Source organism: Sturnus vulgaris, chromosome 4, assembly GCF_052056855.1.
Source record: "Sturnus vulgaris isolate bStuVul1 chromosome 4, bStuVul1.hap1, whole genome shotgun sequence".
Taxonomy (NCBI): Eukaryota; Metazoa; Chordata; class Aves; order Passeriformes; family Sturnidae; genus Sturnus; species Sturnus vulgaris.
In genome coordinates, this window is record NC_142246.1 from 73,847,731 (window position 1) to 73,909,644 (window position 61,914).

A 61,914-nucleotide genomic window follows, 5' to 3' on the forward strand; every position below is an offset into this window, starting at 1 on the left:
GGGCACGGTCCCGCTCCGGCTGCGGGGATTCGGGGCCCCGCCGGAGCTGAAGAACGGGAGAACGGCGGCAGCGGCGTTTTCCCGGTGCCACCGATGTTCTGGGACCCAGAGCGGCTGCCTGTCTGTCCCTCCATGTGAGCCGAAATAAACTGCAGCTCATCTGACAGCTGCCAGCGGGGACCTGATGCTCTCCTTGTTCTCCCTCAATTTCTCTGCAACTCACACTCTCCAATGGCAAAACTTATGGTTTTAAAAATCCCGTTAAAATATTTCATCTTTGTTTTCATTCGGGGAAGGTCCTGCCTGGGATGGAAATGGCTAAAAAAGAGCGAACTTAAAAATGCCAAAGCCAGGGGCTGCCACTGAGTCAAAGCTGGGAAAGCCTGGGGATGTCCAAGGTTTGCTTTATTGCCACACGCTCCTGCACAGGGTGCCCGTCCTGTGGGGAGACCCCAGGGCTTGAAACCTTCGCTGATGGCCAGGGCCACCCTCATCTCCTCCCAGGGACCCCACAGGGCTGCTGGGATGTTGCCAGGATTGGATCTTTGGGCCCCAATCCCCTCACAGCACTGAGTGGCTTGATCCTGGGGACTTTTTACAGGAGAGGAGCAATTGCACGTGAAACTTTGATGACCACTGAGAATGAGAAATGAGAGAGCACCTGTGATAAAAGACCTTTTTTAAAGAACAAGATCAACAATTTCTCTACAGCAGTTGAGCAGCTTCAATTTGATTCCATGCCTATGACCCAGCATCTAATTCCGTCTCCTGATGTGATCTTGGCAAAAGGAAGAGTCACGTGCCCTCAGTGTAAATATTTGGTACATAAAATAATGTCACGAACCCCACTTTTAATAAATATCTGTCGTTCTCACTCCTATACACAAGTACTTTACAGTGACGTGCCGGCTGGGCTGGGACAAGGTGGGGATGGACATAAATTAATTATTGCAGTCGGGTGTGCCGTGGGCGGGGAGGTTTGGAGTTGATCCACGCTGGAAATATAAATATCTCTCACACCTTGAAATCCACGCTTCCCGTTGGGAAAAAATCCTCTATTTGGAGTGTTGTTGGAGCCTGTTGTGTCGCTGGGACAGAGAGCAGCCGGGAACCAGAACCTGCTTGGACTGGGACAGCACTTGCAGTACCGACAGGGTCTGCACAAAGCATCCCATTGGTGACACCCAAAACACCCCCAACCCTTTCCCTAGTGCCAGCAATGAAATTCCTATGCAAACGGAAGCCCACTTCTTATGGTAGTGCTGCTTTAAACACCAGCCCCTCGAATGTTCATAGGGCAGAAGTTGATGGAACAATGCAGGTGAAGAGCTGTAGGACAGCACAAAACCCTTACAATAATGCTGATTTCCTGCATTTACCCAACAGCTGCAATGGTGCACGTGCCATGTCTGTTTGCAGGGAGTCCTGAGGGTTCCTTCGGTCTGTGGCAAGTGTTTCATTGAGTGTCCATGGCTGGTCCTGCCTGCAGTGAGGTGTTTCCTACAATGGGGGTGTTTAGAGCCCAAAACCACAGCGGGGTGCTGAGGTCAGGAGTAACTTTTGGGCCCAGAGCGGGACAGAACCCTCGGTGACTCCCACTCGCTGCCAGGAAGGTTCCTTTAGTGTTTGCTCTGCGTGTCCCAGCCGGCCAGGCAATGAGGGGTGGGAGGAGGCCGGGAGCACCAGAAAGTGAACCAGCACTTCTTGTCCTTGGTATTTACAGGGGATGACCTGTGCCCTGCAGGGCCCTGCCCGGGGCATGCAGTGCACTCCGCAGCGTCCAGAGGCCCGGGAGCCACACACAGCGTGCCAAACAGCCCCTTTCCATGGCTGTCCTGCATAAGCCTTCCTGCTCATCGTTCCACAGGGGCAGCCATCGGAGGCCACTGCTTCCCAGCACGCTCCTCGCCCTTCCCGGAGGTCCTGGCTGGCGCAGGAGCCCCCGCTGCCATGTTCTCTGCTGGCACCAGAGGCAGAGCTGGGGCACTAGCAGAGCTGAGGCTGCTGCTGTTGGCAGGGGACTGGCGCAGGAAAGCCAGCAGCCGTGAAGTCTTTCCAGCCAGAGGAGCTCTCCAGTGCGGGATGCTGGCACCTTTGTGCTCGGGGCCGGACAGTGGGATGTGCTGCTCAGCCTGCTGTGCTTCCAGAGGCAGCCGGCTTGGAGAGCTGCTCTTGGGCAGGAGCTGAGCCTGGGCAGGCAGTGCGGGCGTGGGCACCATGGGAGCCCTGGGCAGGCTGCCCGGATCCAGGGCTGCATCCCCCTCAGTGCCAGCCCCTCCGGGTGGAGGGAAGCTGCTGCTTCGCCGGCTGCAGGACTCGCAGCACAGCTTGTGGTAGCCAGGGATGGAGCAGTATCGGGCCAGCACTTCCATCTGGCAGAAGATGGATTTGTCTCCCAGGCAGGGCTCATCTGCAAAACAAATGGGGATGGGAACCCAGTGATGGGACACCTGGGAAACGTCGGCACATCGCGTTTTTAGAGCACAGACAGCAATTCCCAGTGCCAACCTCCCAGAGGCTCCCACACACACTGGCTATGTTCTACCCACCCCAAATCCCTTCTAGCCTGAGAGGACATCATCCAACAGCAGCATTAAAGCAAAGGCAATCTTCCCTCCCAGAAATTAAACCTCAAGCAATAGCCCTCGGAGAGGCCTTAAAATAAGAAGTTTGAGTCAGATGAAATTTTGTTCAGATTAAGTCTGATGTTTTTCAGGGACCAAATGAAACTGTAGAACTGATGGAAAGCTGTAACACTGAGTCACACCTGAGGTACCCTGAAAGGGAGCGATGTGCATCCGTTTCCTCAGGAAAAAGAATTTCCAGAGGCTCTTCTGGAAGCTTTGAATCAAAATCAGCTTTCTGCAGGGAAAGATGTCCTCACCTGGGCACAGGGGCTGCCTCACCATGGGCCAGAAACGCATCTGGCCACCACCTTCTCGTTTTAAAATATCAGCTGGAGCCTGACCTCAGAGTGGGTGAGAACCAGCTCAGTTCCAGGAACTCAGTAAAATCCCCCACAAGAACACCAGTGGGGCAGGGGGATGAGGGTTATAAATAAAATTCTGTGGCATATAGACATGTGCTTGTCCTGATCCCACTGAACTTCTCTGGATGGATGGTTGCTGGTTCCTGACAAACCTGGTGTAAAAGCAGCAGCTCTGCATGGGAATATCCGTGTTCCATGAGGCACTGCGAGGCTACTCCAGCCTCAGCATGGAATTCTGGGCTACAGGTACAATTCCTTTTGCCTTACCATAGTGACAGTGACCCTTTTATTTGCTCCTGTTCTCTCATGATTCATTTTGGAGTATCCATTTGTGCTGGTTTAGATTCCACGACTCCATCCACAGTGTGGAGATTTGGGGTTATGCTTTTCTACTTCCAGCAGGTTCCAGAATAGCCAAAGCAGATCCCACCTGTCCAGCCTGGGGGAAAACACTCGCACCTGCCAGGAGCTCTGACTGCTTTTCCTACCAGCTCCTGAGCAGTGTCAGGGCCACCACAAGGGAGCCAAAACCCCAATAAACCCCAAATCCTACAGAGTGAATAATCCAAAGGGAGAAATGCACTGTTGTCATGAAAAGCTTCAAAACCCTGTTGAAAATTCTATGAAAACAATGTAATGGATTCCTCATTAATGCCCTCGGTTCCATGTTTATGTGTTTTCATTCCCTCATTTGGCAGCTTGTAGAACTTAGCCTGGGATTTGGAGGTCAGGCAGGGTTTGTTTTGCACTGACCTTCACCTCTGGCCCCAGTCTGTGCCAAGACAACTTGGGCCAGTGTGGTTAAACCCTGTTCGAGCACATTTACAGCCAGACCCTGGCGGGGAGAGCTGTGACATCCAGAGACTGCTGGACTGAACAGAGAGAAAAGCTGGACTCTGTGTGTGTGACCCCTCTGCCAGCACGGTGCTCTCCAGGGAGGAATTATCCCCCCTCTGCAGCCATCCCAGCCGTTCTCTTACCATCACAGGGAGCGAGTTTACAAGGCCTCACGGACTCGGGCCGTTCACCCTCGCACCGGTCCCCAGCGCGGCACAGCACCTGTCGGCTCTCCGTCCCCTCCCCGCACGTCACTGAGCACTGTGGGACACAGAGGGCACAGATCAGGGCATCCTGCGTCACAGCACTTGGCAGATATTCTCACGAGCCAGGCTTTTGGGCCAGGCTGGAGCTGTCCCCACCCGCGGCTGCCCACCTGGGACCAGGGCCCGGCTTTCCATGGCGCGGGGCACGGGGCGCGGTTGCAGGAGCGCCGGCTCTCGGGCCGGTCCCCGCTGCAGAACTTGGCCTGCACCGAGCGGTTGGTGCCGTCCGGAAGGGGCTGGAGGCAGCGCACCGTGCGGAGCTGGTAGCCAGAGTTCCCACACGTTTTGGTGCAGTGTTCCCACTCATCTGCTGCCCAGCTGGGAAGGGAAATGGGAGTCAGACACCATCAACTGTTAACTTTGCCATCCTGCTGTGGCTGCCTCATCCCTGGAGCAAGCTCATCTAGTGGAAGGACTCCCTTTCCCATGGCAGGGGCTGGAATGAGATGAGCTTTAAGGTGTCTCCCAACCCGATCTATTACATGATTTTATTATGTATATATATACACATATACTACAATCACCCAATCAGATTAGTATCCATGCTTACACAGGTAGAAACTCCCCTCCATATTCAGGAACTGCAGGGTGGAGTTGCTGTCAGCATCCCATCAAATTCATCCCACCCAATTTGGCTGGGGCTACCCTGTCCAAAGGACCAATCCTTGCTCTCCATGCCCAGGTGCACTCACAGGGGCTCTGTGCACTCCTGCAGGTTGCACATCCTGCGGATGGGCTTGGGCTTTTTGCTGCCTTCGCAGAAGCTTCGATGAACCATCTTGTTGTCACTCTTCCTGCGACACCCATACTTGGTGTACTGGAACCCTGGGAAACATGTCAGAGAAATCAGGAGAATCAGGTCCTTGTTAGAATGTTTGGTTTAAAAAGGGTTTTCTGGCCTATTAAATGGGTTTACAGGACAGGTATTTTGGTATTTGCGTTCCCCATTATTTGTTTAAGAGCCATGGACAGACCATGAGTACAGGGAATGCTCGGGAGCATCAATGCCTGAGTTTGGGCATCCAAAGTAGCTTTGGGATCTGAATTTAAACTCTGAAAGAAGCCTTTTTCTTCCTAGGCTGGAAGCGTGACACCTGGGAACAATCCTGCACTTCAGGTATTTTAAGCTTAAGCCCTAAAATAACAAACCAGTGTTAAAAAAGGGATTGTTGGCTACAACAATCTAAATCATTCCCCTCCCCCAATTCTTTGGTAACTTGTCCCTTGTTACAGGTGCCTCACCCCCTGCTCACCTCCCCCGCAGGGTTTGGAGCACTGGGACCAGCTCTTCAAGGCCCACTCGAAGGTGTCCGTGTCCTCCCGCAGCACGTTGTTGCTGTGGATGGTCGGCACGGAATCCTCGTGGATGATGTATCTGTAAGTCAGGCTGGACCTGGTGTCATTCTCCCGAGGAATGATCTGTGAAGAAGCAAACATAAACCCAGCATTGTTATTGATTGCTCTGCTAGGTACAGACACCAAAGTGTGGCTCTGGGATGGTCCTTAGGGCCCCTCCCATGACACAACACATCACCCACCAGCACCACCACGGCATCGTGCAGGGGCCCGTCTGTGTGCAGCGTTTCCGTGTTGTCCTCGATGCTGTACTCCCACTGCACGCCCAGATCGATGAAGGATCGGGATCTGGCCTCCTCCCCTTTCCCATTCAGGATATAGTGTCCCGTAGCCTGGTTCTTGATTGCTGGGAGGAGTGAGAGCAGAGCCTGTCGTGCCTCCCCCGCACTGGCAGCAATCGGGGTGCCACGGGGAGGAGTATTTCTATCAGATTATGAAAATAACAGATTTTCATCACATTTTACTTTGCTCTGTGCACACAGGTGCGTCCCAGATGCTAAAATCCATAAGTGATGCTAAAATCTTTAAGTGAAGAGCTGAGGAACTGGAGCCCTGTGAAACTGTCTGGGTTTAGGCTTCCACAGCACACCACAACAGCCAGGTACAGTGGGGATGATGATGATGATGCTTCACTTAGAAGCCAATTCATTAAAAGCTGGAATCACACAGAATGGTTTGCATTGGAAGGGACCATAAAGATCATTCATTTCCAGCACTTATTCTTCTTCCATACAGCTTTTTGCAATGCACCATAGGAATAATTAAAAGATACTGAATTTGATTCACCCTGGCAGTTCCCACTTTCATGTGAGTCATCGCAATCCTTGGTTAGTAAACATGAAAATTTGGGTCAGTTTAATATTTTGGAAAATTCAAATGAGCAGATGTTTGTTTGCTGAGCTGTAGGACTGCAGGATTAAGCCCTGACCAGGCAATTTGGAAAGCCCACATATCCCCAACTCATTCACTGGATTCTCTCATCCCTCAGGTTCTCTGGCATGAGTACCCTGTGCTTCTTCTCGAGCCTCACACCCAACTTGAGCAGAACAACACTTACCAAGAAAGTGAGGAGAGGCCTCGTCTTCTTGGATAAACACATGTCGAGCCCCGGGAGGGATATCAAACATCTTAAGGTACCCTTTGGCACGTGCAGGGTCAGGGGAGGCAGCAGAGAGGAAAAGAGAAAGGAACAGCCATGGTCAGGAGCGCAGGGCATGGCCCAGCCCTGCCTGCAGGAGAGGGCATCCAGCAGCAGCTGATGAGCAGTGCTGGGACACATGGAGCCCATCAGTTTGTAACGGGTGGGACAGGCCCTCCCTGGGCTCTTCTCTTCCAGGGACACCAGTTACAGATCCATTTGCAACTTCCCAGCTGAGATCAGTTTAATATTTACAGCCAGGCTGCTCCAAGCAGGATCTACCATCAATTCAGGCAAAAGGATGTTTCCAGTGTTCCTCAGCACACGAGGACACAAGCACAAGTCTTTCTCACTACTTCCCCAGATCACTCCTCAGCCTTGTTGGATTGGAACTTACTGACTGCCCTTTCAGATGGTCGAGTCTGCAGTGAAAGTAAAAAGCTTTTCCCAAAGCAAAGGATTCTTAGTTTCAATTTCAATTATTTACGAGTGCCAAGCACAGGTAATTAGCGTAAAATTAAGGAAGCACTGCAATTAGGAAGACTAGAATCCCTTCCAGGGGTTGGTCACTGGTACTTACAGATCAAGATTTAATCAAGAGCCCCGTAAGTCCTCTGAGTGCCTGGGATTTTCATATTCCTGTTTTTTTCTTTTTAATGACTTCAGATTTAATTATGCAAAATCACTGGATTCTGGGACTACTAGATGTACTGGCAGTTTGTCCTGCCCCTGATGTACACAGCTCCTGAGAAAATCCAATGAAGAAACAGAAGAGCCAGAAATAGGGAAAAATCACAGTCCTGGCTGAGCAGTGCCTGTGCCCAACAGCATATCCAATCTTTTCCTCCATTACCTTTAGACCACAGGGAACATCAAGGTTTTGCCTGGTTTGGCATTATCTGTCCATGTCTACAGCAAGACAGGAACTGCCATTCCCATGGATGCCTCTCTCCCTACCCAGAATGTTTTCAGCCTCCTTTGTCCCAGCAAGGGAAACACTGTGAGCTCCTCTGGGTAAGGGAAAACAGAACACCTGGAATTGGTGTCCTGAGAGCCAAGTCTGATCATTCCACTGATTGGGTGTCACCCAGATGCTCTTTACAGGCAAAAGATATAAATTACATCACAGACAAATGCATTTAGAGTGGATTTGGACACATGTGGGCAGGACGACCAGTCCATGGAAGTCGGACAATCTGGGCAGGATTTTAAGTTGGATACTTGCAGAAACTGTTTCCTAGAAACTCCAATTCCTTTTTAATGACCAGATCACCCAGCTAGGGAAGAACTACCAGCATTCCCTGAACCCCTCCATCACTTCCATATCCATCTAAAACCAGGGGCGATGGACAGCAGCCTATCCTGAACAGGCTCCAAGACGGGGCTCATGGGATGGTGTTACATCCTTTATTCCCAAGGTCTGAATGATGATTCTGTGTCTGTGAGCATCACACAAACCCCAGATCCACCAGGAGCTCCAGCCAGCTGTAGGCAGATGTTATTCCTACCAAGCTTTTTGGGAGTGCGGGTGTAGGTTCCCTTCACAGTCCGGCAGTGGGAGTCATCTCCGCCACAGACCCCACACTGGTCCTCAGCCTTGCTGGAGCCAATTTCCTTGTCACAGCCCACTTTCTGCAGAAAAAAGGAGAAGACTGGATATGAGGAGGGAATTCTTTGCTGTAACAGTGCTGATGCCCTGGTACAGGTAGCTCAGGGAAGCTGTGGCTGCCCCACCGCTGGAAGTGTCCAAGGCCAGGCTGGATGAGGCTTGGAGCAGCTTGGTCTGGTAGAAGGGCATGGCAAGGGGGTGGAACTGATGGTCTTTAAGGTCCCTTTCAGCCCCAACCAGTCTGGGATTCTATGATAAGAAACAACCAGTAGAAGAGAAGCGAAGCATTTCCGTGCAACAGGTGTGTGCTGCTCTCCAATTTAATTTACGTCTCAAGGAATTAGGAGAATCCAATGCTGCAAATATGGAATTAGAGACATCTGCAGCGTCTCTGCCTGCCAGCTGTTCCCATGAGTTGTCCCCAAACAAGCTGCCACTCACCACGCATTCCCCACGGACACAGATGCTGTAGGGATCCCTGTAGGAGCAGCGAGTCCCGTCGTGCACCGGCTGCTTCATGTGAGCCACATCCCCTGTTTCTCTGGACTGGCAGTACAGGTGACATCTCCTGGGAGCTGTGGAGCCAGGGAAAAGAAAGAACTGCATGGAGGACAGTGATCCAACAGTGTTCCCAACAACTATCCCACCGATGGAGCGAGGAGTGAGAACAGACAGGCAGGTTTGGGAGTGATGATGGGGGCAGAGCAGGGGAATGGGGTGGTTTGGGAAGGAACATGTAGATTGTGGGGAATTTTGGGGGGAAAATGGGCATGTTCACGCAGAAACCTGGGAATTAAGGGAAAAACGGGTGTTTTTGAGATAGAATGTGGCCATTTTGAGTAAAAAGTATCCACTTTCAGGGTAAACAAGCAATATGAAGTCATAAAAGCAAATTTTAGGGCTAAACTGGGGGCCTGGGGGAAAATGAGGGATTTTAGGTGAAAACGGAGAAATTAGGGCAAGACTTGTGATTTTGAGACATAATTCTGCAACTTTGGAGCAAAAACTGTCAATCTGAGGGACAAAAGGGAATGTTTGGGGGAAAAATTTGGACTTTGGCAGTAAAAAGGGCAAATTTGGGTCAGAGTAGGGAAAATGCAGGTTAAAATGAGGGATTTAAGGCAAGTCTGCTAATTTTTAGAAATAATGTGTTAATTTAGGGTCAAACCTGTCAATTTTAGGGATAAACAGGAGGAAAAATTGATTGTTTGGGGCTATAATGGAAAAAAACTGAGTCAGAACAGGGAATTTGGGTATTAAAATGCGGGATTTAAAGCAGAACTACTGATTTTCGGACAAAACAGACAGATGGGTGGGGAGGGAACCAACTCATTTGCTTGTCTGGGAGTTCTGGGCCTGTCCCTGATATATCCAGGCCAAGGGGAATGGCTTCAAACCCTTTCAAGTGTCACTAAAGGCCCAGAGCAGGACGCACGGTCGGGGTGCTCGTAGGGCAGCCAGTGGTGGCGGCTGCCCCGGAACTCGAAGTGGGAGTTGCGCTGCTGGCACTGCTGCGCCCTGAAGTCCTCAAAGTGCTTGGGACACTCCTCGGTGCTGCACAGCTGGAACTCAAAATTCACCCCGGCGCAATCGTCACCTCCGTTGATGGGCCTGCGAGAAGAAAACGTTCCAGAGATTTTCATCAGGGAGAAATTGTTCCCTGTGAGGGTGGGCAGGCCCTGGCACAGGGTGCACAGAGAAGCTGTGGCTGCCCTGTCCCTGCAAGTGTCCAAGGCCAGGTTGGACAGAGCTTGGAGCAACCTGGGATAGTGGAAGGTGTCCCTTCCCATGGCACGGGGTGGAATGGGATGGCCTTAAGGTCCCTTCCAACCTAGAGCAGTCTGGGATTCTGTAATTCTATGGAGTTCTTGGATTCTCCAAAAATGATCCCATTTCAAGGGACCCAAAACTCCAATGCCATTTCACGTGAGCCCACTGAGGACACCCAGGCAGGTGCAGCTCCCACACCTACATTGGGTTGTTACACTGGCGCGTGCGGAAGCGAACCCCAGTTCCACAGGTCCGTGAGCAGGAGCCAAACTTGGTCCAGGGTCCCCAGTGTCCATCCTGCTTCAACTGGTTGGTGTTCTTCCACATGCAGTGACCCTTGTAGCACCACTGAAGAGAATTAGGGCAGAAAACAGGTGAGAAGTGACACAATCCTCAAATCAAATGTCTAAGCAGAGTACAGGAACATTTTGCTGCTGCATGAGGCACATTCAGATTGCACAAGTGGCTCTCCTGTATTTCAAAATGAAGGGAATGTGCTAAAAAACTCCAGGTATCAGAGTATAATTTTAAAATTGAAAATAGATTGGCAGCAGGACTTCCACTAGTGGGGATATTGAAGGGAAAAATCAGGAGCTAATCCTCAGCCTACACGAACACTTGCCACAGGGTGTCTGGACAATGAGTTCTGAGCAGCCATCCCACAGTAACAGCATCATCTGCTTCCCTGGATTCCTAACAGCACTTGACAGAAACTTTGCAGGTAAGACAGAACCCAAAAAATGTAACAAAGAGGTCACAGAATAAGGCTGCATTTCAGCTGGAATCTCTATGCCCAAAATGTGCTAGAGCAAACCTTGTACAGGTCCCAGAACAGCCCAGTGGGAAAGCACAGCTCCTGCTCTCCCCATGTTCTCGCTTCACCCCAGGAATGCCAGGCAATTCAGGCAATTCCCCGCTTCCCTCTGTGCCCTTCAACCCAAATGGATGGAACTGTTGGGTTTTTTTCCCCCAGACAAACACAGTGCAAAGCCTGGACTCACTTTTCCTGAGGCACACTCTGTGCCATCCAGGGGAGGTCCTTTCTTGGTCTTGCAGAAGTAGGGGTTATCAGGATGGCTGCACCACAGCTGCTTGCAGGGATCAAAGGTTCGGAACTGAAAAACACAACAGTCGTGAGATGAAGTCGTGAGATTATCTGTACTTTTGGGATAAGGATCCAACCCACTCCGTACATTCCATCTCACACCCCTCAATGAGCCCAGCATCTTCAGGGCACTGCTTATTCCCTGCATCCCCCACCTTCTAGGCTAGTGAGAAGAGGAAAGAAGACACCCAGAAGTGGGACAAAAATGAGATTTTTTTTTTTTTCTTCCTTTTCTTTCTTGGCATTGCCCTCACCAGTCTGTGCCACGAGGACCATGATTCTACTCATTTTCCAATTATTCCACAGGACCCAGAGGACTGAGATTCCCCCATAAATATCCCTCTGCCCTTTACAGATCTCTTTAAATCCTCCATTAACTTCTCTCCAACGATTATGACACAGCTCTCCCATCAGGCCACAGCCCCTTGCTGTGTCTCTGCCTGGGTGCCTGGACGTACTGCTGTGCACATCCTGTAGCCCACGCCAAAGTCGAAACGGCACTGCTCATCCATGGAATAGTTGATGCCTGGCAGCTCAGGAAGCTTGGGCCAGTCATGCTCAAAAGGGTCGTCGAGAAGACAGTCATAAGAGCTATGGAAAGAGCCACAGAAAAAAATAACATGAGAAGATGTATACTCCTAATTCCTGCCCCATCCCTGGAAGGGTTCAAGGCCAGGTTGGGTGGGGCTTGCTTGGAGCAACCTGGTCTAGTGGGAGGTGTCCCTGTCCATGGCAGGGGATTTGGAATGAGATGAGCTTTAAGGTCCCCTCTGACCCAAACCATTCTGAGATTCTGTGACAATCTGAGGCCTATTCCAAATCCCGCTGGATTTAGAGGGATCTTTCCACAGACTTTTCATCCCGAGCGGATGGGCTACAGAACGGCCCCTTGTGAGGATACCGTGTTCATGGATCAGAGCTCTGCTAGCAGAGATTTGAGGGGAAAGAGAGTCAGAAAAAAGAGGGATGAGAGCCTGGCTGCACTGGGGAGGCCTTACTGGATGTATCTCCTGAGCTCCTGGCCGCTGCAGCGGGACCAGTGGTAGCGGTGGAAGGCGGCCTGCACCAAGGGGGCCATGACACTGCCCATCGCCGTCTCGTCCCCACATCTGTTCCCTTGCCCATCGTGCTCCATGCCCAGCCTGGAACAAAGAACCCCCCTCAGAGCTACTGCAAAAACAGCTGTAAGCAAACAGCTATGGAAGAGGCACCGAATCTGGCCCACCAGCACAGGTGGTTGAGGAGAAGGTGGTGAAGGCCACTCAAACCAGCTCCTGTCTCCACTGCCTGGACCTCCCAGGTCCCTTCCTGACCTTTCCCTCGCCCCAGAGATAACAAGTCACTACTGCATTCCGAGGGGGTGGGAAATAAAAACAAGACAGCTTCCACAGAGCCATCAAATCCAACACCCTTGGAGCAAGCAGGAGGCGCAGCACAGCATCTTGGTGTGATCTGATGGTAAAAGTTGTACTTACACGTGCCCAGTCTCATGAGCAACAACAAAGGCTGATGAAAACCCATCCTCATGGTTGAGGGTGCAGCTCCGGACCGGGTGGCACATGCCTGTCACAGGAGCATATCCTACAGAGAGACAGCAGGGCTCAGTTTTGTGCTCAGCACATGGATTTTAAATGAGACCCCCCCAGAAAATTACCTCAGGAAAAGCTAACATTGCTCTAAGGCCAGAGCAGCCTGCCTGGCTCCTCATCCTGACCAGCGCCTGCTCTGACATATCTCAAACTTTGGGAATTCCTGCCCATTACCATTAGTTCCCCGAGTCCAAAGGATGGATGCAGGTGTCAAAGTGGCTGGGATGTCTATAAACGGAAATCTACGGTGAAAGATGCAATAAAATAAAGGGGAGTGGAATGCCACATGCACTGATGCTCCCAGTGATTCCTGCACACGCAGGGGTTTGTAGAGAGCTAAGAAGTATTTATTTACAACTCTCAAGAAAGAAATTCAATCTATGGTTGGATATAAATGGCAAGGACTCATGGCAATGTCTCCCTGCTTTTGAAAAAGCCTGTGTGGAATGAACAAGACGAGAAGCTCACAACGCAATTCCCAATTTTTCCTCTTTTCTGGCAGATGCCAGCCAAGAAACACCGAGCCCAGAGCTCTGCTCCGGGTCAGCTGCATTACCTTGCATACCAGCGGGCCCAAAATCTTGCCTGGTTAAGAAGATGGCATGGTCGTGGTGCTCGGCGTGGCTGGGGTCCGACTTCTGCTGCTGATAGGCCCAGCGGCACACGTTCTCCAGGCTGCGCGAGGGGTTCCCCCTTTCGATCAGGCTGATGGACTGAGAGAGCAACACGTTAGACCCCGAGGATCCTGCAGGCAGCACAGGCAGCACAGGCAGCACAGGCAGCACAGTTTGGGTTTTCTGCCCAGCAGGTGAAGGTGGAGAAGTGGCTCGCTCACCTTCGCGTACCCCAACATGATCATTCGGACCAACACGACGTTGATGTGAACACCCAGGGACTCGTCGTGGTAAATTTCGTTCACCTGAGGGAAAACAAGAAGAAAAATTAAAAAGGAAAAAAACCCCACTGATGGTACCAAGGGAACTTCCAAGGGCACGGAGATGTTTTTTCAAGTGCTTGTACCACTACAGTCCTCAGAAGAGGATTCGAGTCTTGGATCATTTCCACCAGTGAAAAGTGTAGATTCACTTCCTCTCATCACACACCCCCTTCACATGGAACTTTGGGAAGCATGTGTCAAGCCTCCTCTCATGTTTCATGGATCAGGGCTCAAAGAAAAAGGGAATGGGAGAAAGACTTCAAGTACAAACCCTGCAAACACAGACTGGCTTGGGCTGGAAGGCACCTTAAAGCTCATCTCATTCCACCCCTCTGCCAGGGCAGGAACACCTTCCACTAGACCAGGCTGCTCCAAGCCTTGTCCAGCCTGGCCTGGAACACTTCCAGTGCTTCTTGTTTTGAAGAGTATTTTTTTTAGGAGCAACTTTTACTGCTGCCCTACTTCTCCAAGATCAGTTAGAATTCTGTGGTCACTTCTGTATTAAAAAGAAGCTTTGTGGAAGGGAAGTTAGAAAAACAGAATTATGCAAATGGGTCAAAAGTTGTCCTTCTTGAGGCCCTTCCCTGTGTCTGGGAAGGTGAGAAATGTCCTGGCACCAGAGTGTGAAACATCTGCAGGTCCTCAATGAAGCTCCTCATTCCCCTAAAAACAAAATAAATATTATATTTTGGGCTATTGGTGAGAAATAAACACTCCCGTTCAGAGGTTGGTGGGTTTGAGCAGGAGTTAGAGGGTTGTTTTATTTTTCAGTCAGGCTAAACAGAACTTTCCCTCAGGGAAAAAGGTCACTGGGAGTTATCCTAACTGTGGGCCCTGGCATGAGGATTTCAGCCCATGGTTTAAACCTGAAATCCCTGAAGCTGAGAGCAGTGTCAGCAGGGCAGTGGGGCAGAGAACGAGCACAGAGCTCAGGCTGCCCAAAGGTCAGTTATTACTCTCTTATTTTCCTCCATTAATGCAACAGCATTGCTCCCACAAAGGGCTGGGCCAGGATAAATGTTCACAACTTCCCTTGTGCCAACAGACAACAGGGGAGTTTTCCACACACAGGAGTGACTTGCCTGGAGACAAAAAGGACCCTGGAGTTGACCTTAAGCTCAAGATTTCCCCATAACCCGCGTTTACCCCGTTCTCTGGATGGCTCTGGGCAGAGGGTGTCAGCTCGCTCTGCCTTTGGCCCCACAGCTGCTCCCAGCAGATGGAGCTGCAGGAGCGTAAAAAACACGGAACTGCTCTGGGACATGGATAACCCTGCTGCTCACTGAGAAGTCTGTAACACCAAAAAGACAACATTCTGCAATAATGTGCAATGGGGATTTACTGTTCATGTTCCACGGGGCATGTGGGAAAGAGGAAATGATTCTCTGAGTGATGTGCTGGAAAACATCACATTGGTTGGGTTAAATTCATACAGGAATTTTTTTTTTCCTTTCAAATTCTAAGTTCTCAAATTTAGAAGATCTGGCAACACAAGGAATCGTTTTTAAATTATTCCAGGAATAAAAAGAGTGTAAAAAAATGTAAGAATCATTCCTCCATAAAATTATTATTAATGGGAATCATTATGGGAATAATTAGTCCCTCATCTTCATCCTTAAGAGATTGTTTTTCTTTCCTGGAAAACCTTATGATCTCACAGTTTCTAAGACAGATCTACTATTACCAGAAGGTCTGCTCTGTCAGAGAGCCATTGAGGATTTAGAACCCCTTTTCCTCTACATACTTACACTTTTATCAGTTTTTCTCCAGAATTATGTTGTGGGAGAAGCTTGGAATTACTAGAAATGGATCAAGTGTACTTTTTTCCCTTATTATTTTTCAACTATTTCCAAATTCTTGGAACTACCCTCGAATGTGCCCTAGGAAGCTACCGTGAAAAAGATGAATTAAAGGAACATCTTAAAACCAGAAAAACTTCTCCAGCAGCATTAAGATGATCCCATTGCTGTTTTCCCCAAACCTGGTGCTCCTGCAAGAGCTCCCACAGCCATTCCAGCTCCCAGACAAGCTGCCCAGCGCTGTGCAGGATACTCACGATGTTCATGAGGGTGAGGAGGTAGTTTTGGACGTGTTCTTTGCCGTGGAATCGGACAACAGAGTCGTCCACGCCCAGCAGCACCTCGATGTTGTGGTCGTTGTCTCCGGCGTGGCGGCGCCGCCGCAGGGTCTCGTTCAGCTGCTGCTCAACGCGGCCGTGCAGGGAACTGAGCGCTCCGAGGCCAGCCAGCAGGGACTCTGCAAGGACAGTGCCATCAGCGCAGCCCTCATCCCTGCCCCGTCCCTGCGAGGGCTCAAGGACAGGCTGGCCAGGGCTGGCAGTAACCTGCGCTAGGGGAAGGTGTCCCTGCCCACGGCACGGGGTTGGAAATGAGCTGTCTTTAAGGTCTCTTCCAACACAACCCGTTCTGTGATTCCGTTCTGTGTCCAATGGAATTCCAGTTCCATTTCTGAAACATCCTCACCTGCAGAGTCACCACTTCACTGGATAAAATACATCAGGAACTCTGAAGAAATTATTCTTGTGGTGGTGGGAGAAAGCACCAGAAAACTAATAAAAAAATTCATTCAACCACATGGGTCTGTAATTTATCATGGTTCTTATTGCACACACAGAATCCAAAGCTGTTATTTCCACTTATGGCAGTACAACAAAACATGTCCAGGGATTTTTGACAGGTAAAACCTCACAGCTGTAGGATACTTGGCTCTTCCCAAATCTACACCAGTACTCCTACAATCTCTGAGCAATGGACATCAGTGAGGAATATCTCAGGGAGCACACAGTGAGCTGTGAATTATGGTTCCTGTGCCCCTGCGACAGTCAGGAGCACCCCTGCTCCCCAGCTCTTCCCAAAAACATACAGGGATCTCCCTGCTCTACAAAGCCATCCAGAGCAATTAGAGAGGAGAGAACAGCTCTGCTTTCCACTCACACTGTATCAGGGCAATTTCCCCTACGATGGCAAACTTCCAGCCCTTCTCCTCTGTGCTGGAATTCATGAATGCCAAGGCTGCAAGTCCACAAACCAGCCCTTCCTGTGTCTTCAGGCACTCTCAAGTATGCCAACCCAGGACAGCACAGCAGTGGGAAAATCCTACACCCACTCCAATTCCAACAAGTGCTCCAGCTGGCAAAGCTGCCAAGCGCAGCATCCAAGGGAAACCCAGCTGGAACGCTGTCACACTGCAGTGCCCACGGTGCCAACTTCCCACACTTTGCTGGGAAGTCAGGCCCTGGGTCCTCTCCTCTCCCCAGCTGCTGTGGCCAGTCCAAACCACACGAGGGGTTTATCTTGTCTCTTGTCTGCTTTCCATAATGCAGCACTTCAGTGAGCCCAGAGTGAGGCAGTCAGGCTCAAGCCCAGGTTACAGGTATGCTGACTGGTGTCTCAGACGATGCAGTCCTCACCCATGGCCAAGCACTTAACACAACAAATGGGATCTAAGTCCATAGAGTCCAACTGTTCCCCCAGCACTGCCATGGCCACCACTAAACCATGTCCCCAAGTGCCACATCCACACAGCTTTTAAATCCCTCCAGGGAGAGGAGATCCATCACTGCCCCAGACAGCCTGTGTCAGGGCTGGACAACCCTTTCTGTAAGAAATTTTCACTAATGTCCAACCTAAACCTTTCCTGGCACGTCTTGAAGCCATTTCCTCTCCTCTGGTCACTTGTTACTTGGGAGAAAGATAACAAATGAAGCAACAGTGAAGAAATACAGAGAACCAGTCTGGCTGGTTGGGGATTTGAGCTAGACAGACTAATCTGTCCTAATCTAATTCTGGAATTAGCTGCTTTGTTACCTCTTCCTTTTTTAATTTGCTAGTGACCTGCATCACTTACATCCCGATCTTACCTGTAGGAACAGATCAGCCCATGCTCTTGTGCCAAGAGAAATGCTTATTCTAGGTACCAAGTGTTTGTGCTGGAGTGTAACTGTAAAATAATGCAACTACAGCTCTTTCCCTGCTATTAAATAAAGCTGTGATCTGCCCAAATCTAATTTCATCAATGCTGTTATCAACCAACCCTCTCTGTACCTAAACAGATCCCTCAGCATCAGTCACATGGGAGATTCTTACCATTTTATTTTATATTGTAAAATACATGGGCTGAATTCTGTGCTAGTGATAGAAGCATTCCTTAAATATGTATGCATACACACCTTACATCCATCCATCTATCCATCCATGTTCCTCCCATATGTTCACTTACTCAGTTGCCTAATTTAGCCTTTTTCTGAATATATAGCTAGGAAAAGTATCTAGGGAAGATCCACACCTTCACTAATTCAAAATTAAACTAATGAGAAATCAATATGGAGCCAATTGAGATCAATCAAAGTCCCTTTCCAAAGAGTGTAATAATGTACAAAATGTCCCCAGGGACAGACGTGCTCTGCAGCTACTAAAAAATTCCATTCTGCTATTCTCAAAGTAAGGAAACTAGGCCAGTCCATCCTGTCACCACCTCCCGAGCCTTATTTTGAAGTGTGCCTTTTGAAAAACCAGAGAAGAAAAAAAAAGAATCATTGAGTTCAAATGCACATTCCAAACACTTCCAACATAACTCTCACTGATTTCCACACCAATTGTGTACAGGCAACATTTCTGTGCTGCTGCTGGTACGGCCTAAGTGAGAGGGATCAGCTACAGAAACCTCCCAGGTCGTCAGGGCTAAGATATGATGACAGGATGTTCTCATTAGGTTCTGGGATGTGCTGGAACTCGTGTGCTTTGATTTATTAGGTCCTTAAAAAACAAAATCCTGGCACATTACACATCCTCCCTTATCTTTCCTTGAAGAATTGCCTGAAATTGCCTTTTACTCCAGAAGCACCAAATGACTTTCTACCACTACCACAACAGTTTTGTGGCATGAAAAGAATGTGTCCTGTCCTAAGGTCCCTGCTCCAAACCCCCTTCCCATGTGGAGCACTGACACTGGGACCTGCAGTCTTGACTCCACAATTTGGATCCTTACTATTGTCACTGTCTCTGTAGAAGAGTTTGTTGTTTGCTTAACTGCTGCCAAAACTTCTGCTTGTTTGTTTTTGGGGGCTGAGGGAAGAGTTTGTCTCTGCAGCAACCCAACTGAGCCAGCTGGCCATAAAAATAGAGAGTTTTACTTGATATTTCACTGTATGTTCAAGGTTATATCCATGAAGTGCTTCCAGAAGCCCCTGCAGAGCGTCTCTCTGGGATATTTCACAATAAATAAATATTATCTATGAACTTTTGATAACACAAAGCAAGCCAGCTCTGCTGCTACAGAAACACAGTGCAGTTACAGAAAAGAGAACATTGGATTTAACATTTCCCTCAGGGCAGATGGAAGGAATCACTTGAGCATTAACAAAAACCAAACCAGAAAAACTCAGAACAGCCCACAAGTCAGAGTCACTGCTGTTAGAAAAGACCCTTCTGACCACTGAGTCCAGCTGTCCATCCATCACCTGGATCCCATCCACCACGTGAGGATGGAAGTGCTGCTGCACCTGTGAGTCTTGGGATGTGGCAGATAAAGTTTGGTGCTGGTGTCAGCTCTTATAAAAGTGTCTCGGTGTCACAGGAGGTGTTAGCAGAGGACAAAGACACTAAAGCATCCCCTAATGGAAATAAAGTCAGCAACCAGGTTCAGACACAGCTCCACTTTCACAACACTTTCACCACACTAAGGAATGAAGAAAAGAGAGAGAAAAAGTTCTTGTGACTTCACACACAGACCTCCTGAGATGATTAAGCTCAGAGAATTATCTCTGTTTATGTTCTCTTCCAGTGGGACCTTTGGAGTGACAGTGACTGGCAGGATGACAAACAAACAGGGATTAAAGGAAGGTCTGAATCCCGAGGCTGCAGGATTAGTCACGAAATGCATGAACTCCATGGGCCACAAACACAGACCCCATCTTACTCTGTTCTTACACTTAAAAGAGCAAAGGAAACATTGTGGAGTACTGACTGCTTCCATGTGCTTCCCTGGTACCTGAGCAGTTCCAGCTGCACAGTGATTCTGGGAAGGATGGAAGATTTCCTGCACTGTATTCCTTGTGCTGACATCACGGGAAGGCTCTGCCCTTGCCTGCAGCATCAGTGAGAACAGCTCTCAGCTCCCAGCCCTCATTCACACCAGGGCTCGGTGCCAGTGGCACGCTCAGGGAGCCACGTAGAAATGCATAATCCTCCATGTATTTCAATTCTGTTTAGAGCCAACCCAGGATAAACTTTTCCAATAGAAAAGGCTGGAATTTTACCCTGTAATTTTCTTGTCATCACTTCCCTCCCTGGCATGAGGCTTTCTAGGACTGCAGGTTATCCTTACCTGGCAGCATACACACAGAGAACAAAGCCAGAACTTAAGGAAACTATAATTAACTAGGCCTGAATTTAGGTCAACTATTAACTGTTCTTTTTCCATCCCACGACCAGAAACAAACAGCAAAGAGGAATGCCAGCCTGTTCCAGGGTTCTCAGTGCTGGAGAACACGCCTGACACACTCCCTGCATAGTGTGAACAGCTCTGCACTCACCTGATTCATGGTGAAAGTGCTTTTAGACCTGCAGAAATTTGGCAGGGATGGTGCTGGTGGGGCTGTCACTGTGAGGCTCTAACACAGAATCAGAAGAAGAGGAATAAGGCTCAGGATCAAACCCAGCTTGTTTGGAATGAAGATATTGCTCTCTAATGATGAAAAGCAGAGCGAGGGAGGACACTACACAAGCAGAGGAGAAGCCACAGAGGCTGCTCTCTGCACAGCCCAGGGACACACACACACACACCCACACACAGACACACAGACACAGACACACAGCAGCTCCTTGCCTGGCCACCACCAATAGCACATCACAGCTCTGCTGGCTTAGCACGGCCTCAGGGCTTGCCCGCCCTTGCCCTGGCTCATCTGCTCTGCACCTTATTTTTAGCTGGGCTTTAGCCCTAACAGCCAACTTAGCCAAGAGGTAATTATTCTACAACTACAAACCATGTCTCCTGGAATTCCTGCTTTCCTAGTAGCAACAAACCCTCCCATTCCCATTGCTTTAATTCTTTGGCTCTCTCTACATATATAGCAAGAATTCCATCATAATTTTATGTTGGAGGTACAGGTGATTTGGTGGTTATTTTTGTTTGTGGATTTTTTTTTTAGAACAGGTTAAAAATATGTATTTACTACATGTCATTATTCAAAAAACCTAATTATGGGTAGGGCTGGAGTCCAGCTTTGACCCTGAATATTGAAGTATGAAAATGTGTTTAAAATAGTCTCTTGACAATTCCAGGTCTTTTACTAAGACATTATTACAAGCTGTTACTCTTTCTTCAGTTTAGCAACTTAGACATGTAGCTCAGAGACTTTAATAGTAATAAACTGAACTTTTCTGCTTTAACCCCAGGAGAACATTCTGTTGGGTAAAGGCCAGAATTTTTTCGGACACATGAAGAAGACTTGAGCATTTGGATCTGGCATTTTAGGAGACCTGAGCAACACCTTCTGCTGGTGCTTACATACAGACAGAGGACATGTAGAAGTCTGTGGGTCACATATTGGACACAATAAACCAAGCAAAGCCATCCCTTTGTCACTCTACACCACACCCAAATCCTCAATTCAGTATCAATGGCATCCTTTAAACACAGCTGAAATAAAAGGTGAAAAATAAAAAGGAAAAAAAGTCCCATTTTGCAAAATCATCATCTGTATCAATGTCCAAAAGTATGGAAAAAGCATCTATAGAGGCTCTGAAATTTGGTTTGCAGACGAGAAAAAATATGTCAGCAACAATGTGCAGCCTGGCCCACTGCTGAGGGGCACACCTGAGTACCTGGGATGCTGGAACCAAACCCAGCCTGGGTATGGGAGGGCTTGATTTTACAGCTCACAGTGGCAAGGCTTTGCTCCTAAAGTTTCCAGCACTTAAGAGCATCCAATCCATGACTTTCCAAGTCAGACACTCGCCCAGGAACACGAGAGAGTTCTGCATTAACAACCTTAAAAGCACTCATGCCTTCATGTATCATTACATCAACCCAAAAATCATTCTTACCTCACAAAGGAGTACTCTTAAAGCATCCTTGGATTCCTAACTGGAATAATGCACTGTAAAAGGACAGAGCAATCCAGACAGGGGAGTACCCACTACATTCTGAAAGCACAGGTTGCATTCACAATTTATCTGCTAATTCAGAACTTACTGGAAGAAGAAATGCTGGATGGACTGAGCTGTCTGCATTTTTGGGCAGCTTCCCTGAGATCCCAACAGGCTTCACAGGAATTCCAGGCTCTAAACTCTTTAAGCAGGTATTTTCAGCACCAGAACACTACTGGGAGCTTCCAACTCTCGAGGAAGTTGCTTTGGCAGGGATGCAGTCCCCCCAGTGCTCATTAACTAAGTCATTATTGCAAGGCCTTAAAATTCTCTCACTCCTCACTCCTTGGCATCTGACCCAGCTTCTGCCAGCTGGCTGAAAGCACAGCAAGAGCCAAGCTTCCTATTTCACAGACCCATGGAATGGTTTGGGTTGGAAGGGAGCTTGAAGCCTCCTGGCCATGTGCAGGGACACTTTCCCCCAGCCCAGGCTGCTCCAAGCCCCATCCGGTCTGGCCTTGGACACTTCCAGGGACGGGGCAGCCACAGCTTCCAGGGAAAAGACAGTAAATGAATTTTCAGTGGCAAAGGCTGGGGCAAAGGGGAGCAGTTTCCACAGTGAGGGCACTAACTACTCCTTGGGTTGCTCATTTTTTGGGATAAAGGGGGAGCTGTGTTTACACACAGCTGCTTATTTTTAAAAGCTGTGTAAGGAATGTGTTCCTAAACATGCAGGAGCTTTTACTGCCACAAGAACCGTGCAAGGGGACACAGCCTGGCTGGGGATCCTGTGCAGGCCCAGCCACAGCCCTTTTCATCAGCCAGCAGCCCACTGCCCACTGTCAACAGCAATTACCCTCTGATCACCACTTGATCTGCCCTAAGCCTCTGGAAGTCAGCAAAGCCTGCTACACTGTCCAGACACAGCAGCGGCACGTCGGGACAGCCCGGCTCCCGCGGAAGGGGATTACTCGGAGCAGGGAGCTGTGCCTTGCTCACACAGCACACTGACACTCCATCCTCCCCAGCCCCGGGGAACGAGGGACAGAGCTTGACAGCTGCTGAGGAAGGACTTGTGTGCAAGCCACCAGTGAACAATTTAACACTTCACCTAAATATCCTCAATGTGTGCTCTGGACCAGCCCCACAGAGGATGTAAAATCCCCAAGTCTGAGGCCTGCCACTCTGATCCATGCAAGGAGAAATCTCAGGAAAGAATCTTTGCCCTTTTCCGGGACAGATTTGCTTTCTCCTGCCTGTGGAGAAGCCAAAGAGCTTGTCTGAAGGGCTTTTCTGGACAGCCAGAACTCACGTCCAGCTGGAGAGCAGAGCCACGAGCAGCTGAGGCAGCTAAGCTTTTCCATTAGAGTAATGAGCAACACTGAAAACACTATAAAAATCCAAGGGAAGAATGCCAGTGGGGACAAGGTGGGGCACAGCAACCTGCTACTACAAAAATGCTCAAGGACACTGTGGTGGCAACAGTGGAAAAAGCAAAAAGGTACTTGAAATGTTTTTTCCTGTAAACGAAACAGACACAAACATACTTCTCACTGACTTGCTCCAAGTTCTCCTGAACCTCTGAGAGACAGTGCAGACCACTACCACAGCAATTTAAGGACCAGCTAACACTGGGATGTGGGTCCTGCCTGCTGCCCTGGCAGCCCTCCCCTGGCCTATCTGTGAGATGGAGCTCTGGAATCTGGATAATCCATCGAGAGGTCACCAGCTGGAGTGAGCATGTGACCTGTTACAATGAAACACAGAATCACAGAATTGTTAAGGGTGGAAAGGGCCTGAAAGAATCTCAAGTCCAACCACCTTACATCTGAAGTCTAAAAGGCCAAATGAGAAGTGAAGGAGGGAAGAGACAAAGCTCTGTCCAGGTGCCAAAGCTAGAAGTGTTGCACATAAAGAAATCAAAGGAGATTTCTGAATTTATTTGGCCTAAAGCCACTTCTTTCTATCTCTCACAGAAGGCTCAGGACAGGAAGAATAGCTGGGCCTGGTTCCATTTTAAACTGAATGAACTCCTTAATGGGTATAGAAGGCCAAAATATTCTTCAACACCCTCAGTATGATTCCCTCAGACGGCCACCCAATGGCACAGGTGGAAACCAAGGATGTGAACACCAGGGACAGACTCAGCTATCCCATGGCTTCTGCTGAGACCAAGGTTTAAAGGAGACAGAGGAATGGCATTCACTGTAATCACTCACATAAAAGGAATAACTGGAAAAAAATGTGGGAAAGTATTTATGCGGCCCACATTACCGAGACAAAGAGAACTTCAAACACCCTGCCAGTGACAGTGAGTCACAAAGTGTGCTGTGTGTGACAATGGGTCACTTCCTCCCAATGTCCTCCTCCCCTGTTACTCCTTAATGTAGCTGAAAGCAGAATTGTCCTTAATTGCTCAGTTGGCACTAAGTGGATTCCAACCTTCGGGAGAGGTCCAACAGCTGGGTTTTGGAGCCCAGCCTTCTGATGAGCCCGTGCACCTGCAGTGACAGTGGCCACGTCCAAGGCAGGACTGCTCCACTGCTGCAGCCACGTGCCAGGCAGCAGCAGAGCCATGTCCATGTACATGAGAGGTCCCTTCCCACCCAAAACACCCCAGGATTCCACAATCCTATGATAAACATTTGGGTACATACATTGGACGACAATACGTAGGTATTAAGGTAAATACACCTGAAGTTTTGCAGAGTTTCATTTGCCCATCAACCCTATCTCAAACTGAAATCCTTAATTTTTTAATTAACTTGTACACAAGAACTGGCTGAATTAATGATTGTGGAGTATTTTTTTTTTTTTTTTGAGGAATAAAAAAATACATGAAGTGAATGATTTTAAATATATTCCAGCTAGCTGTGCTGGGCCGACAAATTCTGATTCTTCCTTGAAAAATAGTATTCAGTATCACACAGGCAGATTTTGTGAAATCACAGACAGTCAGTCCAAGCCTCTGCCATCTCCCAGGATTTCAAAACTGGAAAGGCTGACAGGAGAGAACAGTCCTGAAGCAAAAGCTAACTCCCAATTCTCACAATTCCTTACAGAGCAGAACCTCAACTACCCACAGCTCTGTCTACAATGGCACGGAGTACGTGTGATACACTTACACAGCCTGACATTACACATACTGACATCACACTATTTTTAGAGGAAAAAAACAGCCAACAGGCAGCTTAGGAGGGTTGATTTTCACTGTCACACCACAGAATTGGTTTGCAAACATGAGAGTCCCATCGACGCTTTCCTGTGGCCATTCGGGGGGGAAGAGTTTTCTGCAAGGCCCAAACATTGGCCTTCAAAACAGACACAGAATATTTTCATTATGAATCCACCAACCCTTTATACTTTCCTTTTTTCATATAGACTCCTACACAACAATGCACTATTTTTCCTTTCCACCTCCCCACATTCCTACGAGTGTGCCAGCCTCGCCTGCACCTCGCACAGATGTGGAACGAATCTAAGTCGCCCTCTTTCCACACAGGATATTTTGATCATTCCCCTCTCCTTTTCCCCATCCCGATCCCGTCCAAAATAGCACAGAGTCATCATCATAAATTCTCCTGTTCTGACCTGAAAGACCATTCTTTCAAGGATTATTTCTCTTGAAAAAAGCTGTGACTAAGGAGAAGGAGTTTTTGGGCAAGGTTCATCCCTGCAGTCTGCCGTGGGAGGTGAGGTCTGCTGGAAGCACCTTCCATAGGGAATTAGTACTTCTTTCTATCCAGAAACCACCCTCTCCCTCCTGACACTCAAGAACACTCAGATAAAACTTACATTTCCAACTCCAACTCAAATAAATTGGAGCATTATTGTTAGAACCTCATCACAATCTGTGAGTATCCAAAATGCCATTTATTTGTGGAATGACACTTCACCAAGTGTTTCATGCCCCTTCAGCAGCACTCTCTCAAAGAAGCTGCTCCTCAAATCCAAGGAATTTTCCTGTGAGAGGAGAGCTGCCAACTTTCCCTCTTTGGCGAGCAGGGTCCCATTCTTGCACCTCTCTCCATTTCCTGCACAGTGTTGCTTTAATGAGCCCTCCAGTCTGGTGGAAAGCTAACAGAGACAGCGAGAAAAAGCACAATAATAAAAAGGAGAAAAACGGGAGAGGGGAGAAGATTTAGGAAGAATTTTCCACTGAATATACAATGGGTCTGACTAGAAATATGACAAAAAGAAGACAGTTCTGCTCTGCAGAAGGAAGGAAAACAGCCTAAGTGTTCAGTTTAGACACATAAAAGGACCTTTTAAGCTAAACAATAAATTTAACGCCTCAGAATTACAAAGAAGAAATGCTTAGTCAAATGTTGTGTTGCAGAAAACGCAGCAAGAAAGACACTCCTATGCACCAAAAGCTATCAGGAGTTCGATTTTCAATCCTGCCATCCAAAAATGCAGCGTCCACCTTGGATTCCACCCCTAACTAACACAAAGGTGAGCTTATCCCAGCTCTGGATCCCAGTTTGATAGTGTGGTTGTCGTGGCTGAACTCCCAAAGGAGGATGGTAGTGGGAATGATGTGGGAGTGACAGTCCAAGGTGAAAGAAAGGCTGCTCAGAATTAGGAAACAACAGAATCAACCAGTGTAGCAGAAGAGTAGAAGTGGCACAACAGCAAATAATACCAATTTTAAGAAGTGTATCCAAGCATTAGTCACGGATAATAAGCCTCTCTTTCTCGCCACATGGAATTTCAGCCATTTCTCAAAATTCCACTGGCATAAATATAAAGGAAAAGCTCCAACTATAAACTGTCACTGAATGCTGTTGAACTCGGGCTCCTGCTTTTTTTCCATGAATGCACTCTAAGTCAACATTCCAAGAGCAACAAATGTGTCCAAGCCCAAGCTATTTCCCAACAGCCCATGGACCACGAGAGTGTCCAAGATAACAGCAAAAATATGCACAAGGCCATTCTACCCAGATACCACATCCACAGAGGAAGGGGGTGTCCCACAACAAACAGCCTCAAAAACCCAGCTGAGCACAAAGATCACTACACTGCTGACCTTAAAATCCTGAAAAACAAATAACATCCAAGTCATTAGCAAGACTGAGTATCTGCTTGGGATTCAGGATTTCCCAGCTGTGGGCATCAACTCACCCACTTCTAGTTGGGGTAATAACCTGCAGTGTCTTTGAATATCCCACTCAAGCTGTAAATATGTTCATCAGCCCAAATAAGCCTTCACAGAAGATGCTGAAAGCAGCTCATTATGTCCCAAGTACCTAAAAGGTTTCACAGATGTTCTTGGTTGTCCAGTTCTGCTCTTGCACAGAAATGCACTTGAGGGAACTCATTGTCCAGCAGTGCAGCTTTCCACTTTCTCCCTGGTTTTCCAGCTTCTAACTCAGCTTCCCTGGCATTGCAGACACACACCATCTCACCTTTTACCTGTGCCAGTGCCTCACCACCCTCATTGGAAGCTTGTACAGGGACTGCAAAATATGGAGTTATGTGGAGTTGGCAGCCTGAACACCTGTACACTGTGCCATCACCTGTGAGGCTCAGAAAAGGGATGTTACATTCAACACCGGGAGTTCTCTCTCTTTAACCAAATGTAAAGTCTAATTTCTTCAGGCTTTAAGAAAGGAGATGGGGCAGCTGGAGGCAGAGGACTCTGGATTTCCATGGAGCCTTACATGTGATGAACAGCTGTGAGTCAACCTGCGTGGCAAAGGCTGAAGCAGACAAGTGCTCAGCTTGAAGTCCTACAGATACACACGTGGAATGACCTGCAGGAGACATTGCTGGCTTTCCTCCATCACTTCCTCCCTCCAATGCCACAGGTTTCCTCTTTACACGGGAACAAACATCCCAAATAAGTGCTATTACAGGGCCTGATCAAGAAACAGGCATTTGGGGTTTAGTGCCTATTGAATTCCTCTCACTATCAGAAATTCTAAGTGAGCCTGGAGATGCAAAGAGAACACATCTGCTCACTGCAGTGCTGGTGAGCCGTTCCTAATAACAATGCAGATGTTTCCAAATGGAAGTGGATGGGATGCCCAGATGGCTCTCATTGTCCCGTTTTTCCAAGCAGCCTGACAAACCTCAGATGTAAAAAAATAAATATGAATGATGATTCTGTCTCGCCAGCAAAAGGAAAAAAAAAAAAAAAGAATATGTTTGACAAAGAGCAAACGAAGCAGATCTGAGCAGGTCAGAACTTCATCAGCCTTCCTCCAATTACACCAAGTGTCTAATCAAGCCCCACAACATGGCACAGTGCTGCATGAGCCCTCAAAGAACAGACAGTTTTAATTGATTTATCTCCCCTTGTGTTCCCTATTAAAGAGCACTGTTAACTAAAGGAAGACTGATTTTTACTTCTAGTAGTAAATGTTTTCAACATCAGAAACTTGGAAGCTTTGAAGTGCTGGAAGTAATGAAACTATATTGTTTCTTATTCTTGGCAGAGAAAACTCTGATTAAGAAAAGGGGCTTGAAATAAATCAAGAATCAACCCCGTAAAAGCAAATTGAAAAATACCATTAAAATACCAAACAGAAGGCTCAAATGCATCTGTTTGCAAATTCACTTGTGACCAGGAATAAAAAGAACACGGAGCTGGCTATGGAAGAACCTGAGCAGAACCCAGGGATATGGTAGTACACTTTCAAGGACTGCTCAGGACAAACTAATTACAACAGTTCCCAAAATTAATTACATGGTTTCTGGATACTCACTGCCAGTTGGTTAAAACTGAGCATCCAAAAAGTAAATAAATCAGATAATAAATTATTTTGTGAACTGGATTTTTATTGCTAACATAGATCTATGGAATACAGGGCTTTTGCTGAAAATCAACAAAATCTATGATGCTACTAGTTACATCATCTGTAATGCTATCAATTAGAGTTTCTTCATAAGCCACAGAGTATATATAATGAGGTACCCTTTCATCCTGAGGTACTTCTCAGGAGCTTTCAAAACCGGTTTTGCCACAGATCAAATGAAAGCAAGAGATATACTTGGAATTGCTGTCAGTCTAGAAGCACCAGCTGAATTGTTCATGTTCAACAGCATGACTTTTAAATAAAGTTTGGGATACTTGCTCTATGTTGTGAGGAAACATGGAAGGTCAGAATGCAGTTTCACCATGGGTTGAGCTTCCTTTTGGCCCTATGCAAGTGAAAAAAAACCCCACGAAGAATCTTCATCATCAAATCACAGATACTCAAAGGCAAATGGAAATCTACATCCAGAAACAAAAGAAGGAGAAGACACTAATTGATAGCTGGTTCCTAATTAGCTCCCTAACTTAGTTAGCAAGTCCAAGAGCTGAGTGAAAAGTAAATCACTGTTTGGCAGAGCAGCCTGCAGGCATTCCCAGTGATTGTGCTCAAGCTCCTAAGAAATATCCTCAGCAGCTTCTTCTCTTGCCCCAGGGTCCTCTTCTCCTGGGTTACAGACACCCTCCACTAGCCCAGATTCCTCCAAGCCCCCTCCAGCCTGGCCTTGGACGCTTCAGGTGATCCAGGGGCAGCCACAGCTTCTCTGGGCACCCTGTGCCAGGGCCTCAGCAGTCCCAGAGTGGGGAATTCCCTCCCAGTGCCCCATCGAACCCTGCCCCAGGCAGTGTGAGGCTGGCCCATGCTGCAGACTGCAGAAATCCCCAGACACACAAACTTCCACTGCCTGCTTGCAGGAACCTTCTCAGATCTCACTATACCCCTGGAAACACGCTGCCCAGAGCCTGGACAGGAGGGAACAGGGGACATAATAAATTGGTCAACTATTTCAGCATTAACTTGGACATGAAACAGAGGAAACACACCCAAACCCTTCAGGCCCAGAGGTCACTTTGATGCTCAAAAGCCACCACAGACCCAACACTGACTCTCTCACCCATCTAACTCTCATAATTAGAGTTACTACTACATCTTACTTTAATACCTCTAACAGATTTATTGTCAAAGAGAGAAAAGCACACCTAGTATTCCTCCTGGAAATCGTGACTGTGCTCTCTGGAGCTATTAGTGAGGAGAACTGGAAAGGCAGAACAGAGCTCTCCATTAAGAAAGCACAAAGTTCATTGGATGGCCTAGCATCACCTGTTACTGTTTCCAGAAGAGACTCAAAAAGCTCAGTTTACACTGTGTTTATCCCTGCTGCAGTTGAAAGATCTTAGACATTACTAGGATCTTGCACAAGATGATCAGTGTATTTGGAAGTTTTTATTCTAATTTGCAATAACCAGGTGGTGTCGATTTATCTGATGTCTGTAGGATTATAGAACAAAATTATTTGGCAAACAAATTGTTATCCAAACTCTGGGATCCAGATCTTGCATTTATGGCTACAGGATCGTGATTTCCTATAAAAAGATAGCACTTGCTAATCAAGTGTGCATTTTCACACACTCACAACCCATCACTCCCTGTCCTCCATGGAGGATGCCAGTGTCTGAATCCAGCTTTCTCCAGGTATCCAGGTCCCTGTTAGGCACCCTGTGCAGGAATACGGGAGAGAAAGGAAAATCCTATCATTTCTAGCCACCTGATGGACAGAGCCTGTTAGCAGGAACAACGGGAAGGACAGAGCTATTCTCTGCAGGCATGTCACTAACTGCTGGGAGGCAGCAGCCTGCTTGTAACCTGGGGGGAGAGGTAAAATGCCCAAGGAGACACAAAGGCAGGGCTCCTACACATAGTCCTCAACCTTTTCTAGGGTTAGAAATAGGCCCTGCCAATAATGCTGCAAAGGAAGACACACCAGCAAAACGCTTCCCTTGGCTACTCCTAAAGTACAAGGCAGCTAAGCTCTTCATCCCTCCCTGGGTTCTCTTCCCAAACCACACGGTATGTGATGAATCCAACACAGATTTCCCACAGGTCAGCCTCCCCTCCTCACCACACACGAGAAGGCAGCTTCAATGAGACATCAATTCCCTCCTTCCCAACTCTAACTGCAGACTCAGACTTGTGTGACTTTTAATAACCTCCAGAACCCTAATTATCTGGCTGATCCCGTCCCATGTTATTGGAATAATCCAAAGAATGATTAGGCAAGGTATTCTGGAAAAAAACCCCTGTTTTCTTAGCAAACAACAGCTGGGTCATGCTGTTACTCTGCAGTGTTTTACTATTGCATTTTGGAAAGATTTATGCACTTGTGTAACCCAGCAATGGAGCTGAAGAAACTCAGTCCCCTGGGAGCAACGTGAAGTATGAGGCTGATGTTGTCACGTCAGGAATTTCCATCCCAGTTGCTGTCAGCTCCAGCTGCCCAGTTCGGGGTCACCCCACAAACCAGAGAAGTGTACTCATCATCTCCACCACGTTTGGAAGGGATCAAGGGAAGAGTGGAGAGAGCTCTGGCACATCTTGGTGTAACACATAGGGAACAGCAACAATTATTCCACAGTAACCTCACATGGACCCGATCAAAAGCAGGAGCATGGCATCCAAATTGCTCCTTCAAAACACACCAGATGCATTTTCCTTCCCTCTCATAAACCACAGATCCCAACACCTCATCCAGGTATGTTCAAAGATACAAATGAATTAAATTGCCCTTAGTTTGGATTTTTAAGCTGTTTCTAGAATCTTCCTACAAATTTACTGAGTATCAAACCCATTTAAAAACCAGTGTCTCACAGTGGGGGAAAAACACTAAAACTGCAGGAAATTCAGGAGGAGAAAGCCTAGCAAGAGTCATATGGTATGGAAATTACTCTTTTATGTTATGACACGAACTGCTATGTTTTAGTTCATTTTCCCATCAAAAGCCTGCTGTAGAACACAGGCTCTTTGCTCCCAGAGAAAGTCTCTCGGTGCTCTCATTTCAGTCCTAAATTTGTAGGATGTGAAACACATGAACAAGCCTCAGCCCCCGCAAGCTGTGGGAGGATTCATTTCCTCTGGTTCCTGACCTCTAATTCACAGCAACTCCCCCTGATAAGGCAGCTCTTCTCATTCTCATTCCCATATTCTCACAGACTGCCATGCTGGTATGTATGTCCTGGCCCATAAAAAGCACTTTTAACCACCTCCTGCACACCCTTCTGATCAAACCCAGCAGCAGAAATGAGCCACTTCACATCCAAGCCAGGGACCTCAGTCCTACATGGACCACCCAAGGGTGATCCTCACCTTGGCATGTCCCTCCCAAATTACTTTGAGAATGTCATCTATAAACCAAACAGGCTCCTTCACATAGGACCAGCTGCTTACACAATATTTAAAAACTTCTCCTGTCTGTTAGCACCACTGTTTATTGGAAGTTTTCTTCTTCCTATGCAATTTGGGGGCACAGGGAGTTTTTATTGGAAAACAGTATGAGCCTTGGAATGGCCACAAGCTGAATGTACTGACCTGTCTCCATTTTTTCAATTTTCCCTTCATACAGATTTTTCTGTGTGTTTTACTACTCTGGCACTGGGTGCCTGCAGTTGGAATGAAGCCTTTATTCTTGGTTTTATTTAAAACTCATTTTCCTTTGTTATTGCCAAGAATAGAAGACGACTTAAGCAGATGGATGTTCCTGCTCTCATCATCAGGCACAACCTCCCTGACACAGACAGAGCACATCAGTCACTTCACAGCACCTTCTCATCCACTCCTGCTCAAGCTTTTCTTTCTCAAAAAGAGAATTGTAAGCTTTTCCTCACTACAAAGTCTGTGTTTCCCTGTGCTTCCTATGCATCCACCACCAACACTCCTTTTCTTTCATACCACACTGTGCCCTTCCTGTTCTATTTGATTACCTTTTCCTTAAGCAAATTGTTACCTGAAAAAAAAAAAAAAAAGAAAAAGCCCAAACCCACAAACCACCTTCAGTGAAGAACTTCAGAGAGTCCACTTAAGTTTCAATTTAAGAAAAGAAGGCTAAATTAAAAGCAAAAGCTGCAGAAGCACTGGACAAAGAACAGGATGTCCTCAGACAACACAGGCTATTGCCATCAGTACAAGTTATTGGTGACCCATTCTCCACAGGAGAGCTGGAGGGAGACTTTTGACCAGATATTAGGAAGAAATTCTTCCCTGTGAGGGTTGTGAAGCCCTGGCAGAGGCTGCCCAAAGAAGCTGCCCCATCTCTGGAAGTGTCCAAGGCCAGGTTGAATGGGCCTTGAAGTAAGCTGGGATAGTGGAAGGTGTCCCTGCCCGTGGAAAGGGGTGGAGCAAGATGATCCTTAAGGTTCCTTCTGACCCAGACCATGCTGGGATCCTGGGATTATACAACAATGTCCATACTGAGCAGAGGATGTTACACAACGTGCTCTAATGACTCTACACAGAAATCGTTCCCATCTTCCCCATTGTTCTGATGCACCAACTTGTGTGGTGGGCTGTGCAGCAGCAAAAATCTCCTCCACCAGAACACAGGTCATGAGAAATTCTGCTGAGAAAGAGTTCAGACACCCTCAGGCACGACAGCGTCCCTGAGAACCGCTAATGTGCCTGGGGAAGTGCAGAGGGAGGTCTCCCAAGCAGGCAATAGTCTTCCCATTCTTCTACCTTCTATTCCAGGGCTTCATTCCCAGGCAACCAGGAGCAATTCCCAAATCATTTCTTCCTCCTACATGTTTCCCACCTGGGACAAAGACACTCGAGCCAGTGCCATGGCAACCCCATCAGACACACAAGCACTTTGGTTCTTTGGGGAAAATGAAAATCCTGAAAGGAAGCTGGGAGATAAAGGCTCCTACTCCTTGTTTCCCACTGTTAGGAAGTAATTACAAAAATACTTTCATCTCAAGTGCTTGCTGGGTGAATAGGTTGTCATTTAAAAAAATACTATGGTGTGAAGAGGAGGATGGAATAGGAAAGCTCTGAGTACATGACCACGTCGTGTAACTGCTAAGCTCAGGGCTGGTTGTCATCATTCTACCATACAAAAGTGCACAGAAAAAATGATAAATGAACAGAAGGAAAGATAAACTGAATACCCAGTTATCAGCCTGAGCAGCATATGATCCAAACCCTGCCTCATCATCCCACTGATGCAAGTCTGAGTGCTCCCACTGACTCCATGGGACTTGGATGGGGCTTTTATGTTTCCAAAACGAAGCTTGGGTTTTATTTTACCACACTCCTGAGCCAAATTCAGTAGAACTTGCACAGAAGGCCTCCTAGGTGCAAATTTGATTGCAAATTCTACAGGTTCTTTGCCTGTTTCTGTTGTTCCTGAGTGCTTTCAAGGAATAAGATCAATGAACACACATTTCAGTGATGTTTGGCAGATTATTAACAAGGAGCAGCTTCTTTTCATCCCACCCAGAAAGAGTAATATCACTCTTATACCTCCAAAACCTCCCAAGCTCAGGCTTGTCCTGACAGCATTTCCTTCCATTCCTCAGCAAAACAGCTATCATGGAGAGAAAATCCTAAGGATTTATTTAAATCATCTTTTAACATGACAGCCTCCTACACTGGTCTATTTTTGCAGCTCAGTCTGCACAGTTCATTCGCTCTCTGTCCCTCAGACCCTTCACCCCCGACACGGAGACTTTGCCTTTGTTTCTTTCTGCCCTTAAGGATAAGTATTTATTGATTTAAGAGACATTACTTGGGAGTAACACAACATGAATGCTGACTACCTGTAGTACTCAACCCAAATGAGAAGCACAGATGTTCAGTGTCTTTAGGATCAAGACTTCAATGACTGGGGAAGTGGAGCTTACAAATGTCATCCCAGGGCAATCTGACATGGAAAAGCTGTCAGGACACTGTCATGTGTATTTACACCCATGGAGACCTCTAGACACTGTCCTGCTCTGTGATATGACTCCCAGACCAGACCTAACCAGATGCTCATCCCACATGTTTAAAAACAAATGTCCAGTGTCACATCCCACTGCATTTAAGTGTTTTTTCAATAGCTGGGATTTCCCATGGGAGGCCTTGCCTTCCACCCACAGAAGGGGAAGAGTTTCCTTTGTCCAGGGGAACCACCCTGAGCTCAGCACTTCAAACCAGCAAACACCCTGTCCATGGACATCACAAGAAGCAAGTAGGATTTTGGGTTAATAAAATGATTTTAACCTTTGGTGGTCAAGACCCACTGCTTCCCTGCACTGCCTCACCTAGCAGAAGAAAGACAGGTTCCAAGGAATACAGTCAAACAAGACCCTTGGAATCAGCAGACAGATGACATACAAATAGTCTATCGTGCCAACAGCCTGTCAAAATAGGGAAAATATTTCCCTGATATCATTGAGTGAGAGCAGAGGCATTTTCTAAGCATAAAAGATATAAAACTATCTACAATTCCCTGGTATCAAAACAAACCCCAAATATTCAGGTCCATTTACATGCAAGAGATACTACTCACACCAAAATGACTGTAAAGACAGAGGTATAAAAAGGCAGTAATTAATGAAGAAATCCTCCAAGGGGCCTGAACTGGGTGTGCAGAGACACAAAGAAAAACTCCTCTCAGGAATGGGGCAGCATTTCCAATCTGATTTCTTTAGTGTCTCATGTAAGGCTTCTAAAGAAACCAGTCTCTACAGAAAGCAATTTATGAAAACAAGACATGCAAATGGCCACTGTCATTCCCTAAAGAGGCTGTCCAGAGCCACAGATAGCACAGACAGAAATCAGCACAGGATGCTGCTTCAGGGTGAGAAGGCTGAACCCAGTGGCTTGGGGCATCCCAGTATCTTCCCCAGAACCCCAGATTTCTGGTTTCCACTTAGGACAGCTCAGGGAAGCTGCACCAAAGAGACAGCCATAAAGGAACCAGGGCAAGAGAAGTGGGCAGGTGTGCTGACTTCCATGAGAACCAACCACTACCCCACAGCACTGTGATCATTGCTAAAACCTTGCTCACACGATGGCAGCTTTTCCACTTACAACAACTCCTACGCTCATTCTGTCCAATTGTCTGAGCAGTGTCCAAGCAATCCCCAAACCCTGTCAGATCCTGCAGCAATACCACATGTCCTGTCAGACTGCAAGCTCCTTCCACATAGCTAGAGCTGGAAGCCTTCCTCTCAGAAAAGTGACATTTTGTAAGGAGAACACGACACAGCCTGTCCTGTGTCACCGTGGAGAAAGGCTGTCACACTGTTTCCAGTTTTGTTACAACTTCATTGACAACAACAATTTTAAGTATTTTTTTATCTTAAGGGCTGTTTTGTTGAGTCATCTGTCATCTGTTACTGAAAACCCGGATTCCTGTGTGTGCTGGCTGAACTCCCAAAGCGTGAGCAGACCACACTCTGCATCTCTGCCTCGAGCCCAAGCATGGTGGTGGGGGAGCAAGGACAGAGAAGAAAGAGGAACGTTTCCATGGCATCGATGTGCAGCTCATACACAGACAACTCAACCACTGCAAACATTTCCTCAGGCTCCACAGGCCTGGCCACTTTGCTTTAACCCTGGTCATGGAATCTTCAGGTTGGAAAAGCCCTCCAAGATCGAGTTCAGCTATTTGCCCCAGCACTGCCAAGGCTAGCACTAACCCATGTCCCCAAATGCCACATCTACATGACTTTTAAATCCCTCCAGAGATGGTGACTCCTCCACAGCCCTGAGCAGCCTGTGTTGGGGCTTGACAAGCCTTTCCATGAAGAAATTTTTCCTAATATCCACTCTAAACCTGCTCTGGTGCAACTTGAGGCCATGTCCTCTTGACCTGTCACTTTTTACCTGGCAGAAGAGACTGAATCTCACCTGGCTACAACTTCCATTCAGGGAGTTTAGACCTCCTTTCAGAGAAGGTCTCCCTGAACCTCCTCTTCTCCAGGCTAAACTCCCCTAGATGCATGAACTAAATTGGAGTGGCCTTGTTGGGGTACCAAAAGCCAAACACCCCTAGTTCTGTGCATTCTAAGTACTTCTTCTTTTATTTCCCAAACCCTTTCCAGTTTCAACAATATGTGAACACAACGTAAACACAGGAAGGTGAGAAGCTGAAAGATACTGAAATAAAGGCAGAGCACTGAGGGGTGCAGAGCTGCTCTGTCATCCTGAGCCCAGAACCTCAAAACCCTCAACCTTCAACATGCAATGCCTTGGCTTAGGAGGATTTGCATAATATTAAATAGACACACAAGCAAATGGATGAAACTACACGATGATAATTATTCTCAGACATGGTAATTATTCTCAGATGGAGCAACCACATTATATTCTAGGCAGAGGGGAATTCTTGGATGTGACAAAATATATCTGATCAACACAAGTGCCTTCAGACCGCTTTCCTTGCAACCAGCAGGAGGAGGAAAGCAATAAACAGGCACAACTGTGCTGTTACTCAGAAAGAAACAGACCCAAACTTTACACAGGAGTTGTACAGCCTCTTCCAAAAACTTCTGTGGGTGGAGTGAGCTGGGAGAGATGTGCAAGCAGCCCCCAGGGGTACTGTACCTTCGGTGTGGACATCGGGGAGCACGGCGCTGGGACGCTGCGCTACGGCCGACCGCCTGTACACCATGTGGATTCTCCCCTTCTCCTCTTCCATCTGCTTTCCTCTCTCCAAAGGCTCGATGAAGTATTCATCCTCATCAGTCCTTATCATTCCAGCCTGCAAGGAAGGGAGAAAACACGTCCATGTGTCATTTTAGAGCCTAAAGACCCAGCCCGAGGCTCTAAAAACAAATAGCAAGAGGGATGAAGGATAAAGTGCTTGGAGTACCTACTGCAACCCATCCATTTATTTCCCCTACTCCCAGATTTCACCAAAAAAAGAGCTTGAAGTTTTCCAAACGAATGGAGACGAAGGGGCAGAAGCAGGTTATGGATTTTCAAGTGAATCCTCCCTGTAAACTGTAGTGCCAACCCAGGGCTTCCTTCCCCCCTGCCACAGAGATGTCCAGGGAGGTGCTCACAGCACGTATTTTTCAAGGCTCCCTGGAGAAAAGGCTGCGGTGGATTTTCAAGAAAAAAGTATGTAGTGGAAATTTTCTTTTTTTTCCACAAAAGCACATTGATGGAGCAATCCAGGAAAGCAGTCTCCAATCTTGGAATGCTATTAATTTTACTACTTTTTTCTTCTAAATTAATGACACTCAAAATTTCCATCCACTGGAGGAGGCAGGTTGGAATCCGTGCTACTGTGGAGTTCTCCAGAGCTGTCCTCAGGGTTCTGTGAAAAAGGGAAGACAACAAGACAACCGAAAATCCAAAAGCAGCCTTTGGGGCATAGTGGCTGGAACAAATCTGCCCGTTTCCAGCACCATCTCAGCCCTGAGGCTCAGGGAAGTGGACCAACTCCTTTTTTACAGACTCACTTCTCACAGGGGAGAATCCAGAAGAAACCTGCCCAAGGTCGCATCAGCACCCCACCTGCATCTACAGTGCTCCCCAGTATCTGTATCTGTCTAAATCATGACTGCTGAGCATTAATTCCTTTCATCCCTGCAGTTCTTCCCGTCCCCCTGGACCCAGATGAAACGGTGCAGTGAACAGAGAGATTTCTATGGAGTTACTGACATTCAAGAGCAAGTGCTGCTGGAGTTCATAATAAAAGGTAAGTGGGAGCAAGGCCAAATCCAGTCTGGCCCAGGCAGCCCACCTAGGAGGGCATCCCAGAGGACACCAAACCTTGTATTCTTTACTGGACAACCCTTGGACAAAGCAAAATCTGGAAAATATTGCTTTTTTTTTTTTTTTTCCCCCTCCAAAAACGTCAAAGATGCAGAAAAGCGTAAGGGAATAAGAAACAATATAAAGCCTTGAGAAAATAACCTACAAGGGCAGGTTAAACTAAGGAATCATTCCCTCAGCCAAAATCAACAGCATTTAAGGGGGAACGTGATTCCCTATAAATATGCATGGGGTGTTTGTAGGGAAAGAGGAAAGAGCCCTTCATTCAGGGAGCACAATGGAGAGCTGTGAAGTGTCCATTAATGGCCACATTTACCTTCAGTATTAAACATTATGGGTGGGATTTCCAAAAGTATTTTAGGAAGTCAAATGGCCCATTTGCTAGCGGTTTGCAGTATGGGTGAGGCAGTTAATTCCCAGGTGAGCTTTGGAAAGGCCACCCTCAAAATGTCAGGAAGTTTGTTCAGCAGTCACAGGGATGGCCATTATCAAGTGCTTCTAAAACCGATCACCAGAGGGAAGGAGAGGCTTGGGCTGTTAAACCCATCCTACCATCCCATGGTCAACACCTCGAGGTCAGAGGATGCTCTCACCTTCTGCTGCCAGTCTCCATCCCGGACTCTGCTGCGATCTGTATTGTGAGCACCTTGTGTTTTTGCAACGCACAGAATTTCTCAAAAAGGAGATAATGCTCTAAGTTGTGTTTTTAAACTGTCCTTAGTGCCTTTGTACTACAAATAGTTTTTCAAACACTGATGTGACACCCTGGGGAACCGAGGTGTTAATTAGCAGCTATTTCTCCTAAACCAGCTCTGAACAGTGAGAGATCAGATCTCTAAAGCTGCTTTAAGCAAATCAGCAACACAATATGGGAATTCAAGATGCACAGAGCTTCCCTGCATCTCTCTACGTGGGGTTCTTAATTTGTATTACAGACATCTTTTATCTGACTCAGACATCCCTCTGTCATACACAGTAATTTGGAAACACCACAGTGCTGGGTCTTCACTGGGAAAAGTTGAAATAGGGGAGATGTAAGCTTAAAAAACTGGAACTTAACATCACGTTCAAGGTTCTACATTGATCTCCAAACGGAGCAGACTGTCAAGAAGTGGAAGCAGATGAATAAGCAGGCTGGAGTTTGCTCAGCAGCAGGAGGCTACATGAAGTGGTCATCTTTAGTAAGAAACAAGCAAGAAAAGTATCAGGAATGAACATAGGGATGTAAGGACACCGAAATCCCCTTCCCCTCCAGAGGGTGGTTCCAACGTGTGACCCTTCAGCCACACACAGGGGCAAAGATGGAGTAATAAAGCTGCTCTGTGCTCTTGGACTCGGCCTAGAAGGGAATCATGAGAAGATCACAGCTCTCACCAGAGAGAAGCAGGCTCGTGTCAAAGAGCCAGGCAGTTCCTTTCCAATCCAAAGACACTGAAGGATTCAGTGGGAAAAGGGAGAACTACCTGTGTCTTGTTTTATGGGAGAGACCATGCTCAGGAGGATGAACAAGATCGAGTTCAACACCTGCACCAACACAGGAAAACAGACAGGATCTGTACAACAAGAATTTCAAAGCCTGGAGATTTCTCCAAATGTTTCATCTCCCCCCTTCCATTCTTCAAAACATGTGGTGGGGCAGAAGAAGCCTTTATTTGACCAAGAGAAGCTGAGTATCCCTCACTCTCATGAAGCCAGCAGAGGTTTGGTTTATCCACTAAAGAGGGACTCTGCCTTCAGCTTCCACCTGCATTTCCTACAAGCATCCAAAATGGACTCCCTTTGTTTCCCACACAGAATCATGGACTGGTTGGGGTTAGCAGGGACTTTGAAGACCAACTTGTTCTATCCCCTGCCATGGGCAGGGACACCTTCCACTATGCCAGGTCACTCCAAGGCCTGTCCAATCTGTACAAACACTTCCCCCAGGCATGGGGCAGCCACAGCTTCTCTGGGCACCCTATGCCAGGGCCTCAGCACCCTCACAGGGAAAAATGTCTTCCCAATGTCTCACCCTAACCTTTGGTCCTTCATCTTAAGGCCATTTAAACCAAATTTCCATTCTACAGAAACAAAATGAATCGACCATCCCTCACACCTTAAAAATTAAATGCAAAATACGTATCTGGAATATATATGGAAAATGAGAACTACCCCAAGTGTCAGAATCAGGACACACCTGGATTAATTCTCACTTTGAGCCACACACTGATCATTCAGCTTGTGACAAAATCTCTTACCAAGGCTCTCCACATGAGGAAAGCTCAGTTCAGGAGGTTCCTTGTGCCATCCCACACTGTTTCAGCCACTATCATCCTTGATTTCTCCATCCACAATGCCTGGACTGCAGCAAAGGACTCAGCAGTCAAACCTACACAAGGCTCTGCCTCCCAGAAAACGCTTTCTTCCCACCATTCTATGGATTGAATTGGAAAACCTTTCCAGGGCTCTCCCCCCACTTCTCATCCCTCCTTTTTTTCCCTGCTGGACAATCACAGGTGGCTGACAGCTCTATCCTGCCCCTACCTAAATAGAAGGCCTATTGAAAAGCATCAAGAGCTCTGTGTTCCCTCAATTTAATATCCCAGCCCCGGCCGAGCAGACACTGCCTCCTGCCAAGACAAACACCTGGGACCTGCAACGGGGAGGGGGCAGCTTCTGGAGACAGCCCTCCAGTCTCAACTTCTTAAGGAGTCGATAGAAACATGCTTTTATAGAAGAGGTGCTGCCTTGCCCTGAAAACACCAATTCAGCCCCAAAACACTGCTACCTTTCACCCTCTCTGTTGGCTTAAGGTGGGTTCAGTTCGGTGACTGTGCAAAACCTGCGTCACACCTACCTGCTGCTCCACTTCCCAATCCAAAGGCCAAAAGTTCTTGGAGTTGCACCGAACACTGCTTGATTTATTGGAAGAAAAATAAAAGCAAAGGAGTATGTTTTGCCTGCAGCACATTTCCCTTTGCTGGCCTCCCCCAAAACTGAGCCACAGTGGGTGGACACCGATTCGAAGTTTCTATAGCTCCAGGGTCATTCCTTCAGCTCCTTGCCTGGCTATTATTTCCCATGCCACATGGGTTCCAGATTTTGGCAAGAACCGACTGATTCTCTGGATTTCTTTTCAAAAATCCTCTAGAAGCTTCTCAAGTTGTTGAGTTTGCTGATGATGCCACTCTTCAGTTTCTTCCAGTGCCTCACCATCCTCACAGGGAAGAATTCCTTCCCAACATCCCATCTAACCTGCCCTCTGTCAGGTGAAGGCAATCCCCTTTGTCCTGTCACTCCAGGCCCCATCCCAAGTCCCACTGTCCCTGTGGCAAAGGGAAAGGCATCCAAAGGGACACAGTTCCCTCCTTTCACATCTTCTGCATGTTAAAGTATTTATGGCCTTGACATACTTGGCATATAAAAAAATACTACACATTAGAGGAATGTTGGAAAAAAGTAATATTGCAGCACTGAGCACATTCTGGAGAAACAGATGTTACTGATCCGGGTGCCTACAGAGGAGGTTTGCAGATGGAATTCCTCCTCCTCCTCCTCCATGGATGGGCCTCCAGTCTCCATGGAGGTGTCTGGGCTTTGGGAAAACACCATGGTTTGGGGGTAAAACATCCCCATTTACTAACCCTGCAGCTCCAGCACCCTTGGAGTGATTCCCAGAGGAGCAAGTAGAAATTCCACAGCTTGTTTTCCCTCTCTGGAAGATGAGTGTGATATAAAATCCATATTCTAGCCCATGTTTTATCCTGGCCATGCACCTCAGAATTAAAGCAAGAGTCCCTGTATCATTTTAGGCTCCATCTTTGAAGGTTGTTGAACACAGGCAGCACAGAGAGTTGAGATTTTTTTTTTTTTACTAAGTGCATGCCACAAGTGAGATCAGATTTTTTTTTTAGTAACATTAAACCAATTTTTGAAACATATGAAAGATTCAAACACAATCAAGTCTCATAGCCACATAATTATTAACCCAGCACCAGTTTGTGACCAATCACTAATACCAGATTTTTAAATCCAAACAAAAATCCTCTGCAACTACCAAGAGAAGTCTTATTTGTTCAGAAGATTCAGAAACAGGATGAAAACGTAGGAATGTTTAATATCCTCTTCCAAACCATGAGCAACACTTAGGAGGCTCTTACTCCCTAGTAATACTGAGAAGTAATACTTAGAAGCTCCCACTAAAATACTAATTGATACCACTTTAAGGAGAAAAAGGTATTTGGGAGAGCCATCAAATTAACCAAGAGCCTGTCGAATTTGCACAGAAGAAAAGAAAATATCAGCATTTACTGGGCACTGGGCTGGAATTCAGATTTTTAGTCTCCTCTATAAACATCCGTAAGAAAATTCCTTTATGCTGAAATTTCCCATGCTTGGTTTTGATCCAAAGGCTGGGTTTTCTTTTTCCTCCTTTCAGAAAATCTAAGAAAACTCAATGGAAGCCCTTAAGAGTTATACGAAAGCACAGAAAAAAAACCAAACTTCGATTTTATGTGGAAAAATATGTCTCTAATTTTTGTTCTTGGAAAACCTACTGGGATTCATTTTAACAGCAAACTGCTGCATAGAGCTGGCAGGCCAAATGCTTTGTCCTTAAAGAAGGAGCTGTGGGTTTAAAATATCAGTTATTCCAGAGTGAAAAGTATGCATGGAACATGCTCAGAGCAGTCAAGCACCTCCACGGCCCCAGCGAATCTGTGTAGAAATATTTACTGAGCACAAGCTTTGTCTTTGTGTCACTTACAGCAGGTCTTTGCTAGCAACTACTGCACGGAGAAATGGTACAGGAGACAGCAAAGGTCACCAGTTCTGCAGTAAACGTGGTGCTCTCCCAGATCCAGAAGTCATGGGATGACACCAGCCACAGATTCCTCTAAAATGTGGAAAGGAAAACAAAAAGTGAGGACATGTGATAGCCTTCAGAAAAGGGGAAATGAGACCTTCAAGTGCTGAATACTCCAGAGGTATAAAGTGAATAAAATAATGCCAAAAATATGAAGAGCTCACGATCTAGATGTCAGCAGCACCATTTCTACTGTGGCACACAAAAGAAACCCTGATTTACCTGCTGCCTGTACACAACAGTCCAGAATGATGCTGCAGCACCATCACTACTCCAAGGCAACAGAAAACTCAGTCCAAAGTATGTGTGAGCAAGAGTCATGTCCTGAGAGAGAAGTCAGAGGAGGACAGAACACTTCCTCTGAATGGAAATACTCTATGGATCAAAAGCTAGGAAGCACCAAAGCCTGGAATATCTCCACCAAACTCGTTGTTTTAAATTGGTTCTACATCCTTGCACCAAACAACTATGGTAAAATCTCTCAAAGGAAAAGGAGAAGTAGTTTTACACCTTTAAACCAGTCATGTATCAACCAAGAAAGTCAAGTGACAAAGGGATTTTTATGAGGTAGGGAAGCTGATTTACCATGTTGCATGGCTGTAATTTACTACAGTTCTCAGCCAAGCAGCAGAAGCACTTGATGAAAACTAAGTATCTATTTAAAACAGAAGTGAAAGCAAAGACTGTTTTAATGGGAACAATAGTGCTGCACTTTATCCATCATTTCAAGAAGTTCCTGATGAAACACAGGGACCAGAGATGGAACCATCTGACTCTTCTTTCCAAGCCTGGATGAGAGTGTAATGTTTAGAGCTGCAGTGTGAGCAAACTAAGAACAGCAAAGAGCAGATAAAGTCTCTCAATGACCTGGCACAGCATTTTCTCTCCAGTGCTGCTTACTGCCCCTTTGCAAACACCAGACCATGTGTCTTACAGGCTAAATCCCAGACCCAAGTGTGTACAGCACCAAATAAACATGGAATATGGAAAAAGCCATTGCTGAATATGGCTTCTGTAGCTCCACCCCACCTACTCCACCACCAATGAGAACTTGGAGAGAGGCTACAGGGTTGAATTTTGATAATTGCCTATTTCACTATCTGTTTACTTTCTTCTCCTGGGACACACACTTCCCCACAGGTGACATGTGGAGGCAGGACATGGATGAGGAATGACAGCCCAGTCTGCACTCTGTGTGTGTTATCAAGAGTCCACACCAGTTATACAATCTGGGATTTATCACTAAAACTATAAAAAAGGGCTGTACTTAGTCACTTTAATAAGCTTATGCTATTTTATCAACTCTAAGCTGTGAGCCTCCAGGAATCAAAAAATTGAAGAAGCGTCTGCTGTTTTGGAAACAAAGAGGGGAAAATCCAGAAAGGAAATTCTTTGCCCAAGAGCCCTAAAAGCAGTATTTTGTGAAAATGCATCACCAGGACTACAAGGTGTGATTAAATAACAGCTACAAAAGACATATCCAGAGCAGCACCCAAGCACCAGCCCTTTATTCCAGACTATTTTTAACCACATCCTGACTGATCTGGAACAGCAGTTTCAGCCCCTAAATACATTGATTAAAAGGGAGGGATTACATGTAAACCTGTGCTTTGCTGTACAGAAGGATTTTTCAACATGAGAAATAAACGATAAATAAAAGTCTGAAGCTCTGGCAATCAAAGCAGAGATTTTTTATGCAGTCTCCAGGCAGGCTCTCTCTAACTGCCTGTTCCTAAACTCCTTCCTAGAGGATGCTCTCCTCACCTCACCCACACTGTCAAGTTTCTGAATTTACCTTCAAGTATTGTCTCCAATCTAAAGACAGGAAAAAAGAGATTAATAACAACCTTAGTCTTCTGAGCACCATATTTTCCACTCACGGCTTTGTACCACATGCACATTTTGCCCAGCCTGGGGTAGTTGTTAAGTTCACAGCTCAGGTGTTCTGGGCTATTCCTGCTGAGTGTTCCAGAGAGGCCCCATAGGGATGTGTCCTCCTTTCCTAGGAGGCACCTTAGATGACATCACAGGTCACTCAGATGCCAGCCTGAACTCACTGCATCTCTCCTCAGCTTGGAGGGAGAGCAATTCTGCAGAATGGTCACAACACATAATTTTTAAGGCCCAAAGTCTGTGTTTGAAGGGAGGCAGGAGAGAGAGGAGGAAACACAAGGGCTTGGAAATGAGGCAAACCTATCATTAGATCAAATCTGGCCCTGTTAGAAGAATTTATAAAAACTAACAAAAATTAATAAATGGAGCTTGAGCAACCATCTGCATAAACTTTGACTATGCTCCATGAAGTAATGGTGAAGTACTTGCTTGCTCTGAGTGATAATTTCAGGCAGAAGCAAACCAGGCATATAAAAGAATTTCTAGACTTTATCATTTTACACTGTAGTGACACCTGACTTCTGTCCCCATCGCCTCCCTTCTCCATCAGTGCTCCTCCCCTCTGTGTTTTACTCAGGAAGCCCCAAGTCCTGAACAAAGGAATGCATTTTCCCCACTTTCTGGAGTTGCTGAACTTGGAGAAATCCTCTTTACTGGGGAATAAATGGCTGAGGAGGCTGCATTAGCGTGTGGGAAGTGCTGCAGAGCCGAGAGGTGACAGGGATGGAGTCCAGCTGCCGCCCATCACACCCAGCTCCTCATGCTGCCAAGTACAGGCAAATGCCAGTGCTGAGGGCAGGCACAGCAGGTCAGGGGAGTTCATGGCAAGGAGGGAATTACTGTGGGAAGAGCAGCAAGGCATGGGAGCAGGAATATCAGCGAGTTAAATCAGCCTCAAACACTGCTGCCACCTGCCCCGAGCAGCCAGAGCCGCTTCCATCTCCCCAGGGCTTCTTCTGCTCTCCTGCTGCTCTGCCCTCCCAGAAAGCCCTGGATGACCAAACATCCCCTCGACCACAGCCCCCAGCTTGGACTGGAAGAAAGCTCCAGGCCCAAGGGGACAGTCCCAGTCCCAATCCCAATCCCAAACTCAGCAAGAGTTTCCCATATTTCTCAAGTTCTACAACCAGATGCTCTGCAGCAATTCAAGCGTTTATGTCCAAAATGCTATTCCAGTACACTGGGATAAAACACCATCAGCTCCTAGAAAGATGCCCTGAAACTCCTTGGATCCCATATGCCCCAACTCCTACAGATTTTTAAAGCTTTTCCTGAACCAAGTTTAAAGCCTGTCCAATTATCTCTAGTCTGAGATACTCCAGCCTGTATTTCCAAAAGATTTGCCAAAGGAAAGAAGCTGTGAACATGCACAGACATGTTTCTTCACGTCTCCATATCCTTGGAAAAAGGGATGGCAATAAGCAAGTGAGGAATAATCTGTCACAAATGACAGATCTAAGCACATTTGGGTATTTTTTTATCCTTGAGGGTTGGTCTGTCTTCCAGGATTTCCCTGGTTTGGCAGCTGAACACTACAAGGCAGGCAGATTCCTGAGCACCTTCCACTTGCAAACAGCTGTACTTCAAACAACTGTATGCTGCCCCGGGGCTTGAAGGCCATGGAATTTCAATACACAAAAATACTCCAAATCATTTCCAACAAACAAAAAAGAAGTCACATTTTACTTGGCATCTGAAGTCCAAGATTAAAGGTTCATTGTACTGGACCCAGCCGTTTCATTTGAAACGAGCAAGGTTAATGCTCTAGGAGGAACAGAAACCAGCACTGCCACTCGGCATTGCAGGGCTGGGAGCATAAACCACAGCTCACACACAGAGACACCACTGCAGAAACACGGTTCAGAGTGCAAGCAGAAGCTAAAGGCATCACACACCAACACCTGCTGGGAGTTTGCTGCAAAGGCAGGAAGTTAACTGAGAAACCGAGATGATTATCTATACACTAACAGGTAAAAGTGCTTTAAGCCACTGTTTCTAAATGTTAGGCTTGCTGCCTTCTCTCTATTGACAATCTAAACCACTTGCAGTGTTTTCTTGAGGCTGGTACCTTCCACTCCTGACAGATTCTGACAGTCAATATTGTTGTTTAGGCCAAACAACAGCAGAAATACACAGCAGAAACCTGTGGAGGCACCAGCGTTGTGACAGGCAGTGAAGGAGACAAGAGGCAGCTCCTCTGTGACTAATGAAGGGCTCTCCTGCCATGACAAGTGCAGGCACATGCATGGGGGTTTTTAAACAAACAGCGTCATTTCCAAGGGACATTAAGCAGATGTGAAGATAGGAATTTGCAGAACTGATGGCAGACAGACAACTTCCACTGCAAAAGTAGATATGTAAACTATTTCAAAACAAAAGTGTTCAAGTATTTGGGGGTTTAAATATAAGTTTAGATTCAGGAAGAGACCGTGTGCAAAATCTTACTTTACTACTGCAAATGCCAATTATTCCACATATTTACTATCAAACAACCAAAACTGAGCACCAAATGCTCTTTTTCTCTTTCTTACAATATCAAACCTCTTCTACAAGCATTGTGCAAACTGCTACCCTGGTGATTCCCTTCACTTTCTCTCGAGCTGGATACTCTGGAGAGTGTCTAAATTCCTTTGAAGTCAAAAATAAATCTTTCCAGCACACACATGCCCCTAGAATTTCTCACTCTTGTTCCAGTTTCTGTTAAGCCATATTATCTCACTGTTCACGTCTTTAGGATACACTGAGGATCAGATATTCTAGCTGGCTTGAGACACACATAGTACAGCAACAGAGGGGCCAGAGAAGGCAACTGCAAGTTCCTTTTGCTATCCTGGGAGATACTGGAAGGAAAAAAAACTATAAAATAAATCTTCAGGATTATTGATTTCTTTCACACTCACATGATTAGAGCTCCAAGAGATGTTAAAACAGCAAAGCTCAAGATGAACAGAGAGACAAGAGTGACCCAGGAGCATTTACAAAGAAAAAGTCCATGTTCTCCTGCTCCAGTCCCCAAAACCATGGAAAGCACATGGGATGTTATGGGAAAAGAAGGACACATTCCACTATTCCAAGTTGCTCCAAGCCCCATTGAACCTGGCCTTGAATATTTGCAGTGATGGGGCAGCCACAGCTTCCCTGTGCCAGCTCCTCACCATGTTCAGCATTGTATTTCTTCCCAATATCCCATCCAACCCTGTCCTCTGTCACTGTGAAGCCACTCTCCCTCCAAAAGTCCCCCTCTGGCTTTGTTTACCTGAAAACACACCACAGGCAGCTTGGCAGCCACATGGCAATCTGTGACAGAGCTCCTCTCCTTCATCTAATTCCATTTAATCCAATTTCTTGTCTTCACGTGCTGTCTCTACACAACAACTTCATTCAGGCTTTCTGCCAAAATCCAGCTGCCAGTCCCAGGGTCTCATTCATCAGAATGATTCTACTGGAATCTGTATCTACTCAGCAGGGGTCTGCTTGGCCTTTGTAAACACTGGCAAGAGATTCTCCTAAAAAACCCACCAAAACCCCCAAAATACACCAAACTGACGTAAGTTATCACCTCTGATGCAACCACTACCAGTATTTCCTTTCTCTAAGCAAGGGAATTCAAGGATTTTGAGCCATTTCTGCACATTTCTGCATTACTCCCACAGTGACTGCTGCTGCTGTGGAGGTGGGAGCTTTCCCAAATTACGACCTCGTGGCAGCTACGGGAAGTGAGAAACCCACTTCCAAGAAAGGATGCTTGTTACAGACTTTTTCATATGACTCCTGTCCCAAACAGCAGGGGGTAACCACGACATTGATCTCCCTGGATGTCACAGGTGTGTTCCACCAGGGCTCCTGTGCCTTATGGAGCACAAGGTGGGGATTGTTGGCTTTCCCTGCTGCCTGAGCCAATCAAGGAATGGTGTGTGGGCTCCAGGTATGCCCAGCCTTTCATTCTGGGATTTGAGCATCTGCTCAGCCACAGGGAAACCTGCGTGTTTGCAGACAGATGGGAAAGAAATCCATTACAGAACCACTCAGTTCTCATATGACACCTCCTGATGAAACTAAAGTGCATCTAAGAGAACAAAAAGCATGATCTCTTTATAAATGAACCCTTTAAAACTTAATGCTGCTATTCTTGGACAACAGGGCAGCCCATCATTTTGGTACCTGAGAAGCAAAGAGGGACGATTTGGACACCAAATTCTAAATTCGGTTAACAAAAGGTCACCTTTTAAGTCTGAAAACGTCTTATTAATTTCTCTGTTTGTAACACCTCATGCAAATAAAAAAGGAAACCCAACAACGTGTAGGTTTGAGCTCTCTCTCTCTCACACCTGAGACAATAAGAACTTTGCATATCAACCTCAGAGAAATTATCCCCAAGTAAAGCAGCAGGGCATTCATATTTTCCAAGGGATTTAAGAAACCAAGTTGTGTAAATGACATCGTTAGGAAGGCGCGGTTCAGAGCAGAAGCTGTGCACAGAGTGTGACAGGAGACACGAGCACCACGGCAGCAGCCTTACCAGCCCATCGCAGTTGCTGATGGCCACGGCGGCTCCGGGGATGTCCGTGATGTCCCCCACGTAGGCGCAGTTTGTCCACAGGGGCTCTCTCTTCCATGCGCGGGTCGCGTTTCCCCCACGGCCCGCGGAGTCCTCGTACCACTCCACCACGGCGCCGGGAGCCACCAGGCGGGCGTTGGGCCGCAGGCGGAGCTGCAGGTCCCTGCCGAAGGCGGTGACATTGAAGTAGAGCTGCCGGGGGCCGCGCGGCGCCTCCCGCGCCCAGCGCCGCGGGTGACTCGCCCTCGCCGACACCACGTGCGACACGTAGCTGCCATCTGCACTGGTGCTGATGGGAATCACCAGCCCATACGGCCTCGGAATGCTCCTTCGGAGGTCTGCCAGGAAACACAACAAAAAAACCAAACTCAAATAAGGACGAGAGCACGCAACGAGCCCCAAGACTGAAGGACCTCTCTGCCTCACACCTCCCCTTCCAAAAAGCCCAGTTTAGGATTCCTGCTTGAGCTACTAACATGGGGAAAGGTAAGGCACACGTCACTGCTCCTTCTTTTATCACAGCATTACAAAATGGTCTGGGTTGGAAGGTCCATCCAGTTCCAAACCTGCTGCCATGGGGGTAGACACCACCCTCCACTGGCCCAGGCTGCTCCAAGCCCCGTCCATTCTGGCCTTGGACACTTCCAGGGATGGGGCAGCCACAGCTTCTGTGGGCACCCTGTGCCAGGGCCTCACCGTGCTCACGTGGAAGAAATTTCTTCCTATCAATTGCTATTATAAAAATGATTTTCCTAAAGCTTACAGAGAAAAGCCTGAAATATTCACTGAAATTTATCTGGGGAGTTTGCTGTGGGTTTCAGGCTTGCTCAACAGCCCCAGGAGAGGAATGGACCCTTCTGAATTCTCCTCTAAGAAATGCCACACAGTTCTGCTGTACACCTGACACAGAATTTGCTTCTGTGTCAGGAGTTCTATCAAGCTTTTGAAAATGAAGCGCCAAGTTTGGTTATAAGCACAGTTTGCATACAGATGTCTCATGAAATAGAAATAAGGAAAAAATCCAGGGGATCACATGTGGCTGCTAAATTAATCCATTTCAGCCCTGGTAAAGGCAGTAACTTTTCCCATTACACGTCCCCCTATCTAGCAACTTGCTATTTCCTCTAAGTAACAGAGATGAAAACCAATGAGAGAACCTAATTATTAAAAAACCCAACACAGATCTGCACAAATTTGACCCTAAATCTTGCACTTTAGTGCAGCTCAGAGAAGCCATACTGTTGGTAATCTTGGAGAAGCTCAATGGCACAGTTAACCCTCAGTTAAGGCAACATGTCTTCAAGTAATTTCACACCACTGGAAAACAAATCCATTCAAGTGAGTTTATCTTTTCAGTGTAATCTGTAATCTGGCAGCAATCAGGATATTCAGTGTCCAGTTTTCAGGCTGTAAGGGAAGGGCCAGTTCAAGCTGTAAGCCACACTGCTGCTCTGAATGCTCACAAGCATAAGCCTGTGTTTTTCACTGCTTGAGAGTTAAAAAGACATCTTGTTTAAAAGAAGTTATTCCCTACTCCCTTCTTCCTGGGAGAGCTGGTGAAAGTGGAATCAGAATGATATTACTGACACTTGAAAAGCTTCAGGATGGGATAGCTCTGGTGTTAGTGCCAAATGCCACTGAGAATTCCTCAAATAAATATACTTAATTAAGTGAGCTCAATTTCACCTGCTCCCAGGGTGGATCACACTTGATATGAGAATTAATAGAGGAAAAGCTCAGTAGCCAGTTCCTCTCTCCTGGTAGCAAGGGCTGCTGGTTTTAAGAGACTCACGTTTTCAACAAGTAACTTCAGTAGGAAAATGTTCCTAATGGCTTCATGGAACTGCTTTTAATATTCTTTCAGCCAGTTACTGAGGAATCTGACAGAAAAACAGTGTTTGGTACTAGAAGGATGCACACATGTAAATTCTGGCACTATTAATATCTTACTATACAAATACTATATCCTAGGAATGTGAAAAGTAATTTCTAAGCCCACATCCTACAGCCAGCAGCCACAGAGTGGGTTGCAGCAGCAGCCAACTCCACCTATTTTGCCATACACCCACAAGATCAGGTTCTAAAACTGGCATCCTAATTAGGCCATTATCCTTAGGATAGTTCCCATTTAAAACACTGGGAATTCTGAGCTAGGATTGTTAATCTGTCTCCTTAGAGATGGGACCAAATTAAAACTCTAAAGTCATTTTTATTAATTAGACACCAGGCCGTGCCCAGGAGACAGAGCTGCTGGGTTGTACATTCTAACTGGGTCAAAGTAAAAACACAGAACCTCACATTCCCAGTGCTTCAACACTGGGATTTCATTCCCAGGCTGACATTCTGCCTTCTACCTTGCTAGGATTCCTTGTGGCTTCTTTTCTTTCTTCTTTAAAGCAGGACGTTCAGTGCCAGAGACCACAGTCTGGTGATCGAATTCTGTGCTCACCACACGACTGAGAAACTGCTCTGGACATCTTGCAGCAGAATTCCCACACTTCCACAGGCTGGGGGAAAAAAACCCGGCTACTTTGCTAATAAGAGCAGCCAGCCAGCCCCAAGAAGAAGGGAACAAAGGCTGGAAAATAAGAACTGTCAAGGTTTTGAGTCAGCGAAAGCCTTTTCCAGAGTCTGTAAATGCTGAGCTAGAAGAGGAAATGCCTTTTGTTCAAAGGCAATTAAAATTAAATGGGACATGACTGAATCCCAAAGACATCTGAACTCCTCTGCTGACTTACATTACCCTTTTTCCATGAACTGCACGCTCTGAGGAAATGCTATCCCAGCTGTAGGTGCTCCCTTTCCTAAGCTAAAATTTCAGAGTTGATCTGCTCTGCTAATTCAAAGCTGACAGGGCTGATCAGAGCAAGAGGAAAAGCACTTAAGTGTAAATTTTCTTCATTTTTTAAAAAAATCTGGCCTTAAAACGCTGCTCCAGTTGCACAATGTTTAGGTTGAAAGGAAGCACTTAAGAAGGAAGATCACATCCTTTCATTGTGTGCCAAAACATAATTAGCTAGAGAATGCCTCTGAAGAGAGCTGTCTGGGCTTTCTTTCTCCTCAAAGACTCGTGAAACTGCAGAATTAACACCACTGCCTCACAAGAGTTGTCTCTGCACCGTATAACAGCTGTGGTCAAGGAAGTTCGAAAATCCTACACTTTTTTTTATCACCTACATTTGGAAAAATAGGATCTTTTATGCACAAGACTGTGTGAAAGACACTGATCAAAAATCATTCAGCTGGTTGTCCACAGCAGAATGCCAAATGCCTGAACATCCACTTGAGAAGATTTCAAAGGCACAGTCTATGTGTAAATCAGTGGCAGCAGTGGGAAAGGAAGAATTTCTCCAAGCTCAAATTATTTTTCTACGTCTAAACCAAACTACCCAAGAAAAGAAATGTGGGGGACTCCTGGTAACATCCCATGCACGTGGCCCCTGCACGGGGTCCTCGTGCTGAGTCCCAGGACATTCCATAAGGGCACAATGGGATGATGAGCAATCCCAGCAATCCGGGAAACCAGAGCTTCCCCACTGGAAGATGTGTTTGATGTGGCTCGAGGGTCAGGAAGCTCAGATACTTCAGTAAAAGGACTGGATCTAAGGTGACATCTCCAGAGCATCACCGAGGAGTTTTCTGCCTGGAATTCACAACCAAACTGCTGGATGGCAGAGAGACATCCAGCTCTGCAGTGGAAGCACTGGAGAAAAAAAACAATTACCTGCTTCTATAGGGATGAAGAGGACAGCATTTCCACCAAGAGACTGTGCCATGCTCTGGGAGATCACACTTCTGGCCCGCAGATAAGCACAGTGGGATGAGCACAGAGCTGCTCTGGTCACTTAGCAAGGTGATGCTTAAGAGAAGATGGTGTAGAGACAATTGGACATGCCCAGCAGGGGTTTTGTCACCACCCTTTTCTGCTTCATTGTTGGCTGGCCGTTTCCAGAAACAACAGAGCAGTTTTGGTCCCTCTCGACAACCTGGGTCACCACAGAACTACCATTTGCTCTCTGTTTGGCTGCCTTTAGGTGGCAGGAATGCTCAGAAAGAGAAGACAAGAAAAGAGGACAGATTCCTTGAGAATTCCCATTCAGCTCTGCACCTGAAAAATAGATGAGGCTGCATGGGATCTGGACATTGTAAGCTGGATGAATGAAAGCAAGGGACTGCAAGGAGAGAGGCTGATGTGGGACACCTCTCTGGTGTCCTCATTCCTCTACTTCACTGCCACCTGGCCCAGGGATACAGAAACGGTCGATTTGGTGGTTTTTGCAGCCTCTGCACAGGTCCAGGTGTTTTGCAGGTGCTTCCTGCAGGCAGTGGGGCCCAGCACAGTTGTGTCACAGGTTTCTTCCAGAAGTGGCACTGAGCAGGGACAGAGCTCTGCTGCGTGGGAGGCGAAGGTGCAGCACAGCATCAGCACCTTCAGGCTGAGTGACACACAACAACTTTCTCCTGACAGCTCCCAGACACTGCAGCACATTGTGCATGAACGCAGGTAATTAAGTGTGCTAACTTACTATCCCTGTACTGCAGCCTGTGATGATATTTAACAAAAATAAACCCCTAGGTGCTTTAATTTCCCTAGGTAACTTTTCAGGCTAGAAGAAAAGATCAGCTGCTGACAGCAGCCAGCCCTGGGCCAACTCAAAATACACACAAGCAATGCAAAGCAACACTTTGTGGGGACTCAGAAGTAGGACAGTGCATTTGCAAGCAATTCCAATGCAGGTTTTACTTCCAAGGCTTTACAGCTCTCAACTGGGCAGGCCATAGTTTGAAGTTGTGGCTGCCCCATCCCTGGAGTGGGGCCAGGCTGGAAGGGGCTGGGAGCAACTGGGACAGTGAAAGACGTCGTTGCCCATGGCGGGAGGTTTGGAATGAGATGAACGAGTCCCTCCCAATCCAAACCATTTTAGGATTCTTTGGTTCTGCACTTTTTGAATCAGAATTTACAGGATCAAGTTCAGCCCCAAATGTTCCTGACTACAGCAGTGCCAGGGCTGTGGAAGAAAGGAAGACATTAAAGGACAAAAAGTTGTTTTCCAGATTCAGGAATTTTGCCTGATGTACTGCATAATTTAAAAGACACATTCCTATATAGCTTATGGTTTCTGAAATTCAAATACAATCCATTTCTCATGGAGAGGACTAGAAATAAAAGACAGGATCAGCATACCACTGGAAAAAACCTCTGTTTGCCAATTAGCTTTAAATGTGCCTCACAGTCTCTGTTCCCACTATTCAGTGATCATGGTGGAAACCAACCTAAGCCCAGAAGCTTGCAGTGCCAGAGAAGTGAAGCTGAGACAAGTCCTCCAAAATTCACAGAAATGCCTGAAATTCTTTTCTGAACAAAAGCTGAACCAAAACCTCAGGGCTGGAGGTCCAACAGCAGCTGGAAGCAGAACTGCCTGGGGTCCATTCCACTGGAATGGGAGAGCACCAGAGAGCACTTGTGTGCAGGGACACACACTCAGTACTGGGATGGTAAAAGACCCATTTCACTGGCTAAGGGAAGGAGCACACAGACTGGCATTCCCTGCCACTAATGCCCTGGCAATGCCACTTCCACATCCTTCCCCCACCTCTTCCATCCTGTGCAGCACCCAATTACCTGTTACTCTAAATGAACACAGATCTCCTGAAACTTAACCTGTAGGTGTATCTTCCCAATTACAGGAAGCTCCCTGTCTCTGAGAAGAGTCCCAGAGGCTGAAGTCTCAGTAAGAAGCGCCCCATGAGCACACAAAGGCACATTTCCCTTCAGCTCCCTCATGTGCCACTGACCCTGAACTCGCTGCACAACACCTTCTTAGCCAGGTCTATCAGTTCACGAGGCAACAGTGACCAGCTACAGATTTTATAACTCTGATTGGTTTGTATTTCAGAAGGGAAGCACAGACACGTAAAGATGCAAAACCGCAGCACGAGAGGGCATGCAAATTCAAGCCATGCCACGTCACTGCAACTACAAACGCTCCTGGGTGGCAGTGGTGGGGGATGCACAGGGAATGCTTGCCTGCATACAGATCATTTCTCCAGAAATAATTAGTCTTTGAGCTAACTTCTTCTGTTTTGATAGCAGGAATAATGGCTAAAAAGACTTACCTATTTGGATCTGCTGTTCTTTACCAGCCTGCAGAAGAGAAAAGAAACACATGCACGAAGTTGTTAGTGTAATTACTATGCAATGGGGGATGGCAGAAGGCTGAAAAATCACTTCTGGTCTGTGCTGCGCTATTTTATATATTTCTGCATTTGGTTTCCAGGGATAGCAGTTCTTCCTTAACTGAATAAACAGCTGCTCCCATCAATATACTAACGGAGTCCATAGCAAGTTTAACACAAATAGAGCTGCTAAGCAATCCTGATTCTGAATGACCCGTTCTGTACATTGTGACACTGTGCCAAAAACTAAGTTCGGTGGCCAAAGCGGGGATTTAACAGCAGGAAAGCGATGAGCTCCAAGAAGCACAGGAGCTGGGGCAGAGAGGAGGCAGTGAGCTGACAGCGCTTTGTATCTAGCCTAGAAAATGAGAAAGCCAACTGGACCACAGCGACCACAGGGACGTGGCAGTGATCCAATACTATGGTCAGCTCAATGCCAGCTTGGTGCTTGCTCTTGCCAGCCTTAGGGGACCGAGGGGCATAGGATGCAGAGGGAAAGGACCCAGGGGCTGCCGCTGCAGAGTCCAGCCCGGTCCAGGGATGCCGTGTCCAGTTCCAGGCTGCCTGGATACAGCGGTCTGCAGCACAGCAGAGAGCGGAGAGCCCCCCGCCCATCTCAGCCTCTCCTCGCCCCGGGCCGGTACCGCCCGCAGAGCCCGGGGCAGCGGGGCCCGGGGAGGACCCCACGGGACAGCGCGGAGGGAAGGGTCGGGCAGGGTCCCCGCGCTCCGTCCCTCTCTCTCTCACTCACCTGCCGGCCGGGCGCAGCGCGGGCCCCCAGGAGCGCGGCTGCCACTAGCCAGAGGGGCAGGAGCACCATCCCGAGCCGGCCGCCCGCGCCCCGGCCCCGGCCGCGCTCCGCCCGCTCCCTCCTCCTGCCGCTGCCTTCCCTGCCTCCGGCGGCGGCTCCCGGGGCCGGGGCCGGCTGGGCGGGCGGAGAGGCGGCGGGTCCCCCGCGCCGCCTGTTGCTGTGCGCCCGCCGCGACCCGCGGCGCTGATAAACCCGCGGCAGCTCCGCCTCCGGCCGAGCCGGCGCTCCACGTCAGGCACGGCCCGGCCCGCCGGGGAACCGCCGGGGAACCCGCCCGGCTCCGCGCACCGACACACCGAGGCACAAACCCTATGTCTGTGCTCCAGCTGCATCCTCGGTGCTCCCTGCCCTTGCTCCGTGCGCCTGAAATCCACCGAGAAACAACTTTCCTGTCCGTCCGTCCATGCATCCCTCCCACCATCACCGCCTGCATCACACCCCGGCAGGGACTGTCGTAGCAGCTCCCCAACCCAAGACCACATCCTCAAGCGTCCATATTTCCCATTAACTGTAACACTTACAGTCTTAAAATCCCAGAACGGTCTAGCTTGGAAGGGACCTTAAAGCTCATCTCATTCCAACCCCCTGCCACGGGGGCCACTGGACTGGGTTGCTCCAAGCCCCATCCAACCTGGCCTTGAACACTCCCAGAGATGGGGCAGCCACAGCTTCCCTGGGCAGCCTGTGCCAGGAGCTCACCATTCTCATGGTAAGAAAAAACTTCTTCCCTGCATCTAAGCTAAACTGATGCTCGTTCAGTTTAAAACCATCATCCCGTGTCCCATCTCCACAGCTCCCAAGGGTCCCACAAGACTGGAGTCTGACCACAAAGTAATTTCTCTCCCCACCAGCTGGGAGCTCAGTACACCACACAAAAGGAAATGGTGCCTGGCTGAGCAGAACCCAAAATCCACTTGCACAGCACTTCCCACAGACAGAAATCTGCACAAACACACTCTGTACACCTTCATTTCCCCAGGAGATGTTATGCAGTTGAAGTTGTGAGTAACCAGTTGGTAACAGATCCCACTGGGGCATCCCCAAGAGGCAAGCAACTTTCCAGGAGGCAAAGATCAACCACCCTGACATGCCTGCACTCCAGCAGTGTTCAAGTGAGGACTGCATTTTTTCAGGGTCAGAATTAGCCAGTGTTATAAACATCTGGATCCCAATTTAAAATCCAATTTAAAACCATTTTGTTGTACCTTGTGCATTACTGCTCCTGTGAAACATCACAGCCAACCAAAATCAGTTTCTGTTGGCCTCATGTAGCACAAACACATGATCTGCTGCTGCTCAATGTCCTCAGACTACATGTGACAGCTTAACTAGAATTCTTAAGGTGACCTCCCTGCCAGAAATCATCTTATCAACATGAAAAAGAAAATACTGGTTCTACTAAATCCAAATTGCATCACAGCAACATTAAAGAGGAGGATGGCTTCAGCCTCGATTTTCAGGAGATACCTTGAATATTCCAATCACAGCAGACCTGCTGTTTCAGAGGACACAGGTCTTGAACTGCATGATACCCCCTCACAAAGCAAAAAATAAAAGGAATTCTTCTGAGTGGGAATGCATCTGTTATTACAAGTGTACAGTAATTTCTGCACATAAAACACGAAGCAGCCTGTCACATTGAGCACCAGCAGCTGCACAGAGCCACTTCTGGAAAAGCCCAGAATGGGAAAGGCTGAGGTACGGTAAAGTGCCAGCTCTGTAACTCTGCATGAAAAGGTATTTCACTTACCTTGCAGCTATTCCCCGTTTGACTTCCCTCGTGGATGTTCACTAGGTGACCTCAAACCTTACTGACTGCACATCATTCAAATCCTGAACACAACCTTGTTGTCCTTGGGAGCTTTTCTGTAACGTGACACACCTGAGTGCTGTGTGCTGCAAACCACCTGTTCTCTGTTCATCTGATGAAACCATGAACGTGCACAGGCTCAGGTCCTTCATTCAGGCCAATTACAGGGGCACTTTAGGGAATCACACAATCACAGACTGGTTTGGCTTGGAAGAGACCTCAAACCTCATCTAGTCCCAGCCCCCAGCTTCCACAGGCACAGGGATCCAAAGTCTTGGCTTCTAGTAAAGCTGCTTCTATGCTCTCAAAAACATTCTTGCAATACAGTGTTAAGTCTGCTACCTCCTAAGCTATTAAACTTTGCCAAACTGGCTTAAAAAGTTTCTAAATGTCAGAGGAACCAAGATAGCAGACAGAGCTGGGGGTCTGTTTTGTCATCTATCAAAAGCTTGACAGAATTGTAAGAAAGCATAAATAAGGTGTTAAAATTAGATGTTCCATTATTTCTAATAAGAAACCACACCGAGTGCCACTCCTGTAAGCACACGTAAATCAATTTGAAAGTTCAGTTAGTGACATTTCTCATCTCCAACAGCACAGTCCCAGTTTGGCACACTATTATCAGAGAAATCATAGATTTCTTGTGTGTATTTCTAGTCTGTTACACATACATATGCATATATGTATTTACATATGTGTATACATATATAGAGCTGTTAAAAATCTGTCAGGCATTTGCAATGCTAAAATCCCTCAGACGGGCTCTCTGCATCTGTGCAACTTTGACTGATGCACAAGACTGACAGCCACAAATATTTCATGAACCTAGACTGGGGCCTGAAGCAAAGAGGCCCTGAACTCTGTCTGGAAGGCTTTGCACAGAGCTGGGGTTTGGAGTGGGAAGGCTGCAGCAGGATTTGGCAGGGAAAATACTCAGGGGAGTAAAACATGGCATTACCTGATCTGGAACAGAGTCTCCTGAGGTCCCACATCTTTTCACAGCAGAAGTGTCTGCAACAAAACAATTTCAAAGTCAGGTTTAATTGGAGCAAGAATCAAACTGAGAAAACGTAAATAATATTGCCTCTGTGGAACCACGAGAAGTTACGGATCAGGAGTTCTTGCATTGCTATTTAAGCCAAGCTTCAAATATTCATTATTTGAGACAAGCCCCTTGTAAACTCAACATATGCATTTGATGATCTTTCTTAATAGGAGCCAGTTTGGAAGGCATTGATTCTGTTCTTTCTGCTGAAATATGGCTTTGGTGTCAGAAGCTGAGTACCCTGAATGACTCATGTGCCTCAGGTTCTCCTTGTCCCTGGAGCCTGCCTGGATGGAAATACAACACAAGGATGGAATCCCCTGTGAGGGAGGGTGACTGGAGACCCACATCCTGCTCTGTGACACACCAGAACACGTGACCCTGACCTCCTCAGGTTTCCAGCCTTAATGATGAGGAGAATTTACACATTTTATGTTCTAAAACACTACTGCTACAATGCAGAAACCCACCTCCTCCAGCTGCAACAATTCCAGTCTTGCATCCCAAAGGTCCCAAAGCCTTTTTGGCTGAGAAGCCACCGTTAAAATTTGAGCCTTATTTGCCAGTGACTTGGCATTCGATTTCCAAACCTGCACAGAAAGGTTTTTTTTGGCATTATCTGTGTAAGAAGGAGATCCCAGTACCAAGGTGTCAGACAAAGACTGCCAGACTGCACGTGAAACCCAAGCACTCTATAAAAGACAATGCCTCTCATTTCTCCTTCATGGTGCATTAAAACTGGGAATATTAAACCACACAACCATATTTAATTGTTTTACAGCCACTATTAATTTAGCAGGTTGTTACATGAAGAAATATAGCACATCTATTATTTTTAACAAAGCAGAGCAAGATTTATGGTCAAGATTTAACCACAAGACACAGGAAACTGGAGAGAAAAATGTGAGAGGTGAAAATTATAGTTGAAAAAGACATTGTGAAAAATAAAAATTAAAAGAAGCGGTGCTTGTGAATTTTGTATAATTAGCACTTGCCATAGAATTGTTCCTACTCTGAGGTGCTGAGTTTCAAAACAATATGTGTCAAATAAAATGCAATGAAACCCACCCTGAATCTTCAAAAGAAATGATAACCCCGTTCCATGTCTAGGTTAACAGTTGGATTTGATGATTCAAAGGTTGTTTCCAACCTAAACAATTCTGGGATTCTTTGTCCATTTCCCACTGGCTCCACCAGCTCAGCACTATTCCTTTGCAACCTAAAAAGCGCTTTGGTTTTAGTGACATTCTTAGAGAAGTTTTTGGGGAGAGAAAGAAAGAAAGAAAGAGAAAGAAAGCCACTATATTTTCAGTGGTTGCTTTTCTGTCACTGATTCACACAAAACACATTCCTGTACAGAGGGAGGGAGGGAGGTTTCACACTTTAGCACTCCCTTACCTCTCAAATGTAATGAAAATCAACTTGCTCAGCACGATTCCCTAAACCCGGAAAAGGCCAAAGCTGCACCACAGAAATGAAAAATGAAAAGTAAAAATCAGTAATATCCTGTTGAAAATCTGTTCCCTAAGCAAGTCAATAGGAATGGCTGATTCAGCTCCAACTCACAGCTCCTTACTCCAAAGAGTTACAGTGTTACCTGATTACCCCACAAAATACTCCAACCCCATCCTGTCAGTAGTTTTTGTCACTCCTATGTCCTTGGTTTTATTCCAGAAGGTCATTCCACGACACAAGAACAAACACAGCAGTGGAGACGCTGCCAGCAGCACCTGAGGTCAGCATCTGAATAACCAGTGCAGTTGGATCCCAAGAGATAAGGCTGTTCCTGGAAGCTGCCAGCTGCTCCCAGGGCACGCTGACCAGGACCAGGGGAAGGTGCAGACTGCATTTAACCTAACCACAACCCTACACATCAGCTTGGCATTTTATTATATCAGTGTCTATGAAGAGAAGAGCCAAACAGTTGATGCCACTGTCTTTCCACTAAATGCATCTTGGCGTTAGAGCTGCAACCTTGCAGAGGATGCCAGGACAGAGATCCCTGGCTCTCTTAGCCCTCCTGAAAATCCTGGCCAGGAGCTGTGTACACAGATCCTTCCAATTCACACACTTCCTGAGAAAGTGTACAGGCAGTCATGAATTACCACTTAGCCTTCAATTTGCTGGGACACTTCCAAATCACTTCTGTTTCCAGGAGGAATTAAAACAGGTGCTTTGTCTCTGCAAAGCAGCTTAAGCTCAAGTCCTGATACCACTTGCTGCTCTCACATGGGGTGATGGTCATTAAATATGTAAGCCAAAACAACGGTAAGTTGAGAGGAGAGAGTGGCAAGATACACCCCTGCCTCCCCAGAGTTCCCTTCTCTGCTTCTTCTTGAGGGGGCTCCATCTGCTTTTAGAGCTCAACACAACCACGAGGCACAATCCCAAATACTGTTTAAAAAACAGAAGCTTAAATGAAAATGAGAACCGAGCTTCTGACCTTACCTAGGGTCATCTCACCACGTCACAGCCGGGGTTATTTCCAGGGCAGCATGTGAGAGCTTTCACTGCAGCAGCTTCAATAGGACTTTGCATGTGGATTAATGG

The 61,914-nt window shown here is 47.0% G+C and overlaps 1 protein-coding gene and 1 long non-coding RNA gene across 2 annotated transcripts in view; both read right to left on the reverse strand.

Moving 5' to 3' along the window:
- Nucleotides 1-387: 387 nt before the first annotated feature.
- Nucleotides 388-56,518, reverse strand: ADAMTS3 (ADAM metallopeptidase with thrombospondin type 1 motif 3). Its single transcript, XM_014884939.2, has 22 exons — nt 56,450-56,518; nt 55,639-55,666; nt 49,483-49,859; nt 37,049-37,205; nt 15,653-15,852; nt 13,495-13,578; nt 13,216-13,372; nt 12,546-12,651; nt 12,069-12,212; nt 11,529-11,661; nt 10,967-11,080; nt 10,168-10,313; nt 9,631-9,806; nt 8,637-8,770; nt 8,095-8,218; nt 6,506-6,586; nt 5,631-5,794; nt 5,346-5,511; nt 4,785-4,917; nt 4,203-4,410; nt 3,970-4,087; nt 388-2,410 (listed from the first exon to the last, which is right to left on the reverse strand). The coding sequence occupies exons 1-22, from the start codon at nt 56,516-56,518 to the stop codon at nt 1,854-1,856; spliced, it is 3,576 nt and encodes a 1,191-aa protein (XP_014740425.2). The 3' UTR covers nt 388-1,853.
- A 2,758-nt stretch (nt 56,519-59,276) lies between these two features.
- The window catches only part of LOC148224112 (uncharacterized), a 4,516-nt gene continuing 1,878 nt past the window's right edge, over nt 59,277-61,914 (reverse strand). Inside the window, exons 2-5 of the long non-coding RNA XR_015803494.1 lie at nt 61,813-61,914; nt 60,763-60,825; nt 59,835-59,954; nt 59,277-59,330 (exon numbers count right to left, since the gene is read on the reverse strand). The exon at nt 61,813-61,914 is cut by the window's right edge and continues 72 nt beyond it. This is a non-coding gene — a long non-coding RNA (uncharacterized LOC148224112). The remainder of the gene's footprint in view (nt 59,331-59,834; nt 59,955-60,762; nt 60,826-61,812) is intronic.

Coding starts and splice junctions, on each gene's coding strand:
- ADAMTS3 (XM_014884939.2), bottom strand. CDS start 56,518: ATGGTGCTCCTGCCCCTCTGGCTAGTGGCAGCCGCGCTCCTGGGGGCC. Junction 15,853..37,048: donor CCCCGATGTCCACACCGAAG/GTACAGTACCCC, acceptor CTGTCCTTGCAG/AGTCCCTGCTGGCTGGCCTC. Junction 12,652..13,215: donor TGGGCCCGCTGGTATGCAAG/GTAATGCAGCTG, acceptor GTCTCTCTGTAG/GATATGCTCCTGTGACAGGC.